The sequence below is a fragment of the Thermobia domestica genome, chromosome 7 (genome assembly GCF_964235325.1).
Source record: "Thermobia domestica chromosome 7, izTheDome1.hap1.1, whole genome shotgun sequence".
NCBI classification, from domain to species: domain Eukaryota; kingdom Metazoa; phylum Arthropoda; class Insecta; order Zygentoma; family Lepismatidae; genus Thermobia; species Thermobia domestica.
In genome coordinates, this window is record NC_137460.1 from 283,864,833 (window position 1) to 283,936,921 (window position 72,089).

General features: G+C 34.9%; 1 long non-coding RNA gene across 3 annotated transcripts; it reads right to left on the bottom strand.

Annotated features, from left to right (window-relative positions):
- Positions 1-6,119: 6,119 nt before the first annotated feature.
- LOC145690982 (uncharacterized) lies at positions 6,120-23,057 on the bottom strand. 3 transcript variants are annotated; one of them, XR_014132314.1, is made up of 4 exons: positions 23,037-23,057; positions 16,771-16,943; positions 8,998-9,137; positions 6,120-6,363 (listed from the first exon to the last, which is right to left on the bottom strand). It is a non-coding gene; the product is annotated as an uncharacterized LOC145690982 (long non-coding RNA). The 3 variants fall into 3 exon arrangements; XR_014132313.1 differs by lacking the exon at positions 23,037-23,057 and adding an exon at positions 22,447-22,981; XR_014132312.1 differs by lacking the exon at positions 23,037-23,057 and adding an exon at positions 22,480-22,972.
- Positions 23,058-72,089: the final 49,032 nt, after the last annotated feature.

A 72,089-nucleotide genomic window follows, 5' to 3' on the forward strand; every position in this document is an offset into this window, starting at 1 on the left:
TACCACTAAGAAAAGGTATGCAATAAAATTATACACATTCATCTAATAACCCATTGAGACTGATTACCTGTTACTATGAGATTTAAATTTATAGGCATTCTGTGCCCTTTTCTTGATTGAACTGGCAATATTATGCTCCACCCCGGTGAGAGTGAAGCTGCCGTGAACACATATAGCGTTAAGCTTGTTTATTCAGCATTGTGATTCTTACCTGAGGATATGCACAAAGCATACTCACTAATGAATGATGCATGTATTCAGGATTGATGCTCAATAAGATAAGATAAGATAAAGACACTTTTGTGTAAACAACACAACCGCACTAAAATGCGAGTGGCCAACATTATATGGAGATAATAAGGGACACCTAGCACCAGTGAGAACACAAAACAGCTATTCGTGAAGTAGCACTGACAAAAAGTAGAGGATACAGCTTACTGCAGCTACGAAGCAACATAGAAAAAGGATAATTAAGTAGTGCACCACACTGGTAAACACAGTTCTTCAAAGAACACCATTGAAATGAGCTTGGAGAGATAGCTGGGGGATTCACTATTATTATGAGAAAGCACTGGCTAATATGCCACTTTCACTCAACTCAGAGAGCACTGAACATTATAAACACTAAAGAGGGCTTAGAAAAAGTAAGCTTTCGAAGAGCTTAACTGGGCCTGATAAATTAACAGGCTATATCAAAGATGAGCTTTAATACGCACAAACATGCTCAAACATAATTGAACATAACTAAAAATAACATACTCATCAAAAATGACGAATGTGGTTGCTACGAAGGCAACCTTTATCAGGAAAACACCTTTAAACTGCCCATCTTCATATACGAAACACTAACACAACAGCATCTCATCTCACCACCAGTTGATCCTGAGCCAAGGCTGGGCGGAGCTAAACCAAAGGGGGCTCCAAGGTAACTCCTTAATAATGGAAAAAAGTATGAAAAACTCCAGAGAACTGTATTGTGGTGTAAGATAACATGTCCCAGAACTGCATTGTCGCTCGACTAAACACTGAGCGAGCGGCGGCGAAAATAGCGGGTGGATTCTTCATGCTGCTCATTCACCTGGGCTATGGGCCACTAAAATGCCTCTAAATTATTCCAACTGAATATGCGTTTGGCATAAATTCTGCACCACTCTACAAGCTGCTTGTTAATACACTAACACTGCTCACTTAAGAGACTGCACTGGTTCACAACAACACATATGAAAGGATATTGGTTTGAAATAAACATGCTACTTGCTACTAAAATGCCATAAGTAGCTATAGAATCCAATACTTGGTACAGTAACAAGCACACTAGAATGTAAAGAAGCCATATTTTGTTGCAGTACATGTTTAAGTTCAATGAAGTAGTGTTGTAGCAAATATATGAATGGGAATCAGCATTTAAGTCGTTTGCACGTGAAAACCAAGTTACTTCCTGGGAAGGTACATTGCTGATTCGTTACAATCCTTGTAAAGATCTGGACTCTTGATGATTCTGTGCTAGAGGTTGAATACATTGCTTCCTTCACTGATATACCGGACAGAGCGTGCATGGGGCGGGTTCCCACAGAAGTTTTTAGTGCTTCATTATGATTTCATACATTATCACAACTAAGAAAAACTTCACGAAAATTGCTATTATAGTATTAAATGGAGAATGTCACTAGGACGATCACAGAAACTTAAAATATAATTAATGGAGAGGCACACACTGACAGACAAAACTTGTAGCTGTAACAGAACACGTGGGAGACCACTTGCTCTTCTTTATAAATTCCTCTTGGAAATTGCACACCAAAATTATGATGAAAAAGCAACCGTAAAGCTTCCCTTACAATCAATATTGCTCTGTCAAATCTGTTGATTACTAATGAAAGGAGGATGGCTACGAGAGGCCTAAATTAACTATAATTTTAGGCTTTATTTTTACAAATATCGAGAAGCCATGCGGTACACAATCTCTTTCTTCATAGTACTGCGGAAGTCACCCGCTCGTCTTCCCTCCACAGAAGCGGAAGTATCAATGTTGCCACATCTTACAAAAGAGAGTTAACAATACTATTTAAAATTATTACCATTATAAAATAACACAATTACTAAGGGCACTACATCTTCATTCCACCATTTCATTCATTTCTCATGGTCACCATATCCCTTAGCCTCGGTGCAGAATCGAGGTACCTTAAACTGAATATTTCATTTTATTTCACCAAACCCAAGGACACCGATACAAGAACAAGATAAAGATTGGATATTCAAGACGAAGTGCATAGTAATCTTGCTCTTGGCCTTGTTTTGGCAATCACCAAGTAGCAATGATCGTATTTTCTTGCTTTCCGTATAATATGAAAGACCATAATCAAAATCACACTTGGTCTTCATTTGTACCGATGAGGCGAGCATTCTTGGCTCTTGTATAGCATGAAAGATAACCAAGACTACGAAAATGCAGGACCAAGACTTGACTGCAAGACAAAGGATAAGACGCAGTATTGATGACCAAGTCCCAGGGAGCGAATTGTTTGAATTTCATTGGGTCAGTTCGGGTCGGGTTACGGGTCGGGTCTTGTCGGGTCGGATCAGTCCGGGTCGGGTTGTCGGGTCAGGCCACTCGGGTCGGGTTGGTTCAGTCGGGTCAGCTCGGGTCGGGTTGTCGGGTCAGGTCAATCGGGTCGGGTTGTCGGGTCGGGTCGAGTCATCGGATCGGGTCAGTCAATTTGGGTCACGGATCGGGTCAGGTCGGTCCTCAACCCGATTCGACCCGTTGAGAGCACTAATTTTAAATGTATTAAAATTTATGTAAACATTTAACCAAAGTAGTTGTAAATACCGAAATTATGTTATTTTTATATTCATTTAACCTAATGTGGTAAGTTTGGATATAGAGTCAATCCCCACACAGCAATGAAATATTTTCAAAACGTTTCTAAAACGTACCATCATTTTCCTTCAGAAAATGTATCCTACTTCCCTTAAGGAAATATATTCCATATGTTGTTGAAAACATTTTCCAAATAATACTGAAAATATTTTCGCAATATACTCAAAAACATTGTAGAAATATTTTATACGCCGTTAGAAAAGTTTTCCAAAAAATGTTTTCTGTACCATTTCCACACATTACTGAAAATGTATTTGAAACGTTTTATACAATGTTAACGGAATGGTTTTTAAAATGTTTCGCATGGAATATTTTAAAATCATTTGCCAATAACACTGAAAATCATTTGTCTAAAATAAAGAAATTTTTTCTAAATATTTTTACAATGTATTGGGTACTTAGTTGAAATGTTTTCTGAAGATTTCTAATCCATTTTTAACAAAAATTAATGTTCTGTAAAATAATAATTTTAAAATATTTTCCACTCATACCAAAAAATATTTTCTATACATGACAAAAAATATTTAGTGAATATTTTCCGTACATCACAGAAAGTATTTACTGAACATTTTCTGTGCATCACAGAAAATATTTAGAGAATATTTTCTGTACATGACAAAATATTTAGAGAACATTTTCTGTACATGACAAAATATTTAGAGAATATTTTCTGTACAAGACAGAAAATATTCAGAGAATATAAGGTAGACATATCAAAAACATTTTCAAATTATTTTCCTTGGTGTTTTGTAACAGTAGAAAATGTTTAGAAAATATTAAACTAGTTTCAGATATGAATTTGTGCTAAGAAAGAAAATATTTACGATTCATTTTTCAAATAGCAATTGATATGTTTTTGATTTGTTATTGTATTTAGTTTCAGAACGTACTTAAAATACTTTCTAACGAATTCTGGTTTTCACATAGAATATTTTAAATTCTTTCTGAATATTTTTTCGTCATTACCACGATAACACCTACAGTTTGCAATACATTTCTTTCTTCAATACTGAACAGTTTTCCAACTCTTGTAAGTTAAAATATCTGGATTTCATTTGTACAAATTGATGGAGTGGTAAAAGTCTGTGTATGTTGGAACCGGTTTAGAACATACGGAAACTTCTATCATCACGTAAATTTGTTGAAATAAATTCTCGTATTCTAACTTATAGGTTGAAGAAAGAAATGTATTTCGAACTGTCGGTGTTATGGTAGTAATGACGGAAAAATATTCAGAAAGAATTTAAAATATTTCTCTGCGAAAACCAGAAAATGTTAGAAAATACTTTAAGTACGTTCTGAAACTACATACAATAACAAATCAAAAACATATCAATTGCTATTTGAAAAATAAATCGTAAATATTTTCTTTGTTAGCACAAATTCGTCTGAAACTAGTTTAATATTTTCTTAACATTTGCTACTGCTACAAAACACCAAGAAAAGTAATTTGAAAATGTTTTTGATTTGTCTACCTTATATTCTCTGAATATTTTCTATCATGTACAGAAAATATTTTCTAAATATTTTGTCATGTACCCGGGATCCCTTAATATTACAAGGCGACACCGCAGGGGGCACTGTGCAATACAAGTGAAGAAAACTAAATTATCTCGGACACACATTCTATATCTATGCCAATATTCATTGAAAAATGATATGGAGGAACAATAACAATCGGAACAAATCACATGCATTTTGTGAAAAGTATTCTTAATGGAACTAAAAAAAATGCTATAGTACAGTTTCTTACAGAAGTATTAAAAATATACGAAACTTACAAACACGTGTATATAATGAGTTTTTCTTATAAAGAATCACTATAAAACGTGATTATATCACCATGAAACCATTTTATTGCACCATGACTCTTTAACACAAGGACGACGTGGACCACTCAGATGTCCACAGTCGAGGTGTCTTAATTGTGCTCTTCGTTGTATGTTTTACACAACACTAAAACAGCTATTGTCGTGCGTAGAATAAATGACAGGGCACAAGGAAGACATCCCAGTTATCAACATGTGAGTGGTTCATGTCGTCCTTGTGTTGAAAGTCATGATGAAATAACTCGAGTATAAAGAAATCAGGTCTACTAAGCTAAAGTACATAATTACAAAAGGAAAGAAAATGCAAGACTGGACTAAGATTTGAACCTGTAACTTCAACTTACCGTGTCGATGCATTAACCACTAGGCTACTCACTGTTTCCGAATAGTCATTCATTCTACCACTCCTGAAGTCAGTGCTCAAGCAACCAGACCGCATTGACTATACCGCAACTTGTGAAGTACTTGGGCAACCAGTGTCTATACTACAGAACCCCACTGGTGGTAAGATTTATACATGATAAATGGGGAAAATAACTTATTTTATATCATGTAAATATTTAATGCGATATACAATCGATTATTTCTTTGAGCTATCGTATATAATAAAGAAATTATCCTTAAAATGATCAAAATTCCACCATCCTACATTACTTATAATTACATAAACCGAAAGCCAAATAAAGGAATGAACCTTTAAAAGACAATACATAAAATAAAATCCTGTAGATTTATTGAGAATAATTACAGTAATAATTTATTAAATTTTACATAAAGTATACATTTGTAGTACACAATATATTCAATGTAAATACATAAACAAAAAGTCTATATTAATTTAAGTCTACTAATTGCATACCGTACATTAAAATAGTTTGAAATGTATATACACCTCATCAGTGTATCAATTTTAACAAGTTTTATTTAACATAAAAAAAAGCACACTTACTTTGTAAGAAAAGTTCGAACAGAGTTGCACCTTACAAACTCTTCCCCACACCCTAGTATTGTAGTTCAGAAGATGACTGTACCAATCACCGAAAACCAAGCAGCAGAATCATGCGTTTACTTACGTCCCCCCCTTCTCAACACAAAATAAGTTAAACTATTTCTTGAAAAGTTCTCTGTCACCTTCATCTAAGAATATATTTAGCGATACGAAATAGGTATATTATACATTACTTTAGGATCTGAAGTGTGATTTAACTGCCATAAATTAAAACTAAGCATAATATACCCGCAAATTAGCTTAAATGAGTACCATACACATCACACGAAGCGAGCTACGCCAATAAAAAAATCACAGTCAATAAGAATTAATTAGATCTTCAGTCTATATTTTTAAATTGGTGTTACGTTGACGCTATGAACTTTGGGCTTCCTATACTAAATGTATCTATGCCAAACACTCTATATATAAAACGTTTTTCGTCGAATCTGCAAATTGAGCAAGCCGCGCGCTAATGATGGGAGGCTGATGATAGTTTATCACATAGGAAGACACTGAAATGCTAGGTGAGTCACAACACTTTCTTCCTTTTTCTGGGATTCATCCTTACTTACGGTCAAATTTGGTACCGTCTATGTAGTACCTGTGTGCGGCGTACCTTGAAATCATCTCGGTTGATAGCCTCCAAACACAGTGGACTCCTAAAATAAACCAATTGTTGTAAAATTACTACTTGTAGCATGTGTGACAAAATTTAAAAACGAAAGATATCTCAGAATCAAGGTTAAGTCAAACGAAGCGTTTTATGCGGGTTTTTTATCTTACCTCAGGCTATCCAAAATACTAAAACATTGTTTCCTATACTTTTGGAAGTTATATAGTAAATATCTTAATAACTATCACTCAAATTTGGTACGCTGAATAAAGTTATAGTGTAAATATAGAATTGAAACTATGATCCAAACTTAAAATAATGATATTACAGAACACAATAAACTTAACTTAGGATGAAAATGGAAACTGTAGATGCATGTGTATTACTGAGCGAAGGAAGGAAAGTAACTCAGCTGGGTTACGAGTTTGACAGAGTTCATACACAGAAATCGTTCGGTGGTTTATATTTCCTGCTTCGACTTAAAAGATAAAGAAGATAAGCTCGCTTTAAAAAGAGTTAAAAAGAAAAAAAAGAACTTTTAAAAGATTTAATTTATTCTGAATTTTTGTTCAGTATTTGTAAATAAATAATGTAGAAAACCGACACAGAGCTTGCCCGCTGGACTCTGGTGCCCAAATCCCAACTCCGCTATATGCATGCCTGCCATAAAGTAATAGAGATATAAACTTTTTTTAAAAAGTGCAGATTAAGCCTAGCTTAATATTTAAATTTTTTTTAACGATACCTACAGTATGGCGCTAAATTCGTCATACAAAAGCAGAGGAGTGTTTCCTGAGAGTAAAACAAACAAAAAAGTTCCAATAAACTTAGGGCGAGAAGCCCATCGTTCACGTGTTATAGTCTGCCGAAAACATGAAAAAATCAATTCTAAAGGTCCATAGCTCTAAAACTATGGGACCTACCAAAGTCGGGTCAAGACTTCACTTAGGAACTAATATGTGCTCTATCCAAAAATACATATTTTAGAATCCTAAGGTACTCACGCAACAATTTTTATGGAGGTAGTTGGAGAGTACTTTATATCATAGGCCCATAGTCAAACTCCCTCTATAAACATTGTTGTGGAAGCACCTTAGGATTCTGAAACACGCATTTTTGGATAGGGAAGTCTTGACCGGACCAAGGTAGGTCCCATAGTTTTGGAGCTATGAAACTTTAAAGTTCATTTTTTCATGATTTCATCAGCAGCCTATAACACATAAACGATGGATTTTCCGCCCTATGTTTATTGGATTTTTTTTTTTTTTTTTTTTTTAACTCTCAGGAATCACCCCTCTGCTTTTGTACACCGAATTTAGCGCCATACTGTATAAATTAATAAGGTAGAAGTATATGTGATCCTTCTCACTATGCTCACTTATAGATATATCTTAAAGGCTAATGATAAATAACACCAGCCCTCTGCTCCTATACCATCCTGTGATACCGGAGCAGGACGTTTGGGCGCGAGACGTTTGGACGCAAAGCCGTATATCTAAATAGGTTAATCTACTTAAATGGGTTATAATGTACTTCAAAAATAGAAACCGGATGATTACGTACTAAAAGCCTTAAAAATAGGCATTAATATCACTAAAACTCAAAAAATAACTGCACAACCTAAAATTAAGAAGTTCGGAAAGGTTAAATTTGATCCACATTTTCTTTAAAATGTCATGGCAAACAGTCACTGAAAGTCTCAGTTGCAACAAATGCTTAATTTAGTTCTTTTTTTTTTTTTGTGTGTGTGTGTGTGTGTGTGTATAGTGCAGAAAAAAATGGGTCTAATTATTTTGTTTTTAGAATGATATATCCTAATTTCAGGAAAATCGGAGACAATGACCTGCAGAAATATTTTTCAGCATGAATCTATATTGGGCTAAAATAAAATTTGCTGTAGGCATCCTACAACACCCCAAAGTAAACTTCTGTGAAGTTATCTTTACAATATCTCTAACGTAAAGGATATTCATAACTTCATAGCAATTCATTACACTGCATTACTGCTTATTACTACGTATTTGCAACACAGATAATTGGAAAGGAAACAACAGTGAAATCTAATATACCTATTGAATAATTTGCTTTGTCTTATGTTACAATTACCATGACATTAACATTCCATGACGGAATTATGGGCCAAATCCAGCATTATTCTGCAATGTCAACAGTTTCAAAATTCTGTACGGCGAATTCTTTTATCAGCTTGAATATATTTTCTTCTTTCAGTTCAGTTGATTTTGAGTTTAACGTCCCGTGAACAGCGAGGCTATACACAACGTGAACCTACTGATTAACGTGGAATCCGAACCACGACGTGAGCTCTCGTCGGGAATTTTCTTCTTTTCTTGGGCGGATCGTCTTCTTGAAGCATTGTCTCGTGTCCTGCTTCTCTTTTTCCTTCGAAATGCATCAATAAAGCGCCAAATCAACCAATGTCGTTCCTTTACGTTCGATATATTATAAAGAACAGAAGTTTGTTTATTTTGGGGTGTCATTGGCTGCCTACAGTAAATTCTATTTGACCCATTCTTCCTATTTAAATGTATAGTTAGTGCCTATTTCTATGAAAATTTATTAATATTATAGTGTCTCAACTTTCTATCAATACAATAGTCTCAACTATATGGTTTAATGGGTATATCGAATAATAATAATAAAACATTCAATAAATACTCACTTCCTGAACTACCCAATACATAGCATAAAGAACAGCTATGTTCATTCCAAAACCAGCTCGTAATCATTTTTTCTGATCTCTCGGAACAGGTCAGTGCTTAATAAACATTTCTTACGTTTTGTACCATGTGTTTTAATAATCTATAATAGAAAAAGAAAATGCAAAAAATTAAAATATGTACAGTATTTTACAAATTCTAAGTCACATCTTTATAGTAACTAAAAATTAATGAGAAATGTACATTGTTTTTAACTTAAATTAGATATCTGAGTTCCAATTGAGGCAAAAATAAATAATAAAATTGTACCATCGCCATCTCAGATATGGTTCAAACTTTTTTTTTTAATAGGAACTAGACATGTTTTTAAGGGGCTTTTTTTTTTTTTGGTCGAAAAAAAAATTCCCAACAAGTAATGGGCCATCGAGGACGGGGAGTACAATTCATGAATTGTAGAAAACGTGGAAAATGGTCAAATTCGGAGCCTCACAATTCAGCAATGGAGACATATAGAGTTACAATTCTTGTTGTGGTATGCACATAGGGATATGAATAAACTATATTTTATTATAGTTTGGTTTGCGCATGCGTATCTTTAAGTACATAAATTAACAAATGAACGTAAGTTTATGTGAAAAGTCGAAGTTTATGCTTTTTTTCGAGCACTTCCGGTTCGAATTTTAAATTCTGTTTTCACGGTTGGTAAAACCTAGTTACCCGCTCCCCCCCCCCAAAAAAAAAGTATCGCTTCTGTGTGCAACCGTTTTATCGCAAAAAATTCGAGAAATCGTCAAATTTTCAAAATCGTCATTTTCTCGAAAACATCATAATTTCAAATTCTTAAATTTTGTCAGATGGTTCAACTGTACACGAATAATAAACACACCAAATAGCATTCTCGACCAATGCTTCATGAATGAACTACAGCCTTTTTAAGTTAGCGAACTTTCGTTAACTTTGAAGTCACAGCTTGCAACAATGAAAGTGGAAAAAAATGCTACCGCAAAGCACCGTGTAAAATTTCAAGATAAAAATTCCATTTTACTGCATGTGGACTTCGCTTAAATTGGACTGTTATTCTGCAAAGGGAAGTTCAGAGTGATCACTGGAGAAACGAGCAAATCTCCTTTACGGGAGTGATATATTATTATGAAACAACTGACAGTTTTGCCATAATAAGCGATGACAAAACACACGATTCGGCTCGTACTCATAGCCATGAATAAGATTCTAAAAATACTCGAAGAAAAGCGAAAATATGCGTTATAGAAAAAGGTTCGAGTACGTGAAAATAAGTGTCTACAATTTAATAAACCGTTTCAGTGATTTCTGATGGTGCTGCATTCCACTTTAAAAATTGCTTTCAGATGTCCAAGATGCAGACAGGTCCGATAAAGGAGTGGCTTTTCAGTGAAACCGGCCGTGGTAAGGGTCTCTGCGACGTATTGGGGAGAGGGGGGATAAGAATGTGGCAACACGGGAAAACGAAAAACAGATTCACAGTATTAAACCAGCAGAAAAATTCGTGTGTATAGTGCAAGTACCAACTCCGGGTATTACTCTCGTCTTGTTGCCAAAAACCGAATTCGACAATTAAAAAAAAAAAAGTGGGAAAGTGTGCGACCGGTAACTGGTATTTACCGAAGTCATCTTTGGCTTTTATGACAGTAACGGGTCACTATGGACTAACTTCATGCTTTCCCCAAAATCGAGCTTCTGCAATTCAAAGTGTAGATTTAAGAAATTTGCAAAAATTAACTTTTGTTACATACATATATAATAACCAGTGATGGATAGCAGAAATATTATCAATAAATCAAATATTACATGAAATTGCAGTGTTCTTTGTGTTTCCAGGAGGCGCGGTGGCTCACTGGTAGAGCGTTCACCTCCGGTGCTTGGGGTCCTTGGTTCGATCCCAGCTCGCGCCGTGTGGACTTTGTGGTGGACAAACACCGTGCTGGTGGGTTTTTCGGGGTTCTCCCGTTTCCTCCCACTTTCTTCATTCCGCCATTTCACTCATTTCTCATAATCACTGTCTCCTTTAGCCTAACCGGCATAAACGTGGGACGTAAAACTCCCAAGTTTTCATTTCATTATTTTTTCTTTGTTTCCACATGCACCTTCAACAGGGTACAGGTTTCCAGAAGAGAATAAGAGAAGAGAATATAAGTGTTTTGTGACTATCGACAACGTGCTACGAGTTGTGAGTGCACCTACACCTATTGGAGCATCTGCCATGGTTACATGCCATTAGCGAAGAAGACACCAAGTAAGCAAATAATTACTTCAGAGTGGAAAAAAATCAGTGAAACTTTGTTTTGTAATCGTAATTTACACCTCAGGTTACATCGGTTTAAGAAAACGGAGAAGGGGAGGCTCATCTTATTATTTGAGAGAGCCTTTTTGATCAAAATAATAAAAAGGAGCCAGGAAAAACTTTTATTCTTTATTTAATGAATGTGAACCACAAACATAATCAAATTTTGCACTTTCATTGTTTTCAGTGTTACCAACGGTGATATTGAAGTTAATGAAACTTCGCTAACTTCAAGAGGCTGTAGTTCATTCATGAAGCATTGGTCGACAATGCTATTTGGGGTGTTTATTATTCATGTAAAGTTGAACAATTTGACAACATTTCAGGATTTTAAATTATGGTGATTTCGAGAAAGGTGATTTTTGAAAATTTGACGGTTTCTCGAATTTTTTTGCGACAAGACGGTTGCACACACAAGCAATACAATTTTTTTTTTTTTTTACCAACCGTACCAACCAGGTCTTACCAACCGTAAAATAGAATTTTAAAATTCGAACCGGAAATGCTCGACGCAAACTTCGACTTTCGAGATAAACTTACGTTCATTTGTTAATTTATGTACCAAAAGATACGCATGCGCAAACCAAACTATAATAAAATATATTTTATTTATATCCCTATGTACACTCATGTCCAAAATGATTGTCGCATATCTATAACTGTCTTGTAAGAATATAATTTGATAATGATTTTGCAGGGTACTACTAATACTGATACTACATGTATAATCGGGAAATGTATATTCGTAGTAAATTTCAGAAGAAAAGAATTACAAACCCGAAAATTAGAATGAGTAAAACAAAATGTTGCTAAATGGACAAGAAAGTTTTATTTTCGTTTTATTGTTCTTATTTACTGCTCTTTTGACATGAAATTTGCCACATACATCGTCTTTCCCGATTATACACATACTAACATTATAAGAAATACCGGACGAATTCGTTATCAAATTATATTCCCACAACAACATATTTATAGACATGCGACAATAATTTTTGTCATGAGTGTACATACCACAACAAGAATTATAACTATCTGTCTCCATAGCTGAATGATGAGGCTACGAAGTTTACCATTTTCCACGTTCTCTAAAATTCGTAAATTGTACTTCCCGTTTTGATGGCCCATTACTTGGCGGGAAAATCTTTTCCGACAACAAAAAATACGGGTCATTTAAAAAACATGTCTAGTTGCTATAAAAAAAAGTTTCAACAATATCTGAGATGGTGATGGAATTTTTTTTGGCTGACTTGAAATGGAAGGCGCAAACCATTATTTATGTTATTTATACGTTGATTCATTTTGCAATAGCAATCTACATGTAACTGTATATCGGAACCTTATATATATTATAATATTTATCATAGGTAGAAGTACGTAATACGTAATGCATAGTACTCCGTAAGGAAGCTATTATGAACTCAAGGCATTATGTAAAGTGATGATGCAGAACCACAGGAGTGAAGTAAAGCTCTATTAGATGTAAGGCATAGTTGTATGGGATATAAAATTTTTACACTACCCTCGGTTACGTGCATATCCACCGTCGCTGACATGCCCGCTCCATACGGAAGCACACCAAGCTCATCCTGCTACGCCCTTGTGCTCACTCTGTTAATAATATTCGTGCTTTTCAGTGGCTATCTAGCACTGGTTGGTTCGTATTTGTCGCACTGTCGTTCTATCATTGTTTTTTTTTTTTTTTTTTTTTTCGTGGTAATCTTTACTTTCAATTTTCAATACATATATTTGCGCCTGATTTACATAAGAGTTGTACTTCTGCACTTCTGAAGCACGGAGTTAAGTTGTTCTAAAGGAGAATATATTTTCGGAAAGAACAGGTTACAAATACAAAACATACCTAAAATATAAAAACTTACTCTTTTCTTTATCATAGCACTATTGTATTCTAGATTCCTCGCCCAACTAAATGAGGATTTCACTTACGAAGTATCAATAACACTAAAACTGTATTCTGTAACCATAGCCGCCCGCTGCAGGGAGCACTTGCTTTAGCAATGGATTTTCCTAATTAGTATTAAAATATGCTAAATTTTTTTATTCACACACAACAGTTAGTGAAGTTAGCAGTGAGTTGTAATAATTGTTATTTTACATTAAATATTATGTGGTTCTAGGTATTTGTATCCGCGTCTTTGCTTGTATGTCGGTAATTTTCCCCACTTCCCCCTGTAAAAAAATCCTGTGGGAGTTACTATGTCTACATTTCCCTTTAAAATTCGCTTATATACTACATATACATCTATATAGCAACTAATTTTTAATAAAGATGAATATATTTATGATTACGCCAACCACACGATTAAATTAATCGAGAGCCGTAATTAGTATACACTACTTTAATTGGTTAGTGCATCGCATACACGACAACGACAACTAGCATATCTGAGGATGTTTCATACTGTGACCAGAAAAATTTACTTCGAAATATCCCATACTGCAGCTAATTTAATATTATATAAGCATTTCGATACTCGAAAAGAAAGATCAATTGAGACGTGTTAATTTATCCTGAATAACTGAGTCCTGCAACCAAGGAAGAGGGGTTAAAATAACTAATTGTCTATAACAGCCCAAGTACCGGCAATAATTAAGTGCAATGAGCAATTACAAAGACGAGACGGCTATTTTTACCGCAAAACTGTACAGCTGTTATTCCTTTTGCTTAATGTAACCAAGTAAGTTGGTTAACACCTTTTGACAATTTTCTTGGTAACTAAAGGTCAGAAGGTATAGCGTCATTAGCTTCCCGCACTTGGACCTGCTCGTCACTGGGGGTGTGGTAAGAGGATAGCAAATCACCAGCCACCATTCACTGCGCTCAGCGAGCCACGAGTAACCAAGCTGGCAACTCCCCATAAACGTCACTACAACTTTTCACGGGAAAGCAACGACGTTATACCTTCCGTACTATAGTAATCCAGGAAAAGCCAAAGTGTAGTATCACTGAGTACTACTCGGTTACTATTCGGCTACACGACTTCTAGCGTAGTTTTAACCGAAATTCGACTATCAGCAGCTAAGTTATCATTTAATTCTTACTCTGCACACGAAAAAAAAAAAAAAAAGTTCATATGAACCCGTGGTCAAACGTCTATAGTTACAGGCTGCCGAAAACGTGCGAAAAGGAAATTTAGAGGTCCAGAGTTCCACTACTGTGAGACCGATCCCAGTCGAGTCAACACATTACTTAAGAGCTAGTACGTGCCCTATCCAAATATCCATATGTCAGAATCTTGCGGCACTTACACATTAACTTTTATAGAGCCAGTTGAGGAATACTCAGAAAAGTTGAAGTGCTCATAAACTGTCCATTGATACGCAAGCACCGCAGAATTTTGAAACATGGGTATCTGAATAGGGCACATACTAGTTCTTAAGTGATGTCTTCCTTGACTGCGCTCGGTCCCACACTGAAGCTATAGATTTTTAAAGTTTATTTTCTTATGTCTTCGACAGTCTATAGCTTCGAAAGTATGGACTTTTTACCACAGGCCCATATGAACTATTCCTTTGCTCTGATGTGACAAATCACCTCTGTAGGTTTGATGCTTTAAATTTTTTTACACCCTATATATATACCAGGGTTGGCTGGTTTAAACCAAGGTGGTTTAAACCAGCTGTTTTTTTTTTAAAAAAAAAAAAAAACAACTGGTTTAAACCAAAAAACGAAAAATGTTCGTAAAAATGTAAGTGTTTGTAAAATCTTGATGAACACACATTTGTGGGTTATCACGTTTCACTCCCATATATTATTCGTGTTATATTCAGACCTGAATTCCCCATTCATTACTCAAAAAGATTATACTACAAAAGCATTTTTTTTTTTTTTTAAGTTTATAAATGTTTGTGATTTTTTTGTAGTTGTTATTATTGTTATGTAATTGCAAAGAAAAATTCTAAATATTGTTTCGTTTCAATGTTTACTATTGATAAAATACTTCGAAATGCCGTACTTTGTGTGTGTGTGTGGGGGGGGTCATACAGACCCCACGAGAGGCATTTAGTGAAATGAGAACTATTTTTGGTATCTATTTATGTATAAATGAGTCTGAGCCAAAGTGGACTCAAATAATTCGTATCTTTATTCACTTTTCTTACTGATATGCAAATTAAGTCGTTGTATTTCTTTAATTTGGACCAATAAAAGTCATTGTTAACTAACTTGAACTAAGGTAGTTCTGTACTCCGTAGTACTTAGAAATTGTCCATATGTAATTCTCTATAATAGTTTTACTTGTGCAACTGTTTATCTTTTTGCTCTTCCGAAATTACTCTTGACAATTATATCAAGAAGCATGTAAAGATCAGTTCAACGTATTTTTATCAGGATTCCTTCGTGAGTGAGTCGGCAGACGTATCGCATTTGTGGCCAATTAGTCCTGGTTCCGAGTTCAAATGGAGGACAATTTCTCTCGGATGTAACTCGAGAAGCGGTTTTTATTCCGCTTTAAGCTTATGTGACTCCTTCCAGCATAACCCGGTTGTTGCATAATAACATCAGGATGAAAAAAAACTTATTTCTGTCCATATATGATATGAATATATAGAGCAAATTATTTAAACCAAACAAACCTGGTTTAAACCAAAAAACCGTTTTTTTTCTTTCCAATAAAAACCATGGTTTTTGCCAACCCTGATATATACTAATATAAAGAAACGTGGAGAAAGTTATATTGTTTACTGACATAACCAAGACATACGGTTAGTGACATAACCAAGAAGGCAGCAATCTTCTAGAACACAGGAACGTCTTCCCATTTAGCTGTAATAAAAACAGAAAACAACGTGCCCTGCGGGGCATTAACCCGTCTCCACTCGCTAACGTTCACTCGGCATCATTATGTGAATTAAATGTAGAACTTTGGTAAAGAAAGAAACCAATTATTACACTTTTAGCCAAAGCTCACGCTCACGCCTCAAGCTGCGGCTCACGCTCATCACGTTGTTCATCATAAACTCGCACAGCCTAGGATCGAACTAGGGATGCTGATGAAAGAATTGGTGAAAAGAAAATGTGGAGGGAAAAGAAAACTCACGCTCATTACCTTGTCCATCATAAACTCAAATGCTCTAGGATCGAACTAGGTGCATTGAGAGATCTACTATTTAATACCGTGCCTACAGTCCCTCCACCCCCCAATTTCACACTCAGTTGAATAAACTGTGTCTGTGTAACGTAATTAACTGACAAATTACACTTGTTCTAATACAAAAAGAAGAAATGAATATCGTAATCTGAAAATACATAGTACTGCCCGCTGATCTAGTTACTAGTGTGTGTGCATTTCGGGCACGTAGTCTCACGTTCGATTCCCTGCGGGAGAGTACAAAAATGTAATTTCTTAATTATTTACGTTCATTCTTCATCCATCTCGTTTAGCATAAAGAGTATAACTATGGAACGTTATCTGAACATACATAGTTCACTAACCTTTTCTTTATCATGATCCCTTTCTATTTTTAGAGCTTGTCTTTCTTGCTTCAGCTTACATTCCAATTCTTCTTTCGACGTCTTAAGATCCCTCATGTTGCATTCCAGCACTTTGTTCCTTGCATGACAACTAGCTAGTTCCATTTCCGCTGTTTCTAACCTTTCAGCTAAAACTGAAAATATAATAATAAAAATAAATATTATCATTTCCCTAAATTTGCTTTCTATATAAATATGTAAGAATTCTCAAAAAAGTATTGTGACCTGCTTACCCAACGCACCAGAAGTAAGCATTCTACAAATGAACCACCGTGATCCCCACGTCTTCTTTAGACTACATGGCATAAGCGTTAAGATATAAAACAAACGTTTCATTTGAAGTTTCACAACCCCAAGCAATAAAATTATTTCCGCCAGTTGAAGAAAGACACACGCAGCGTTTTCATTTTAACTTTTACGATAATTAACATAGAACAAACGAAAAACAAATAAACAAATGCCGTCGAATTGTAGAAGATTCGCTACGCTCGTTTCTATAATTAACAACTAAAACCACGATGCGTAACTAGATCAAACACAACAATAACTTGTCATCACTTATGGAAATTCCCTTTCTTGTATATATATATATATATAAATAAAAAGAACAGCCCGTTCTGCATTGTTACTACGCCTATATCTGTATTTTGACTTGTTAATTTTATTCAGCATAGTAACAGAACTCAAAGTGAAAGACAATATACGCCAGATAACAAGTAAAAGTATAAAGTACTGTCCTAGCTCCACATACTCAAATTCATTACATTTCAAATCTTTGATCAGTAAATTCAGTCTCAGCAACTAAAGTATTTCTTACGGGAAGAGTTATATTACTGAGCGAAAGACACTTTAGGAAGGCTTACTTGTTACGGGTGTAAATATGCGTTCAAAGGAATGCCATTGAAACGGTTGTGATATAAACACCAACCAACATGGGTATGTGGTTGCCACTAAAAACTACAAATGCTACATAACCGAGTCAGGACAGGAGCGCAACAAGGAATGGGGCAGCGTGAAGTTGCGTCCGTAAGGAATAAGTGCGTCAGCGAGGGTGCGTATGCGCGTAAGCTAATGATTACGTAAAGACTAAAATCATTATATATTGTTATTAATTACCAGCGTTGGCCAAAACCATGGTTTTTATTGAAAAAAACTTTTTTTTGGGGGGGGGTAGGTTTAAACTTTTTTTTGTTTGTTTGTTTAAATCAGTTTTTTGGTTTAAATAATTTACTCTATGTATTCATATTAAATATGGACAGAAATTAGTTTTTTTCCCCTTGGTGTTATTATGCAACAACAAGGTTATGCTGGAAGGGGTCACAAGCTTAAAGCGGAATCCAAACCGCTTCTCGACTTACATCCAAGAGAAATTGTCTATTTGGACACGAAACCGGGACTAATTGGTCACAAATGCGATTGCCGACTCAGTCACGAAGGACTTCTGATAAAAATACGTGGTACTGATCTTTACATGGTCCTACTTGTTAATATAATTGTCAAGAGTAATTTCAGAAGGACAAAAAGACAAACAGTTACACAAGTAAAAACATTATACCTAGAATTATAAATATATAAATCGGGAAACTCCCGCCTTAGCCATTAGGAAAATCCTGTTATTACTTTACATGTATCTGTATGTAAAATTTTAAGGTCAACGGATCATAATCACTACGCTAAAATTGAGGTATTAAATTACAAATTTGGTATGTATGTATCACTCAATAAAATTAAAACCAAGTCAAATCCAAGCTGATGTTGGAAGCTACATAGGCACTTGATAAATTGGGCAATTTCTATCAATATATTTAAGCAACCTTGGCTTCTTTATAAAACAACAGGCATTCATTCAAGTAGAAATATATCATTTGGTTTCATTTCGTATGTTTAGGCTTAACATCCTTATGAAATACCAAGTTTATCACGGAGAAGACTCCTGCTTAGAGGGACACCTCGAATCGCTACTTGGTTTACACTTGAAAGATGGGTTGTGGTTCGACCGAGAATTAAACACGGGACCCCTTGATTAAAGGGTGGAAAGTAGATAAAAGTAATGCGGATGGTTTGATATGTGGAAACGTCACCATGAAGTTCACACGATTTAAAGCATTTTTCGTTTTTTTTCTTTTTTTTTTTTTGGTTTAAACCAGTTGGTTTTTTTAAAAAAAACAGCTGGTTTAAACCAGCCAACCCTGTTAATTACACACTGCTCTCCTGAAATAAAAGTAGTACTCCTTTTGTAAATTTTGCAAATCTATACGGACCTAAAATAGTACATTCCCACGTACATGTAAACTAAAACAAATACATTACAATACAAATTAAAATCAAGTTGTATAACCTCTACTGTTACAAAAAATACATCCGCTCGTTCTGCCATAAATTACTACAGCACTCATCCCGGAAAGTTAAAATTTGACTCTGTTCAAGAATGTATATAAGTAATCAAAATATAAGGAATGTGAATATGGATGAAATAATCACATGAAAATCGTAATCTGACGTGTAAGTTTTAAAACGTAATTCAAAGCGGGTGGAAAAAAATCATGATTTTTTAAAAAAAATCATTTTTGATGATTTTTTTTAAATCGATTTTTTTTATTTAAATCAAATCTTTCTCCTCGTATAATACAACTCGCGAACTGAAGAAAAAGCATTACAAATTAGTATTAAATGCCAATTATACCATTTAAGTGAAAGTATTGGGGTTGAATTTTGAATTAATCCCCAATCGTTAACCTATATCAATCCCAAACAATGTTTCTTAGCTTTAAATTATGGCTTTTTTTTTTTTTGGTAAATTATAGACTTTTAGTCAAGCATCATCCCTATTTATCCTAGGATGATGGTTCATACCTCATTCTCTTCAGAATAGAACAGCCTTTAAAACGGTAACACTCACATTTTCCCTATCATGTCCCTGAAGCGGAAAATTTTGAGAGATGTCGGGATTTTTTCTGATTTTTTTTTTTTTTTTCAAATTTTGATCCCCTCTGGACTCACTTGTGTTAACGCACAGATCTCAAAATCAACTGTTAAATACTAAGGGTGTACTAAATGTGTGTATAAAATTTCAAGCTTCTATCTTGAATAATAAGGGCGGGAAAAATATTTAACAATGAGCTAAGAACATCCTCACCATACCCCAGATGACACGGATGTGATATAAAAATTTCCTCAGACATCTTATTTATCCTAGAATAAAACAGTTTCAAACGGTACCATTCAAATGTGTCCATCGTGTAGGCTATCTGGGGCTGGAAAATCACGAAAAAACGGATTTTCTGTTAAGAAATATCCCCTTTTTTTTAACTTTTTACCCCTCTGTACCGCCTGTGTTTAAAGGCAACAATCTGAAACAAATCTGAAAAATACTAAGGGGTGAAGTGAATGAGTGTCCAAAATTTCAAACTTCTAGATACAAAAGTAAGCCCGCAAAAAATAATAAAAATAGACACAAAATTTTTTTTTTTTTTTTTTTTTTAATTTATGACATCCTCACATCCTATGTCTCGACGCAGAGAGAAGTGAAAGCATATGTAACGTGCTCTACAATTCCTTCAATCTTGAAAAAACAAAGTAAAAAGCTTTATTGGTACTTTTTTAATCGAATAATAAAGATTTTATCCTATCATCTAAAAATAGGTGATATAATTTAAAAGTTGAAGCGTTAAGGAAACAGTACAGCAACGCTTATTAAAGTGACACTTTTTTCCTCAAAAGTCACTGATATTTGGCAGGGGCATATTTTAAAGGAAATTGTAACTAGCTTGCGGCACGAAATACATAAATTTTGCCTAAAGTTATAAAGTCTAAACAAAACAACAACAACAACAACAAAAATCGGAGAGGGATAGGATACGCCGTATTATCTGGGAACAAATATATAGACGCACACACAAAAGAATCTTCGTCTTAAATGTCGATGGTGATTTCCCCGTTGGAATAGCTAACGATTTACAACATAAACCGTATGTTACGAAGAGAAGAAAACAGGATTGCCCTGTTACCCGTTCAAAACGGGATTTTCCCTAATCATCCTCTGCATGACACTTGTTTTCAAAGCTGTACATACTGTACATTTGAGTCTCATTGTATTATGATTATCATCTTCCATAAAATCGGAATAACAGAACAGAAACGGGACTTTACTTATTTTCACTTTAAATTATTTCGGAATTTGATTTAAATCAACGATTTTTATTTAAAAAATCAAGTGATTTAAATCAATCCACCCTGATTCAAAGTATACGCTTGTATTTACATACTGCACAAATAAGCCACCATGAACTCAAGTTATGAAGGCAATGTTCCAGTAAAAGACAACTTCTTAATTGCTTCTTATATGCGAGAATAAACCATTAAAATGTACAGGAGAAATATGTAAATTGTTCTATTTTTCAATATCACTCTTTACTCGCAGTCGCACCTACACTTTGCTGCCTCCTCTACCTTTACCGTTCTGATTCAGACAGCACTAGTGCTTGCTAGTTCCCACATAGCACGGGTCATTTTGAACTGTAGCATGGTGTATATCCGAACTCTACGACACTATATTTATTCGCACAAAGCTAAAGCCTTCCTAGACTGAATCTGCTTCGAGAAATGTAGCTCTTCACTTTGAAAATACTCTCTAAGCTAGTAAACAGTGAATTTTCCGATTAAAGAAGTTAACATAAATATTGGCCAGAATAAATCTGGGATATAGTATACAACAGGTCCTCATCATTTCCCGAGGACTCAGGAAGTTCAGTATTTTACGGATTATTCATTGAGGACCTAGCAACTTGAAAATGGGGTAACAAAGCGATTTTCATTTACTTATCGATTGAAACTTGTACATGACATACCACCATTTCTATACGTGGTGCAAGAGTTTGAACTATCCTCGAGTACGGTGCACTTTATGTGCGCCTCTGTAGTGCCCTTGTACTTTATATTTCACTATGTGTGTCGGGGGGGAGAAGGGACTTGAACGCATATTGCATGTCTTGTGCTCGTGGATAGTTCTTACTGTTGCATTACGTACAAACGTGATGGTATTTCATGTAGAAGTTGTAATAGCACACATAAGAAACGCAGATCACGGTGTTCTCATACTGCATATTCCAGTGTGAGTACAACATGATCTGGGTTTCTTATGTGTTCTATTACCACTTGTACATGACATACCACCATTTCTGTACGTGGTGCAAGAGTAAGAACTATCCTCGAGTACGGAGCACGATGAGGAGCTGTTGTATACTATTACCTTATTCTGTACATTACGATTAATTTTATTCTCGCCTTATGTAACTGACCCCACATTTTATTACCCAAGCCTGGCCCTTACAATCAGGAACCTTAAATTAGAACAGAAAAGACGGTGCAGTTTTACTATACGGATCCACACATTGTAAAATGTACAGAAAAATCTTGGAAAGTGTTTAATTTGCCCATTTTATGTTGAGAACAGAACCCAACGAATCCCTGGGGGGGGGGGAGCTTCTAACCTTTCTACTGCTACTCCTACTACTGCATACACTATGGATCCGGATAGTAAAACTGCACGGAATAGACTAATCTATAGTTTGCTTTCTCAGACTCATTGCACACTCATTTCAGTTTACATTAACTTTACACTTTATGCTCACAAGATACCTTATCGAAAATATCTCCAACGTTCATATCTACCTTCCTCTGCTGATGGTTCTTCCTTTTTCTTTTTCCGTAATTGTCTTTGGCCATCACTTCCCCTTTCCTTTTATTTAAGAGGTCGAATGTGTCGTCAAAATTTAGCTTTGTGGCTATAAGTCTATTCGGAAAAGTATTTTCAGTATCTACATAGCTTCTGAATCGATCCATTAACTTCCCTATAGATCTCGTATCAGAAGTCGGAGAATACATGATTCCTTCTTTTAGATAACTCTTCGCTTCACACAACTTAACGTGATAGTATTTAAGCTTCATACATTATTTTCCTGTACTTTACTTTGCCGGATAATAATTAGTGCAGTATAAATCCTGCATAAAACACAGAATAAAATTTTTAAAATTTGAAAAAATACACACGCACGAGAAACATACGAAAATTCCAATGATGCCAGGCCGGCAAGGAACATTCCTTGATATTGTATCTCAATCTCCACTAATAATTAAATTCGTATTTCAGGATCAGCCCATGTTTCAACTGAAAATATCACAGTATACATTAATAGCCCATTTTATGTCGTGAACAGAACTATACCAACCTCTGCGTGACTTCTAAGCCGGCCAAATGAAACACTACTTTTGCGTTGCATTAACGCAAATCGGTATGAAAAGTGGCTCCAAGACTAAACGTCCTATGGAGAGTCAATTTCGAACCTATTTTGTTTTCTATATCATGTATGTAAAAAATTTTTAGTATTGCTTCCAAAATATTTTCTCTCTCAACATTAAAAACATATTACATTACATTCAACACAATATTTCTAGTACAATTTGTGAAAATTTTCGCTACATTATTTTCCTGCTATCGTTCTAAAAATGTATTTCCTGTACTTCATAAAATGTTTTCCAAACATTTTTTGAAAATGTTTCTGGTAAATATTTGGAATACTTCTCAGGTATAACAAGGAATATATTTTCTCCAGTAACGAAAGAGTATATTCTGAAAACAATGTAAAAATGTTTCTATAATATATCAGAAAATGTGGTTCACTAAAAACACAATATATTTTCCAAAACATAACGGAAAACATTTTCTATTCATTTTTAATATATTTTCCTTTCCCTGTTTTAAAGTTTTATATTCAAAATTCGATAAAATATTCTGGAAATAATACTAAAATATTGGTCGGAAATGCTTCATTTAAGTTATATGAGAAGATTACCAAAATACTTTTGTAAAAAATTAAGTAAACCTTTTAAAAACATTTCTGAAAAATATTTCTTATATTACGAAAAAAAATATTTTTAAAATTATCTAAACGTTTTTAAAAATATATATTCAATATGTTTTCTCGTAAAAATAGAAAATATTGCTAATAACGTATTAGAAAATATTTTTTAAATATATGGAATATATTACATTTCATTGTTTTCCGTATCATATATGGAAAACATTTTTAGTATCATTTCGAAAATATTTCCCCTCTCAACAGTGAAAACATATTACATTACATCCAACACAATATTTCTAGTACAATTTGTGTATTTTTTCTTACATTATTTTCCTGCTAATGTTCTAAAAATATACTTTCTGTACTTCATAAAATGTTTTCCAAACATTTTTTAAAAAAATATTTCCGGTAAATATTTGGAATACTTCTCAGGTATAACAAGGAATATATTTTCTCCAGTAACGAAAGAGTATATTCTGAAAACAATGTAAAAATGTTTCTATAATATATAGGAAAATGTGGTTCACTAAAAACACAATATATTTTCCAAAACATAACGGAAAACATTTTCTATTCATTTTTAATATGTTTTCCTTTCCCTGTCTTAACGTTTTATATTCAAAATTCGATAAAATATTCTGGAAATAATACTAAAATATTGGTCGGAAATGCTTCATTTAAGTTATATGAGCAGATTACCAAAATACTTTTGTAAAAAATTAAGTAAACCTTTTTAAAATATTTCTAAAAAATATTTGTTATATTACGAAAGAATTTATTTTTAAAATATTCTAAACGTTTTTAAAAATATATATTCAATATGTTTTCTCGTAAAAATAGAAAATATTGTTAACAACGTATTAGAAAACATTTTTTAAATATATGGAATATATTTCATTTCATTGTTTTCCGTATCATATATGGAAAATATTTTTAGTATCATTTCGAAAATATTTCCCCTCTGAACAGTGAAAACATATTACAATACATCCAAAACAACATTTCTAATATATTTTGTGAATATTTTCCTGGATTTACTTTCTGGCAAGCATTCTCAAAATGTACTCTCGGTAATTTCTAAAATGTTTTACAAACATTTTTGAGAAAATATTTTCGGGAAATATTCGGAATACATTAGGGAAACCAGAATGGAAATCTCCAGAGAAGGAAAGCCTTTTGCAAATCAAGGAAAATATTTTCTTTTGGTTGAGGAAATATTCCTTGCTGTGTGGGTCCATTCTAAGTGATCAAGCATGTGCCGCTCGACCATCTCCAAAAAATCTATTTTTTTCATGAATGTTTATCCTATATCAGGGTACTTCAAAACCACAATTAATTTTTTTCAACATCCCATGGCGACACAGGGGCTGGCGCCATTTTGCGTTTTTTTCGATTTTAGCCGCTTACGTTGTTTTGAATATCTTAGCATGCATTTGTCATAACAAATCGAAATTTGCTGGACGTCTCCTACTCGTGCAGAGATAAAACTTTGATCTCTTAACATTTTTGCCTAAAACCACTTGAATCTGCAGTAGCAACATTTTGGACATTGAAAACATGTTTGGGAAGAGGAAACAACTGACGTAGAGGTCTGAATTTGTGTGTGCATGTAGTCCGGGGACATAATACACAAAAATTTACAGACCTGTAGCTGCTCCCAAAGGCCTAAAAAAAAACATTAAGTTGGGGAATTGTGCCAATTTAGCATACTTCACTGTCCAATATCTCCAATGGGCCTAAATAGAAAAATCTGAAATTTTGAGAATAGTTAGTCCTTTAGTATACGATAACACACAACAAAGCGCGTTTTGTGTTTTTGAGCAGAAGGAGTCAAAGTACTGTCACGGACGTTCATTGATATCATCGTTAAACTTTGTCCGTGATTGTACTTTTAGTTCAATGTTATTCAAAGGACATTCAGCGAACAGCAAAAGGAAATGATGGACATTTCAAAACTAAATTCTGATTAATTAACGAATTCTTTATCTGTAAAACTGCTATGTAATTCAGTCTTTAAAGTCGTTGTCAAGCACTGAAGTAATCTAGCTTTCACAATTCAACATGTAAGATCCATGCATGGACAAATATGATGACATAAGTGAATTTCAGAAGTTCACGTCTTTACGTATTTCACCACGAGTGCAGGAAGTTCCATAACTTCGTCTCGAGTCGAGTAACAAAACTACTGGGCTTTTCCAAAGTCAGTAGTAGTAGCTTCGAAGACCTATCAGGAGGAACACTTAGTTACTAGTGTGGATCATATTGCTTATCTAGACTACATTAATAAGAAAATGTATGCACCTGTTTCATATTTGTCAATGCCTAGTCATGAGTCAGTACTTGGGAAGTTTCAAATAGACGCTACTGATCAAAACTACACACATTAGAAACATTCCCCACAGATTCTTTTATTTCAACCGAAATGATTAATGACGAATACATTGGTGAACAACTTATCGATCTCTAGATTAATAAGAAAGTTTTGGTTACTGCTATGACACCTATTGCGTACGTCCCGTTCTATGTAGATCATAGATAACTCATAGCATAACTGCAGTACTAAGTAATGACGTCATACTATAGGAGGTGTTTTGCTCATAAAATCTACTGGAAATTTGTCAGTGTTTATAGCGAGTAAGTGTTCACTTATTGAGAATGTAGATCAAAAGAAAGCACAACAGTCTCCTGCATGAGTTGACAGTTAAAACAAGAATAAACATGATTGAGTATCATTGATATAGCAAGCAGCAAGAGCAAAGAATACTTACGGACTTTTTTTTTGTCAAGGGTGCATTTTGACTTTCCTCGCCTTCTGCTGATAGCGGCATTCTTCACCAGTGCTGCTGTGGGTCTGATAAGACAGTGAGTCACAACTAGAGGAAAGAAACGAGCTTAAGACCCTTTACTGGACTAACCATTCATCCTACTTTATTTTACTTCACAACAACAAATATCCAGTAGATTTTATGAACAAAACACCTCCTAGAGTATGACGTCATTACTTAATACTTTGACTCCCTTCTGCTCAAAAACACAAAACGCGCTTCGTTGTGTGTTATGGTATACTAAAGGACTAACTACTCCCAAAATATCATTTTTTATCCAGACCATTGCAAATATTGGATAGTGAAATATGCTAAATTGGCAATAATTCCCCAACTTTACAATTTTTTTTCCAGACCTTTGGAAGCAGCTACAGTTCTGTAAAATTTTATGACCCCGGACTACATGCACACACAAATTCAGACCTCTACATCAGTTCTTTTCTCTTCCCAAACGTTTTCAATATCCAAAAATGTTGCTACTGTAGGCCCTGATTTCACCCCCTTCAAATGGTTTTAGGCAAAAATGTTAAGAGATCAAAGTTTTAGCTCTGCACGAGTGGGAGACGTCCAGCAAGTTTCAATTTGTTAGGACAACTACATGCTGAGATATTCAAAACAACGTAAACACCTAAAAATCGAAAAAAAACGCAAAATGGTGGCAGTCGTTGCGTCGTCATGGCTAATAAATAGCGTGTCTAAAAATAATTAATTGTGGTTTTCAAGTACCGTGATACAGGATAAACATCCATGAAAAAATTAGATTTTTTTGAAAAGGTCGAGCGGAAATATTTCTTTTTCTCGATCATTTTGCATGGATTGGCCCTATAATTAAGACATACACTAGCCCATAACTTTTATAACATTTTACGTCCATACTTTAAAATGCGCAAATCAATGTTATATAACGAGCTTCAAATTGTGGTAGAACAAATTTGTACAAATATGTTTTGCTACATCAACTAAACTCCGCACGAAGTAGTCCTATTTTCTTTATAGTTGAATAAGAATTCACAATTAGTATAGACAAAATCTAACATTTCCAAAAGAAGCAAAGTAAAGTACAATGTAAATTTTCAAACCAACACCTATACCACAATATAGGGAAAAGTTTCGTGAGGTCCCTTGTACAAAATAAATTCCTGTCGAATTCATTTTGAGCGTCTTCGCTTGGTCTACCTTTTATACAGTACATCTAGAGCGTTCCTTGCAATAGACCAACAGTAGTTTACTAACATGTTAGAACTCCACTTGCCCTCATATCTCTTCTCCATGGTTGCAATATCTTGATAAAAACACTCACCATGTTCGTCCCTTACTGCTCCACAATCCTCAGGAAAAAGTCGAGATGGCAATGAAGAAAGTAGAGTTTCAGAGGCATATTGCAACCAAGTTTCTCGTAGCATAACAACAACGCAGTCATTATTTCTCTGAAATTTGTTGCTCGGTGTCTTCCCAAGAACTGTGAACAAACACTTTTCAAGCTTTCCACGCAGCTTTTTCCTTACCTTGTAAAATTTTAGCGAACTGATTATCTCTGAATAGCTGTCGAATCTGTGGTTCTGTAAATACGCCTTCTTTAACTTTGGCGTCACTTAAGCGAGAGAATTTTCCTCTTAAGTACTTATAGGCCTCACCCTCTTGGTTCATGCTTTTAACAAAACTTTTCATGAGATCTAATTTAATATGAAACGGGAGAAGCAAAATTCGCTTGCAATCTACAAGAGTTCATGTGGCACATTTTTCACCCCTGGCTGAAGAGTATCTCTTGTACTCCAGTCACTTTTGCCGTAGTGAGATGCACGATCCCTGCTGCCCCACTCACAAATAAAGGAACAATATTTTGTATACCCTAACTGCATACCTAACCACAGCGCTATCACTTTGAGGTTACCACAAATGAGCCACTGAAAATCACAATATTTAATGGCTTGAAGTGAACGTTTCAAATTTTCATAAGATTCTTTCAAATGAACTGCATAACCTACAAGAATTGAAGGAAGTTCATTTCCAATATGTAAAAGCACTGTCTTAAAACTCACCTTTGACGAATCTATGAAGAGCGTCCACTCCGTAGGATCGTGACTAATTTTGAGAGCCTTCATGAGACCACTTATATCTATGCATGCCACAAGTGTGTCTTGCATAGTAAAAAAATGAGGTGAACTTTCTTTCCCTATTTCTATACACTGAAACTTTTACTTTTTCCTTCAATAAATTCCATTGTTGTAACAATGACGTTAAAATTTCTGCTTTGCTTTTTGGTAGGTCTAAATCCCTGATTAGATCACTTAGCTCTTCTTGAGTGAGTCTATATGGTTCACTTGAGGAGTCGTTTACCACAAAGTCAGGGTCGTTCTAAGTACTTGGTTCAGGAGCTACAACTTGTTTATCATCATCGGAAGAAAAGTCGTATTCTTTGGGTAGGTCAGGAACAGGTAGTAATTCTCCATGTGGAACTGGGCGCATCGCAGAAGGAATATTAGGATATACCAAGGTCTGCTTCTTCTTCCTGAAAATTCAATTCTGGACAGAAGGAACAATATAAAAGTAACAATCTTTGATGTAGTCGCTTGGCTCCCTCCAAATCATAGGCACTGCAAAAGGCATTGAACGTCTCTTCCCATTAATATAGTTTCTCAGATTGCTTGCACAAATGTTACAAAGAGTGTGGGGTACCCAAGCCTTATCCTGGTCTCCAAGTTTACAATCATAATAAAGTTCATAAGCTTTTCTTATTAATGGTGTTATATGCTGCTTTTATGAAGAAATTGTTACTTTTCCACATACGTAGCAAAAATTGTCCGCTCTATTCACACAATGTCGTAGCATATTCATCTATTCAAACACTCAAAATGTCATTTCAAGCAACCCAGAGGAACTGTCCAAAAATATGCTTGTAAAACTATGTCATTTTATACAGTATGTAGCACATCAACAACTCTGATAACTGCAATAGCGTTGTTGTTTCGAACAATAGCAGAACACACAACTGTGATAAGGAACAGAAAGAAACAAAGCGTTTGTATAGTTCCTCCAGTTGCCAGATCAGGGACATTTTTACCCCAAATAAGGCGAATATATTAACTATTATAACGTTATTTTTAGACATGGATGTAAAACAAAACCAGAGCTAATATTCGATTTTCGCTTTCACATTCGTGATCAGCACCACAAAATCAATAAAAATTAGGTGATTTTGTTCAATTTACATTTTCATTGTTGAACAGTGTTACCGAGATTTGATTTAACAAATGATAGAGACATAGTGTCATTCTTTCAGGAATTTGACGATGATTGTGATATAGCAGGTTATAACGATAATAAACGTAAAGCGTTATTACCGTCAGTATACAAAGGAATCGGCCGTCAATGGGTCAAATTGTTTTTGAAAAGGAAGAATAATGATGCCACATCTTACGCGACACTGAGAAAACAGTTAATAGACGAATTTACAGGATCGGCATTTAATATAGACATTGAAGATCGGATTAGAGATAGACTTCAAAGAGAAGATGAACCAGTAATTAACTTTACATACGATATTTTAACCTTAGCCGAAATATTAGATGAGAAAATGTCGGATAAGAAAAAAATAGGCCCTATAGCATCAGGTTTGTTACCGTATTCCATCGATGAAGTCAGAACGACATCCTATGCTAACTTAGATGAATTTCTGAATGACTTAGAGAAATGAGAGAAAAATAAGATAAAAATAGTTAGAAGACAGATTCGTACAAATAGCGAACCAAAGAAAACTGTTAGGGAGATGTGAAGTAAATTAAGAAAGCACGACACTGAGGGCGAATAAGATTTAGAAGAATTAGTAGCAAAAATTGCAAAGAAAAGGAAAGAAAAGCAGATCAAACAAGAACCGGTGAGCTTATCTCAAATAGCTAATTTAGAAAAGAAATTGTAAGAATTGCAAGTAGCATTAGCTGATTCAAAGAACGATGGTAGTTATAGTCAGAAAAATAATCGAGGGAGTAATCAAAATCAATACAATAATAATAGAGGAAACAATAACAATAGGAGACAGTCTAGAAGTAGATAATTAAGAAATCAAAGGAATAGAAATTATAATCCAAAAACACCGGAAACAACTTTGGTAATAGAAATTCTAGGCAGAGAATATAACAGAAGTTTCCAAACAGGTAGATACTTTAAAGGCAATAGGCCGGCATACAACATCTACCAAAATCAGCAATGTAATAATCAGAATTTTCATACATCAAGTTGTAATCACCAACAATGTAGTGCATGTCAAGGAAGTTCAAACAGCCAATTAAATCTAAATGCAAATCCATTTGTTCCAAATAATACATATCAACAACATCAATGTTCTTGTAATATTTCTTTAAACTTAATTCTACAGTAAATGGCAGAGACACTTTTACTGAAAACAGAAATAGTAGGAGTAGAGAAATTTTAGCCTCTATTTGTTGTGAAATTAATTTGGTACTTTTACCTGTTAATATATATGGAACGTCAGTAAAATCTGTTATTGAGTCTGGGTCACAAATATGAATTGTTTCTAATGAACTTGTTCCACCAACGGCCAAAATAATTAATAAGGAAACGAGGATAAAAGAAATAACACAAAATTTACTTACAATAGTTAAAGTCACAATCATAAAATTCGGTATAGCTGGTAAAAACTTTCACAATTTATTTCTTATTATTAACGGGTTTCCCAACAGATTATTGATAGAAAACGATTTCCCAAGCACGCAGAAAGCTCAAATTGATTATGACAGAAAAATCATGACTATACGAAAGTTTGGTCGTCCACCATTAGCATTAGTTAAGACAAAAGGATCACTCAAGAATTTGGCACAAGTAGAAAATTACGACGAACCCACGAGCGTGTCAAATGAAACAGCAAACATTTTGAAAACGTGTTTAATTCCTTTTTTTATCACGCCGCGGAAATGTTTTATTTGGCCTAAATCAACTGTAACTATCCCAATAAAACTTAGAAATTCTTGTCCTGGAAGTGAGATGATGTTGGAACCTGATTTAGAACTTCAAGCGATGAAAGGAATTATTTTCCCTCGCATTTTATTTGAGGAGAAGGATGACGTCGTACAAGTGACAAATTTTACGTGCGAAAAAGTTGTATTAAAACAAGGCACCGTTCTAGGGAGAGCAGAAACCTGTATCCCAAGAAAAGATTTACAAGAACAGGGCTTGGCAGAAGAAGAAATTGAAGAAAAAGTAAAACGCAAGGAAAGAATTTGATAAATCTCGATTAGTAATAAGAGACAATGCCGAACCCGCAATTAAGAAACAGCTAGAAGATCTGTTTCGAATTCGAGGATGTGTTCGCTCGGAACAAGAACACAATTGGGAAAGTTAAAAATTATGAACATCACATTGAATTGAAAACGAGAGTACCATTTCACGGGCCACAATATCAAATTGCTGCTGCTCTTCGCCCTTTAGTACGGAAACAGATAAATATTTTACTGGACCAACATTATTGAGAGATCGAAGAGCCCTTTTAGCAATCCGATGCTCTTTATTCAAGAGCCTGATGGTTCTCTGAGATGTTGTTTGGTGTCGAGAGTTTCAAACAAGTTTGCTGAGTTCCATAAAATTTCATTACCACCAATACACCAAATATTAACAACAATGAGTGGACATAAATGGTTTTCAGTTCTCGATATAAAATCGGCATATTTTACCATTCCAATTACACCAGAATCAAGACCATGTACAGCTTTTAATATTCCGAATTTGGGAAGTTTCCAATTCCAGCAACTCCCACAGTGTTTTGTATCTGCAGGAACAATATATTCCAGAATTATGGCCATGACCTTAGCAAATGTGCACCCAGAAATTGTTAACTGTTACATGGATGATATTTTTTATGGTCAGACTCGCAACAGCATATAATAGACATATTAAAAGCAATTTTCGTTCGTTTGCGTACCGCCGGATTCAAACTTTCAGTAGAAAAGTGCACATTTATACAGGAAAAAGCTTTAGTATTAGGACTCATTGTTTCAAATAGTGGATACCAAATTAGTGATAAAAACATTAAATCAAAACATCATTCCAACCACCAAAATTCCAGAAAGAATTACGATCTTTTTTAGGTCTCACAAATTATGTGAGCCGATTTTGTAAAGACTATGCAGAATTAGTGGCTCCATTACAGCGCATGACAAGAAAAAACTAAATTTATTTGGGATGAAGGAAAACAAAAAGTATTTGAGAAATTAAAACAAGTACTTTTAGACGTCCCTCTTTTAGCGCCTGTGTTCCCGGAAAGCTTCTATGTTTATGCACAGATGCCTGTACCAAATCCATTGGAACGGTTCTCCTACAACACTCAGATGGTTCATGGTCTCCTCTGGGCTACTACAGGAGATTATTAAGACCGGAGGAGACGCGACGCCATATTGTGGAGATAGAACTTTTGACAATTTTGTCTGCTCTCATAGCATTTAATTTCTTTTTGGCATGTAATGAATTTGAACTTTTGGCGGACTGTAAGAGTTTAACATACTTGAAATCATCGCCAAAATTATAACCAAAATTACTTCGTTGGGCTCTTGAATTAGAAAATTACCGTTACATTCCTGTACACATAGCTGGGAAAAATAATCTTGCCGATATTTTGAGTAGAAACTCAGACATCGAGAAGACAAAAGAAGATTTTGATGCCAAACAACTAGACGTCTTTTCAACATTTCAACAGGGATTAGATGTCGCTAGATTACAAAAATAAGATAAATTTTTGGACCACTTTCAGAAACGATCCAAGACCCCGAAAAATGTTCCCCCGCTTTAGAAAGAGCGAAGAAATTGTACGATATTCAAAATGACCGTTTACATAGGATCCATAGTTTCGCAAATGGGAAGAAACTTCTTCTATGCATAACATTTAGTATGGGGGATGTAGTTTTTAATCAAGCTCATAATGACCCCATGGGCGGAGGTAACATTGGATATAGTAAAATGTACAATGCTTTATATTTACATCCCGAATTTCAAAGGTATCATACATGAGAAATGTGATACATGCATAACATGCCAGATAAATAAACGGAAACAGGGAAAAATAACGTTACACCCTCAAACATATCCTCAATATATACCAATGGAATCGGTCGTTCTCAACGATATTTGCCCTCTCCCATTGTCTGGAACCCATAGACATAAGTACATATTAGTAATGACTAACATGGCTACCCGCTATATTATTGCCAAGTCAATTTCTAACGCTTGTGCAGAACAAATCATACACGAATTATTAATCTTAAAGTTTGGGATTCCAAAGCAATTAGTTAGACCGTTTGTCTGCCCATAAGAGTAAAATAATGGAAGAAATGAGAGAAAGATTCGGAATAACGTTAAACTTCGCCGATACTGGAGCTCATTTTTCAATAGGACAGGTGGAAAGATTAAACGCAATATTGCAGGATACACCCAAACACTATGTAGGTAAAAAGATAAATTCATGGGTCATTTTTCTTCCGAGCATAGTATTTACGTTAAATACTCATGTACACGAAGCGACAAAATTCTCTCCATATCTCCTTCTCCATGGTTATGACGCGAGAATTAAAATAGATCACATGTTTGATTTACCTTGCAATCATCAAGAAAACAAGGAACGGTTTACAGCAATAAGGGAAGCTCGTGATATTGCATACAAATACTTCCAAAAAAATTCAAGCAACATAGACGACACATAGAAAACAAATATAAACAAGAAAATTACGTTCCAGGTCAAAGAGTACTAATTAGGGAATTAGGACAGAAGCCCGGAACGCCAGCTTGTTTTTCGAACAATTATAAACTAACAGGTGAAATATTAGAAAAAGTAAATGATAATTTACAGAAAATAAGATATATGAACGAGAAAAAAACAAACTAAAATAGATATCTTTGACATCCGAAGATTAAAATTATATAATGAAGCATGTGAAAACTAAGTTTTAAAAATATAGATTATCATATGGTGTTATTATTGTTTTCTTTTCCCGAGCGAGTCGGTGCGCAGGGCTAAGATATCTTCTCAAAAATATAACACCTTTTAAGACATTCAGGAAATGGGATGTCTTTCGAAGAAAATATATCTAATATTAAAACCTAATATTAAAAAAATCTAATCTAATATTAAAAAATGGCTTAAAAATATTAACATAAAAATTAATTAACAAAACAATTAAATCTAGGTATCGGAAAACCGAAGCTGTGCACATAAGAATGATAAAACATAAGTACCGTAAAATAGAAATATGTGTAAATGATTAACTTTAACACAAATATTAACGAATAAAGAAAAGAAATCACTCTTCGATACAAATCAAGAAAACCTACTTAAACTTTTCAAAATATATGTTGCTGAATAACAATTACACACATTGAAAGAACATTAAAAGATTACAAGCGGTCAAGTAACTTTTGTTCGATATTCTTTGATTGTTCCATCCTTCCATTTCATTTCTATTTGCTTTTTTTCAATAAAAAAGTGGCTAGGTGGCTCGAATAACCAATGTTTCACTTACGATAAATCTTCCACCGGTCACTTGTTCCACTGCTGATATAACTCGGGTCCTGGCGTCGAATCCGCTGGATGTAAACAAGATCCATAAAAGTTCCTGTACTAGAGCCGTAATAAGCTCGGCGTTGGGTCAACTAGTCTTGAAGGTTCAATATAATTCCCTACTGGCAGGAATAAAACGACAATCCGAGCTGAGGCCACAATCGAATGTTAAAGTGTTAACACGTATTACAAGTCACTTTACATCAGATTTCTACACACTGTTAGAATTACCTTTTTTGCACAGATGCGTCACATATCACTGTTGATAAACTCTGAAAATTAACTCTCACATATGCCAACGGCGATTGAATGTGCGAAGCTCAACCCATACAATAGGAGCGCGTATTATCTTTACAATACGGCACCCCACTCACATTGGTGGGTGCTCTTCGAAGTAACAAACAAGCAAGCGTACTAAACACACAGTGACAGTTCTATTTAGCATACTAAATCTTGTATATAGTCAACGGGAAAATGCAGATTTTCGCTGCTAGCGTCGGGATCAGAATTATTGTCCAATGATATTTTGGCTATAAAAATGCGTAGGTGGAAAGTGGTTGTCCCGAAAATCAACCCAAAGGGACTTTTGCCAAGCATCTAGCTATCACGTGAACAGTCCTTGTTCCTCGGCCATATATGGCCATAAGAATCAAAGTGAGACCTACTAACACATATGGAAGAAATACCAAAATGATGAAGAACGCTTCGTGATTGTTCCTTTTATATACTAGGGTTGGTTAATGAAGTTTGAAAGTATGTCTGTTTCTTCCAAATGTCTTTTTTAAATTTGAAAAAAAATGAGCTTCGGGTTGGTGATATCCTATTGGCATCCCAACAGCGAGTGAACAAATTGATCCAATTTGTAAAGAGGACTACGGCCCTCAAAGGGTTATGCTCTGTATTGAGGTGCCACTGCTAAAATCACTATATTGTGGAACATCCTCTATATAAATCGAATGTCACTGGGGACTCACTATGGAAATCGGGATATTGGGACTTCACTGTACATATCACTTCATTTGTTAACTATAAGTTTGTTCAACCTGTATGACAATAAGCCACCTTTGGTTAAAGCCACCTGTTATATCTACAATGCCATCTTTGATTTCTGAGTAAGCCATCTTTTGTTAAAGCCACCTGTTATATCTATAGAGCCACCTTTGAGTTCTGAGTAAGCCATTTTTTGTTAAAGCCAGCTGTAAATAAAACGTTTATTATTATTTCATTCATTTGTATATGCAATTCATAGTTCCTTTTCTTTCTTTTATTTCATTATTTTTTTACAATTATCGGTTTCCCACCGTAATTATGTGTGTTTCAATTTACTTTTCAACCTTTTTCACTAAACATATAACATATTTAAATATATTAGACCAAATGAATATGCAAATAAACATTAACATAAAATTAATTAACTAATAAAATAATTGCAAAAAACGTGTACCGATTTCGGAAGGGTGTCCTGACGACGGCCCAAACGACAAAGTTGAAATTCCTAATATGTGTATCTGATGTAGTGTAATGTGTGTATATGCACCTTTTTACAACAAACTTAATCAATACTTAAAGTTTCTATTCAACATATTTTGTAAAATTCGATTAACAAATATAAACATCAGTAGATAGCGGACACTTGGCGCAGTATATTTTCCTACTGCGCATGCGCAAACCCTTGATGCTGATTGGATGGTGCAGGCCACGTGACCCCGCCCCTTTGGCCACGCCCCTTGACGCTGATTGGCTCTCCCTTCCCCCTGCAACGCCCCTTCACGCTGTTTGGCTGGCCTCGCACCGTCACGCTGATTGGCTGGAGCCGGAACCCTCCCCCTGGTCTCTGATTGGTTGGCGCCGGACCCATGACTCCGCCCACCTTGAACCGTCCAACCACGCTCTTTTACGACCTCTATTTTAGGGGTATCTACTGCGCTGACTGGCTGGCGCCGGACCCGTCCCCTTCACGCTGATTGTCTGGCGTAGGACCCCGCTAATTGGCCGGCCATGCCCCCGGCCCCGCCCACCGTCCAACCAAGGTTTTTAGGAGTGCCGCGCTGCCTAACTCGAAAACGGAGCCACACATTGAGATGGTGTTTCAACACTTAATAAAAGTTCATAAACTACTACAAGTTCCAAAATAATGACCATCGAGGTCAAAGGTCAAAATACTTAAAACCTAATAACTCGAAAAGGAAGCCACATATCGAGATGGTGTTTCCACATTTAGTAATTGGTTATCAACCACTGCAAGTTCCAAAATAATGATCATCGAGATCAAAGGTCAATATACTTAAAACCTAATAACTCGAAAAGGAAGCCACATATTGAGATGGTGTTTCCACATTTAGTAATACTTCAACAACTGCTACAAGTTGCAAAATAATGACTCTCGAGGTCAAAGGTGAAAATACTTAAAACCTAATAACTCGGAAACGGAGCCAAATATTGAAATGCTGTTTCCACATTTAGTAATTCGTCATCAACAACTGCAAGTTCCAAAATAATGACCATCGAGGTCAAAAGTTAATATATTTAAAACCTAGTAACTCGAAAACGGAGCCACATATTGAGATGGTGTTTCAATACTTAGTAATAGTTCATAAACTACTACAAGTTCCAAAATAATGACCATCGAGGTGAAAGGTCAAAATATTTAAAACCTAATAACTCAAAAACGAAGCCAAATATTGAGATGGTGTTTGCACATTTAGTAATTGGTCATAAACCACTGCAAGTTCCCAAATAATGACCATCGAGGTCAAAGGCCAAAATACTTAAAACCTAATAACTCGGAAACGGAGCCAAATATTGAGCTGCTGTTTCCACTTTTAGTAATTCATCAACCAGTGCAAGTTGCAAAGTAATGACCATCGAGGTCAAAGGTTAAAATACTTAAAAGCTAATAACTCAAAAACGAAGCCAAATATTGAGATGGTGTTTGCACTTTTGGTAATTGGTCATCAACCACTGCAAGTTCCAAAAATAATAACCATCGACGTCAAAAATTTAAAACGCGAATAAATCTTAAACAGAGCAACGTATTTAGGAGCTGTTTCCAAATCTAGTAAAACTTCATCAACTATTACATGTTTCAAAAGTACTGACTATCGAGGTCAAAGGTCAAATATTTAAGCTTTAATAACTTTAAACAAAGCCTGTGTGACCTATTCAGTTTTGTACCAAGCAGAGAGAAGTGAAGAATGAATAAATATGACCCACTTACTTCGAGAAAGAAAGTAAATATATACCGTTTTAACTAACTGAGAATTTTAAATCATCTTTTACTATTTAAACAAACAAAAGAATAAATTTGAATGACCTATTCAATTTTGTACCAACGAGAAATGCCATTTTATCTAGCTCAGGATTTTATATCATTTTGTACTACTCCAATAAACGAAGGAATAGAGTATTTAGTTTTGTACCAACCAGAAAAAAGAAGTGAAGAATGAATAAAATTTAGGTGGATTGTTTTCTTCTGTACCAACTGGAAAAGAGAAGAAGAGCTACTTTAACCAACTTAGAATTTTATATCATTATGTATTGTTTAAACAAACGAAAATTGACCATTTTAACTACCTCAGACTTTATGTAACTTTTGAACTACTGAAATGTTCTATTTTTGTATCAATCAGAAAAGCCGAAGAAGGATCATTTTAACAAGTTCATAATTTCTGTAACGGAAAAAACGAACTAGCTGAATATTTTATATCATCTTGTACTAGCTAAATATACAAACAATACATTTAAGTGACCTATTGATTTTTGTACCAATGAGAAATGCCATTTTAACTGGCTCAGAATGTGAGTGGTCTATTTAGTTTAGTACTAACTTTAAGAAAGGCGAAAAAGGGTTATTTTATGTAATCTTACTACTCAAATAAGCAACGGCGTATATAGTTTTGTATCACCGAGAAAAACAAAGAGATTGCATCATTTTGGAGTATTTAAATAAACAAATTAATAAATTAGAGTGACTTATAATTTCTGTCAACTCAAAATCAATTAAACGAAGTAGTGCATTTGAGTGAGCTATTTAATTTGAAACACCGAAGCAGGATCATCTTAACTAGCTGAGTATTTTATACCGTTTTATATTAACCAGAAATAGGACCATTTTAACTAGCTGTGAATTTTATATCATTTTAAACTAGACTAATAAACGAAGGCGAAATATGAGTGAGCTATTTAATTTTCTAGTAACAAGAGAAATACCGAAGAAGGCCCATTTTAACTAGTTCAATATTTCTGTACGATTTTGTACTACCCAAATAATACATTTGGATAATCAATATTATTTTTGCACCAATCAGAAGAAAATCAGAGAATGGCAATTTTATACCTTTGTACCATTAAAAAACTGAGGATAACTTGAGTAGTCTAAGTTTTTGTACTGATTCGAAGAACCATTTTATGTAGCTCAGCTTTTTCATACCTAATGTTGCCATGCCTATAAGGAAAGGAATAAATAAATAATGGTGTCCTAACCATTTATAACAGGCTTAGATTTTTGTGCCTTTTTTGTAATATTTGTACCAAGCAGAAAAAGCTACACAAATAAACAAATTAATAAATTTGTAATAACCGCAAAAAGCGAAGCTAAGCTTAATATACCATTTGAGTGCCCTATTGAATTTTGTACCAACGAGAAATCTCATTTCCAGGCCATGTTTTCCTATTTAAACAAACCAAGGGCTAAATTTGAGAAAGCGAACATGGACTCAGAATTTTATTTCAGTTTGTAATACTCAAATTTCGGTGGATTATTTAGTTTGTATCAAGCAGAAAAAAGGAATAAATTAGTACTGATCAGAAAAGCGAAGAAGGATCAGCATTCTATACTTTTTGTGCTATTCAAAAAGATAAATAAATTTATTTGGTGTCCTATTTCCTTTTAAAGCAACGAGACCATTTTTAACTGCCTTAGAATTTTATACCTTTTTGTAAAATTTGTATCAAACCGAAAAAAGCAAGGAAATACCATTTAACTAACTAATAATTTTTGTGCTAACGAAAAAGCAAAGAAAGACCATTTAACTAGCTCAGCATGTTATAACTTTTTGTGCTACACATTTGAGTGGTCTACCCAATTTCTTGACCATGTTTACTATTTAAACAAACAAAGGAATAAATTTGTACTAACCAGATTCAAAATTTTATATCAGTTCGTAATACTCAAACGGAAGAAGGAATAAATTTGTGTGGCCTATTTTGTTCTGTAGCAAGCAGAAAAGGAAAGAACTAACATTTTGTACTAATCAAATAACCGAAGGAATACATTTGAGTGACTTAAGCAACGGTCAATTTGTACAGTTTCGTGCTATTAAAATATACGAAGTGTTAAATTTCAGTGACCTATTCAATTTTTTACCAAGTAGAAAAAATTGAAGAATGAATAAATTTGGTATCCGTTTAAAAAAGCGGAGAAGATCTATTTTAAATAGTTCAGTATTAATGTACAGTTTCTACTACTCAAATTCTTCTTTCTGTACCAACCAGAGAAAAACAAAGAAAGACAATATTCTGCTACTCAAACAAACGAAGGAATAAGCGCAGAATTTCTATACCTTTTGGTGCTGTTCAAACAAACGAAGGAATAAATTTGTTGGGTTTATTCACTTTTATAGCAAGCAGAAAAAGCCCGAAAAAAGGGAAGAAGGCCCATTATAACAAGTTCGGTATTTTTATACTATTTTGTATTACCCTAATAAATTTGCATGGTCTATTTCATTTTTGTAACAATCAGAAGAAAAGTAAACATGATAATTTTATACCTTTGTGAGGGATTAAAATAAACGAGTGGTTCATTTAGTTGTGGTGCTACATTTTGTATATTTTTGTGTCATCCAGATCAGTTTATTTATTTCTTTTAAAGAAACCAATACATTACTCTCACTGACAAATCAGTTGCCAGTAATTCAGTAATTTAGCTCTAACTATTATTTACAAGTGTTAGTCCAATGTTTGTAATCTATTAAATTCTTAATATTACAATACTACAAATTATTCCATTTATAAAATAATATAGTTAACAGTTCAATCCTCTGTAACCTTTTGTAATTTCTCAACTAACATCAAATTATTTAGCCCTAATATGTTTTTCTACTCATACACAATCAAACGCATATGCTACAATGTCTCAGTGTTCATTTTCATAATTAAATAAATGTTTATCTTTCTCTAAAAACATTTCTACTATTTGTTTGATATAATAATCACACTCTGTAATGTATTCACATACCAGATTAAATTTTTTCTCCAAAGTATAAGTGTTCTTAATATTACAACCTTTAAAATGCTTCTTGAAATAAAGTTTATAGATTTTCTCTCTCATTTCACTTTTAATTAAGGTCGTCCACACCTTTTGTAATAATTCCTAATCATACTGCAGCAAACAGCTGTGATCTTTTTCATTTTCATTATGTTCAGAACATGCTTCACATAATAATACTGAATTTGGTGTGTACTCATTAAATAACTGTATAACACATTTATCACTAATACTTTCACTAGTACACTCGCACTCACTTGCTTCCACTTCAAAACAGTTAATATTTGAAACACTATCATCATCACATTCCGGGGTATTTCATCATTATATCTATTAGAGCGTCTAAAATAATACACTTCTTCTATTTCTTGTGATGGATATATGATTCTCTCTTTATCACGTAATTGATCTGGCAAATCGGGGTCAGACGGGTGAATTAACAATATAGGTTTTTCGTTTTCACGCTTAATTTCTTTTTCTCTAGGTGAAACATAAACGTTAACCATGCTAGTTATTTTTTCTGCTCTTCAGCAAAAACAAATCAAATAAATATTTTTTTCAAGTGTGATACATCTATTTATATACCTACAATAAAAGCATTCTATGCATTCTCCGTCTTATATTACAATCAAATAATATTTTATTCGAATTCTCTGTTTAATAATATGTTTCAAGGCAATACAAAATAAATCTTTTCCAAGAAACAATTCGTTAATATAACATCATGATGTATGTTCTATTATTTCCAAATATATTCCATAATCTTATATTCCATTATAATAAAATACATAAATGCAAAAATATATATTTGTCTTTTTGGACTTAATAACTTTCATAGAATTTACCTTATACAAGGAAAGAAAGTTAAAAAAAATAATTCCAGTAAGCAAATATAATTGAATCGTTGAGCAATAGGCAATACACCTGTAGGTAAGGTTGCTTAAAATATCTGCAGTAACAGAATGAGTAATTTAGCACTCTTTATAGATGGTGTGCAACATGGAACTTTCAAAAGTTTCCTTTTCCTTGGTGAGCTGATTCCTACTTTGATATGATCTTTTCTTTGTCTAGTTTTTCTTCTGCTGTGATCCAAAATTACCGAGTATGCTGTTTCTTCTTTATTAATTGCCATGATTCGTCGTCATTCATCAGTTTTCTTTAGAACGCTAATTGCTATGGAGTCTGTTCTACACAATTAAGTTAACATTGAATTATGGCGCAACTCTGGTTTGTTAAATCTCACGTTAAAATATTTAACACACGCCAATAACCATATAACTATGAGCCTTACTTAATGACGGGAGAGGCGATTTAAATTGTTCTCTGGATGACACAAAAAATACAAAATGTAGCACCACAACTAAATGAACCAATCGTTTATTTTGATCCCTCACAAAGGTATAAAACGTATCATCTTTACTTTTCTTCTGATTGTTACAAAAATGAAATAGACCATGCAAATTTCCTAGGGTAACACAAAATGGTATAAAAATACCGAGCTTGTAATAATGGGCCTTCTTCCGTTTTTCGTTTTTTTCCTGCTTGCTATAAATGTGAATAGGCCCAAAAAAATTTATTCCTTCGTTTATTTGAATAGCACCAAAAGGTATAGAAATTCTGAGCTTATTCCTTCGTTTGTTTGAGTAGCAGAATATGGTCTTTCTTTGTTTTTCTCTGGTTGGTACAGAAAGAAGAATTTGAGTAGCACAAAATGTACATAAATACTGAACTATTTAATAATAGACCTTCTCCGCTTTTTTAAACGGATACCAAATTTATTCATTCTTCAATTTATTCTACTTGGTACAAAATAGATAGGTCATGCAAATTTAACCTTTCGATTATTTTAATAGCACAAAAAGGTACAAATTGACCTTTGCTTAAGTCACTCAAATTTATTCCTTCGCTTATTTGATTAGTACAAAATGTTAGTTCTTTCCTTTTTCTGCTTGCTACAAAACAAAATAGGCCACACAAATTTATTCCTTCGTCCGTTTGAGCATTAGAAGATGATATAAAATTTTGAATCTGGTTAGTACAAATTTATTCCTTTGTTTGTTTAAATAGTACAACATGGACAAGAAATTGGGTAGACCACTCAAATGTGTAGCACAAAAGTTATAACGTGCTGAGCTAGTTAAAATTGTCTTTCTTCGCTTTTTGTTTAGCACAAAAGTTATTAGTTAGTTAAATGGTATTCCCTTGCGTTTTTCGGATTGGTACAAATTTTACAAAAAGGTATAAAATTCTAAGGCAGTTAAAAATGGTCTCGTTGCTACAAAAGGAAATAGGACACCAAATAAATTTATTTATCTTTTTAAATGGCACAAAATATAGAATGCTGATCCTTCTTCGCTTTTCTGATCAGTACTAATTTATTCCTTTTTTCTGCTTGATACAAACTAAATAATCCACCGAAATTTGAGTATTACAAACTGAAATAAAATTCTGAGTCGATGTTCGCTTTCTCAAATTTAGCCCTTGGTTTGTTTAAATAGGAAAACATGGCCTGGAAATGAGATTTCTCGTTGGTACAAAATTCAATAGGGCACTCAAATGGTATATTAAGCTTAGCTTCGCTTTTTGCGGTTATTACAAATTTATTCCTTTGTTTATTTGTGTAGCTTTTTCTGCTTGGTACAAATATTACAAAAAAGGCATAAAAATCTAAGCCTGTTATAAATGGTTAGGACACCATTATTTATTTATTCCTTTCCTTATAGGCATGGCAACATTAGGTATGAAAAAGCTGAGCTACTTAAAATGGTTCTTCGAATGAGTACAAAACTTAGACTACTCAAGTTATCGTCAGTTTTTTTAATGGTACAAAAAGTATAAAATTGCCATTTGATTTTCTTCTCATTGGTACAAAAACAAAATAGATTATCCATATTTATTCTTTCGTTTATTTGGGTAGCACAAAATCGTCCAGAAATATTGAACTAGTTAAAATGGGCCTTCTTCGGTTTTTCTCTGGTTACTACAAAATTAAATAGCTCACTCATATTTATGCCTTCGTTTATTAGTCTAGTTTAAAATGATAAAAAATTCGCAGCTAGTTAAAATGATCCTTTTTCTGATTAATATAAAATGGTATAAAATACTCAGCTAGTTAAGATGATCCTGCTTCGGTGTTTCAAATTAAATAGCTCACTCAAATGGATTACTTCGTTTAATTGTTTTTAAGTTGACACAAATTATAAGTCACTCTAATTTATTAATTTGTTTATTTGAATACTCCAAAATGATGCAATTTCTTTGTTTTTCTCGGTTGTACAAAACTATATACTCCATTGCTTATTTGAGTAGTAAAATTATAAAAAATAACCATTCTTCGCCTTTTTTAAGGTTGGTAGAAAACTAAATAGACCATTCAAATTCTGAGCCAGTTAAAATGGCATTTCTCATTGGTACAAAATTCAAAAAGTCACTTAAATTTATTGTTTCGTATATTTAGCTAGTACAAGATAATATAAATTATTCAGCTAATTTCTCGTTGGTATAAAAAGTGGAACATCGAAATTATTCTTCCGTTACAGAAATTATAAACTTGTTAAAATGATCCGTCTTCGGCTTTTCTGATTGATACAAAAATAGAACATTTCAGTATTTCAAAAGTTACATAAAGTCTGAGGTACTTAAAATGGTCAATTTTTGTTTGTTTAAACAGTACATAATGATATAAAATTCTAAGTTGGTTAAAGTAGCTCTTCTTCTCTTTTCCAGTTGGTACAGAAGAAAATAATCCACCTAAATTTTATTCATTCTTCACTTCTGTTTTTCTGGTTGGTACAAAACTAAATACTCTATTCTTTCGTTTATTGGAGTAGTACAAAATGATATAAAATTCTGAGCTACATAAAATGGCATTTCTCGTTGGTACAAGATTGAATAGGTCATTCAAATTTATCCTTTCGTTTGTTTAAATAGTAAAAGATGATTTAAAATTCTCAGCTAGTTAAAATGGTACATATTTGCTTCCTTTCTCGAAGTAAGCCGGTCATATTTATTCATTCTTCATTTCCCTCTGCTTGGTACAAAACTGAATAGGTCACACAGGCTTTGTTTAAAGTTATTAAAGTTTAAATATTTGACCTTTGACCTCGATAGTCTGTACTTTTGGAACATGTAGTAGTTGATGACGTATTACTAGATTTGGAAACAGCTCCTCAATACGTTGTTCTGTTTAAGATTTATTCGCGTTTTAAATTTTTGACGTCAATGGTTATTACTTTTGGAACCCACAGTGGTTGATGACCAATTACTAAATGTTCAAACACCATCACAATATTTGGCACCGTTTTTGAGTTATTAGGTTTTAAGTATTTTGACCTTTGACCTCGATGGGCATTATTTTTGAACTTGTAGTGGTTGATGATTAATTACTAAATTTGGAAATACTATCTCAATATTTGGCTCCGTTTTGAGTTATTAGGTTTTAGGTATTTTGGCCTTTGACCTCGATGGTCATTATTTGGGAACTTGCAGTGGTTGATGACCAATTACAAAATGTGGAAAAACCACCTCGATATGTGGCTCCGTTTTCGAGTTGTCAGGTTTTAAGTATTTTAATCTTTGACATCGATGGTCATTATTTTGGAACTTGTAGTAGTTGATGACCAATTATTAAATGTGGAAACACCATCTCAATATGTTGCTTCGTTTTCGAGTTGTTAGGTTTTAAGTATATTGACCTTTGACCTCGATGGTCATTATTTTGTTCTTAGTCTCAGTGTAATTTCTGCTATGTTAAAAGTGCTCATAAAAGGGAACGAGTACACCCCCTTAAAAATTATATGCTCTACTATGTGTTCGTAGTCTCCATGCTCTTTTATTAACTCTGCTATGTTATATGTGCTCTGTTAAATAGGTGGATGAAAAATGTATTATCGTTCTGCTATGTTAAAAGTGCTAATAAAAGGGAACGAATACATTCCTTAAAGATTATCTGCTCTACTATGTGTTCGTAGTCTCCACTTGATAATAAGCCATGTGTTATCGATCTGGTATGTTATATGTTAAAATATGGGTTGAGAAAAGTGCTCTTAAAACAACGGAATAGTACATCCCCTGCTATGTTATAGTCTTATGTTATATGTGCTAAGTTAAATAGGCGGTTGGAGAATGTGTTATCTGCTCTTCTATGTGTTCGTAAAGTGCTCATAAAAGGGAACGAATCTTATGTATTATCTGCTATGGTATGTGTTCGTAGTCTCCAGTGCAATGTGGCATGTGCGCAGTACGTGAGTCCAGTGGGTGTGGTCCGGCGCCAGCCAATCAGCTCGGCACTCCTAAAAGACCGTGGTTGGACGGTGGGCGGGGCCGGGGGACATGGCCGGTCAATCAGCGGCTTCCTGCGCCAGCCAATCGTCCTGAAGTGGACGGGTCTGGCGCCAGCGAGCAGCGCAGTAGATACTCCTAAAATGGAGGACGTAAAAGAGCATGGTTGGACGGTTCAAGGTGGGCAGAGTCATGGATCCGGCGCCAACCAATCAGCGTCAAGGGGGCGGGGTCCTGCGCCAGCCAATCAGCGTGAAGGGGCGTGGCCAGCCAATCAGCGTCAAAGGGGCGGGGTCCGGCTCCAGCCAATCAGAGTGACGGGGCGTGGCCAGCCAATCAGCGTGAAGGGGCTCGGCAGGGGAGGGGCCAGCCAATCAGCGTCAAGGGGCGTGGCCAAGAGGGCGGGGTCACGTGACCTGCGCCTGCCAATCAGCATCAAGGATTTGCGCATGCGCGGTAGGAAAAACTGCGCCAAGTGTCCCCTATCTACTAACATCTAATATAGCATCAAAATTATTATATCAACTAATATATATATTCATGCTCATAAAAACATTAATAAAGCAAAGTAATTCTCAGCAAGCTATTAGTGAAGGAGGAGCAGATTTTTTTGGCAGTGATTCGCAAATTTTCTTTTAAAATGACTCTTTTTGTTGCCATATACTTTCGAAGCATCTTAACAAAACGACATAGTGCCATAGCATCTTCATCAATGTCTTTCTCCAGCTCACTCATTATGCCAGATACTTTTGAAAGTAAAACGTATTTTCTGCCCGACAGATAAATGTTAGCTCTGGCCTATAACGTAGAATCGTTTCAAAAATCTTGTACTATTTCTTCTGATTCAGGTTTCTTCATAATCGCCATTAACCGTGTTTTGTACAGTTTATAAAGATCGCTCATTTTGAAAACAGGCATCCTTTGCAATTGCTTGGATTTTCGATCCTTTGGAATCGCTTTCTCGAATAGATTCAGTAATATATGTAAGTACATCGGCAAAAGCAAAACTTTCACACAATGTCCGATCGTTCTCTAGTTCATGTTCTGTGTGTTTTCTTTCTGCGTAATTATAAATCTAGACAAACAGTTTGCGTGTATCTTGCCTCTTGAACAATCAAATGCCCGGCACTACAAATTCCTATAATTCTTTCATCTTCTACCTTTTCAGCACACTCTGCTACACGAATAGAAATTTGAGAAGGTCAGTTGACTCAACGTGAATTTTTAAATTGTCATAACTTCCTTGTTTATTAACCAATCTGAATAAACTATACAACAAAACGAAACTAATTTAACACTCTTTAAACAGTTATATACCTTTTTTCGATAATTCTAGTCCCTTACTTGTTATTTTTAAAAATATGAGTAAATTCCATCAAAAGAAATGCGAACTTCCAAATTAAATAGTTTAAAACCTTTTGCTAATTTATTAGACATTGGTATTTTCTACGTCGTTTAGTTTTTAAATCGTGAAGATTTGACTATTAGTGAAGGCGATATAGGGCCCTGAAGCGAACACTATGATTTCACAGATGTGGCCATCTTTGATAGCAGCGACATTGGATTCTGTTCACCTCTAGGCAACGTGGCACTTCAATTCCTGCTTAGTTGGAACAGAGGAGCAACATTTCCGAGTGTCACTTTTTTAACACAAAGTGCAGGGTTTGACCGTTCTTCTTGCCTTATGCTCCCCTACTAGTAAATGAACGAACACTTTTAAAATTTCGAGATTGGTGGATTAATTTGGCAGAACAAAAGTCAAGGTCTCCAGAACTAACTTTAGTATTTGATCACCTAAAATTGCTAAACATTTAATTCGGGAAGGATCCTTACCTCTTGTATTTTCTTTATTACGTTATAGGCATGCACTGTCTACATTTAGTCTCGGAAGGTCAAGACTAATTCTCGATGAGAGCTTATATAACTTTGATATTAACTTAAATTCTTGTGCTGTTTAGGATTTATGCTCTGCATAGATGTTGTGTGAGCTCTTCAAATTAGAGTTTGCAGTTACTTTATTTACACATAATGAGGATATGCGTACCTTAATGCACACCTCTTAAGCTTTTAGATAAGAGAGAACCACCGAAGCAATATGTCACTTATTGGTCCTGCTGTTAGCTTGTGTGATTTATGTCTTAAATAACCTTGACGGTTTAGTTTAAATCATCATCTAAAAATATTTTAGCACATCTCAAAAATTTACAGAGAGTGCAAAAAGAGAATTGTTTCACGTTTAGCCGTCAAATCATATCAGGTTTTTAACCATTCGATTAACACTTTAACGGGTTTTAGCTACTCGATTAACCAATAAACGGTTTTTAACTATTCGATAAAAAATTTTGAGTCTTAACTAATTTCGAGTTATTACAAAAGTCCAAGTAAAAATTTGAAATTAAAATTATCTCGAACTCAAACGTTTCAAGCGAAAAAATATTCAAACTGAAATTTTCAAATTAAAATATCAAACTTAAATTTTGTTATTCAAACTTAACAAAAAAATGAAATCAAATTTATCGAAATCAATTTTTCAAACCAAAAAGTAATTTAAACTGAAATTTTTGATATAAAAATTTACGGAACAAATTTTTATAAACTAAGTTTTCGAACAAGAAATTTGAATAAATAATTTCGAGTTCAATTTTTTTAAAAACAAAACAATTTCTTACTAAAATTCCCGAACTAAAAATTTTAAACTAAAATTCGAAAAATGAAATCAACATTTTCGGATAAAACTCACACCAAACGAAGATCAAACAAAATTTTAGAACGAGAAAGTTGAAACTAAATTTCAAACTGAAATTTCAAACGAAAAATTTCAATGTTCTCGGGAAAAAATGCTATAAAGTTAAATTTTCAAATGAGATTTTTGAACCCAAAATTTCAAATAAAAAAATTGGAAATGAAAGTTTGAAGTTTCGACGAAAATAATTTGAAATTTTCTAAGAAACTTTTTGGAAAAATTAAACAGAAGATTCAGAGTAATCATTTAATCAAATTACATCTTAGAATTAAACGGTTTTCAGCAAATGAGCATTATCGACTACATTTATAATTTTGAAATTCAAATGTAAAATGAATTAATGGATTTCAAGCTCGAACTAGAAGTTAGAGGTAGGGATTAACAAATTTTGGGCAAATGTAACTTTTCATAAATAACTACCCTATATTCAAGTATTATGATCAAAAATGTTCACCATTCCAGATGCGAAGAAACCCCCATAAAATTTAAAAAAAAATGGCAATGATCTATTTGGTCATAACTCGGTCATAGTTCGTTTCATAAGACAAAACCATAGCCGTTTACTGATTTTAAAATTTAAATTGTCTTGAAGAAGTATTCGGGACTAAGTTTTTGAAACGATGTAACGTTTGGCAGGTCTTAGCAAGAACGAGACGTTGATATTGCTTTAAAATCAAGATTTATCTCATCAGACAGTCCTAACTTACAATCTGTTTTAGGGAACCACTTTGTTCAAGATCAACGTCTACGTTATGAGCTACTTGACCATCGATAATCGGATATTTTTGTTTTCGTATCATCATGAAAGCACGCAAAGCTTCTTAGAACGGTCATAAACTCTACGTTACGTGAAACTCGAATCACTACCACAGAACAAATATAAACGCGTTTTTAAGATTTTGAATTGAACACTGGACCATTTTAAAAGAAGGTTACCTACCACAGTGATTCCTACAAGATGAGTTCAAGAAACCTTACAATCGACCCAACCAATCTCTTGAAACGACATTGTACTGCAAACTGAACGATTTTCAATTCAAAGAAACCTTGATTCTTCACAAAGTCAGGGGTAAGTTACGTAATGAATTTCGTCATAACTAAAGAATTCCGCATTTGGATTTTTGTTTGTGACATCATTTAAAGCTCAATCATCTTAAAGTGCAATATTGATTCCTTGAAATCGTGTTTTTTAGAGTGTGTGATGAAGCTTGTAGAGAGCAGAAGTTCTCAGTTGGATTTCTTCCCCCATATACGATACTATGGTTCTAAATTAGTGTGCGCGATAAGTACCAGCTTGAAAAATACTTTTAGGGTCACTGTTTCATAACAGTGCGTAAACTTTTATTATACGCTTTACGAAATCCAAACGTGGACCTGTACATTGCGTTTCACAGGTGAGGGACTCAAATCGATGAGGTAACATACATTTTAACGCCGTAACTTATTAACTGGAATTTTTCACCAGGTTAAGGAATCGTAACGCATTGAGCCTATCTTAAACTGTACTTTGTCTTTATGAGAGGAGAGAGAGATAAAGCAGTAGATGTTTAATGTCACCTGGAGAAATATTTGCATCTTAGCATTTTGTTTAGTTCTGTTAACAATAGATGATGACATTGGATCAAGTGGGATTGATTTTAAGATTTATTGAAATCATCAGACGGGAATCGTTGTGGTAAGTACTGATCCCTTAAAATGGCCTAGGGTTTCATTCCAGGTTTTGAAAACATGCATTTATGTTTGTTCTGTGGTAGGGATACGAGATTCTCGTTGCGTAGAGTATAACCGCCACCATGTTATAGGAGTATTTTTCGTGGACGCTCTGTACATTCCGTAAAGACAGTGATTATTTTTCGATTTATACTTTGTTCTGCGACGCAAATAAGTTCTTTCTTCAGTGGAAATTGTTTCCTTCCCACGCAACTGGACAAAGATGTCTCTCATTGTTTTCTCATATATATATATATATTTAATCATTGCTTTTTGGTGAGAACATTTCAGTAAGCTACGAACCTTTTCAGTGTCTCTCCCTGACTTATTATTATGCACAGTATATATTCTGCGGTTATTTGGAACTGAATTAAGTGCTTTCTTTAATCATATATGAAATATTAACTGACCAAGTGTTCAAGTGACCAAAGTGATGCCAGTCACATTGCTTTTGCAGTTTCTTATCTGCACTTTCCCATGCCCGAGTTATCACAATGTGTCATACATCGTGGCCAGTGGACTAAACTTAACATAAATTGTTTTCCGTATTCTGTTTGTATGTGCATACAGGTGAGTTAACTGAGTGGTTTTTAGAATGAACTGACAAAACTCTTCAGTCGACCATTGCAGCTCGTATCTTAAACTTTTGAGCTCGGGAGTTTCACTCCGGAATTGTGTGCAGCCACCACGCAGGTTGCGTTGGGAATTAAATATGACTTTGTGTTAAGAGGCACAAGCTATTAGCCGGCGAAGGACGTTTTCTCACGGCTAGCCCCAACTAGTGAAGTCCCAGGTTCACACAAGTTGTGCGTACCTGTCAGTTATAAACGCGCCCTGCAACGTTAGCATTCTACTTATTTGCTGAAGACTCATCTTAACGCTTTAGGATTGTTTGGCGCAGCAAGTGGATTTCTACGTGGAGTTATCCCGGCAACTTCTCCCCCAGTGCAAATCCCCAAAAGTGCGTCAATGGTGTGAGAAAATATTTAAAATGTAATCTCAGTCATTATTTCCTATGTATATATATCAATCGAAGTGATAAAAAGGGCTATAGTGCAATAAAAAGGCAAAGTGTGATTTTAGTAATGAAGATTATTATACTTATTCTGTGTTAAGTGTGTTGTTCATTTCTCTTTGTTATTTTTTATATTAGTATCCTAATAATTAAGTATAGTGATATATAATCCACTGTGTTTTCGTTGTTTGTGTGAATGATGTTTGTGTGCGTTATGGTCTGGATGACCGTCTGATCGTCCACGAGGTTTTCGGGACGAGACATCCGAATATTTCGGCGCCTAATGCTCATTTCATCATTGAGACCGACGAGCGATTTGGAAACAATTTGTAACCCCTTCTTGCAGAGGTCCTTCATGGACCTATCCAGGTAAGTTCAGGTCCTAGGAGAATACTTATAGGCAAGAACACGGAGAGCAGAACCACGAACACTGAACTCAAGTTGATTACAAATAAGTGACAAACTAATTTCCCGAATCGAGATCTTTGGTGCTCGAATACTTATAAGATCATCATTTTAAAATTTCATTTCTCTTTCAGCTCAGTACAAGAAATTTTAAAAACTTCTCTTAGAGGTGATTTTAATCATATCGTTTTGTCATAGTATATTTTATTCTAATTATATGTTTTAAGTTTTATCTTGTTCAAGATGACACACCAGGTAGTAGACTTGGCTACTAAGCTAGATTTACTTTTACAAACAGCAGATAGAAACGGAGAGAATTTTGCTATTTTGGAACAGGGAAATATACGGTCAGAAGTTAGACGCTGTACGCAAGGAATGTCGCGAAAATAACCAAACATTAGAACAAAGTATTAGGATTGTATAGGCTAAAAGTAAACGTAGGAATCAAATCCCCGAACAAAAATACGATGGCATAACAGTTAAGATTCATGACCAGCTTCATGAAGTCAGTGATAATACTAAACAGGCAATCGAACTCGCCACACAGACCAGCGTCGAAGTTAGGCAACAAGCTGAAGAAAAATGTCATCTTGTAGAACAAATAGAAACAAAAGTCTCTAAAATTAAGAACCACTTAGGAAGTTTGCATGAATACACACAATTCCTCCAAGGCCAGTTGGGATCAGCCCTAGATGTGTGCCAGGCTAATAAGGAACGCTGCGTAAGTTTACATATACATACAGACGATAAATTAGATTAGATGCATGACCGCAGTGAGGAAATATCTGAAAGCGTAGAAAAGCAAGGAAAAAACATTAAGATGGTGTAGGAAGAAGCGAAACTCATAGATTATAATTTGCAAGTAAAAACTGAATCTAACGCAGAATGTCGCGCCGAAATACGGGCAATAGATAAGAATATAAAAGAAATTAGGCGTGATATCGTAGAGTTCGCTCAGAGAATAGAAAGTACTGAAAATAGAGCGCCAGAATTCGAACCCCGAGTAGAAACATACATTCCTAGACAAGTTAGAAATAGGCACTATAGTGATTCGGCTTATTCGGAATGTAAGGACAATAGTAGTAATGATAGTACAAGTGATGATTCAAAAATCAAGGTTGTATACGACCGAAGGCGCAAGCGCGACAAAAATGTTACTTTCAAAAATTGCCAGAGAAAAAATACGAAATTAAAAGACGAAGTCATGCTTAAGGAAATTCATTGTTTTCCTGAATTTTAGGGGGATCCTTCCAGTGAGTAAATTCCCAATTATTTGCAAAAGCTACAGCTTTCAGCTCAATTAGCTAACCTTTCTGATAAAGCTCTGTTTAAGCTAATTCCACATTTATTGCAAGGAGTTTCATTAAGTTGGTATAATATCAGGACAGACGACTTTACCAACATTGATCAAATCAAACAAGCACTTATTGAAGCTTCCACTGGAAAACCTACAATACAACACAGGTTATCAACCTCTAATAGTACCAGGTTCGATCCCAAGGTACATAGTTCCGTACATGATTTCGCGCTAGATCAATTTAATAAACTTCGTGAATTGACACCGCAGTTGCCTGAATTTCTCATAAGGGCCGCGGTGGCTCAGTGGTAGAGCGTTCACCTCTGGTGCTTGGGGTCCCGGGTTCCATCCCAGCCCCCCCAAGTGAATTTTGTGGTGGACAAACACCGTGTGCGTGGGTTTTCTCGGGGTTATCCCGTTTCCTCCCACTTTCTTCGTGCTATGGCTATTTTATCCGCTTCGGATGAACTCATATTATGAAATAGAAAAACAATAATATTTACGATTACGGCAGTTGATTGTCCTGTGCGTAACACGTTTTTCGTCTATTTAATACAGCGACCACGAGAGGCTCTGCTGGTAAAACCTACCTAATTTTAAGGATCGTGTGAGACCCCTGCATCTACTAAGGATAAAAGAAATTGCATGGAAGGTCCACGAATTGCATCCCTCGATGTCTCAGTTAGTACATACGATCGAAATAAGTGATATGAATATTGTACGTTTTCATGAGTTTCAGAAACCGGGGGGGGGGAGGTTGAAAAATTTGAAAAAAAAAATCTCGAAGTAATGAAGACAGAGAGAGAGATAGAGAAGAAGGAAGACGAAGAATAGGGGCGCCAAAGACTTAAGTGAGAAATAACTAACGCTACAAAGATAGAAGTCGAATTTCGCTCTCAACAACATCCATAGCCAAAATATTCTTAACATGCCAAAAAGGGTGGTCTACTCAAATACGTAGACTCAAGGGGCGCCCTGCTGCCAAGGATGCAAGTTCTGTGTCCACCAGATCCCAATCCCACAAGAGTTTGCTTGTAAGATTGAAATCCGATCCCCGTATCCGGCCCAGACCAGCAGGATAAAAGGAGAGGGGGAAAGGGACCAGGTAACTGCGTCCCCAATTTTGAAATCTCTAAGTAAAAAAAAATATTCGACCCCTTAGAAAAAACTAAGAAGGTTCGAGGACAGTAATGAAACTAGAATAGAAGTATTATCTAAGATATCCCTAACTAATGATTTGCCGAAATAAAAAAAAAATTAAATAAACTGAATTTTGGATCGGTGATTTCTATGCCAAACCTCACCGATAGCTACCCTGCGCAGACATGCCACAGTCTGGGACGTCGTTAATTTCCCTCATCTAATTAAACTAAGAAAAGACATGAAAATACTTAAGGGGACTAGGGGTCGACGTCCGGGTACGCTAATGACATAAATATTAATTTAGTAGCAGTTGATTTAATCGGATAGTCCGAACTGAGTTATATGAACACTGCACAATAAATAAATAAGGTAAGCAACGGAAAAAAATCTCGGAGAGGCAATGAATGTTAAAGGTACAAATGACCTGTACTTTTCGATGATCACAGGAAATAGCAGTTGGTTTTCTTAATTATCATTTTTGTCAGCCTTTAGAAGTAATTCCCACATGATGCTACCCTATCTATTGAAAGGCTTAAGATCCGGGGCTGTTATTATGAGGTACTTTAATGCGAAGTAACACACAATTCCCAACTACAATTTACTATTCAAGTAGCAAACTCGGTTGGATGAATGTACTGGTGTAGAAGTCAAAACGCGAGAGATTTTTTTTTCGTAAACGTATTCATATTTTCACTATATAACATACACTAGGCCTATCCATTTAAATGTAGGTGTCATATCATCTCATTCATATTATTTTATATCATATTATTAATATATCATTACATTCATTCATTATCTACTAATTTTTGCGCGAAGTAATATTTTATAGACACCCTATTTCATACATTTTACACGCAGGCCATACACATATTTATATTACACACTAATAAATATATAATTATCACAATCTATCACGCTCAAACTACCACAGATAACATTCATCGAACCACGTACTCTTTGTTTCGAAACACCCAAATTGTATTTACTTCGCAGGTTTAAAAAAAATCATACGTGTATTCACTGAAAGTTAAATTGTCAACGATTAATCTATTTCTGATTTGCTGATAAAACTAAAGCAACAATGGAATTTTTCTACAGCCACGGGAAAAGAGAATTTAATACTACATTTTGAAACAAACAGTAACAGCATATGGGCTTTACTTCTATTAAGAAAATAGGTATTCTTTATTTCAGCAGATATTTCAATTACTACTGGACCTAGCAAGCTGAAATTTTCAGTACAGGAAGATCTCATGCTATCTTATATGAAGGTATACTCATCTGAACCGAAAACCATGTCCACGGGATGTAATTTAGAAATAAATGGCCAAAATCAAACAATCTAGATCACTAAGTCATGCGATGTCGTAATGTCAACAAACAATTGATTAGCGAAACCGGACGCAATGGCGCTGTAGTGGAGGCATAATTTACCGTGTACTGAAATATATACTTGTACTCATTAATCAGAAATTTAATATTTACTCTGGTTTAGTATACTTCGAGTTAGACAAATGGTACTAAATTAACGCATATTTATACACTGTCCTAACCGAAAATTCACACACTCACACAAAACTACTAACTACATACACCACTGTTAGTACTATACATAAAGACAACTAACTAAACCAAACATGCACCATTTAATTACATGCATGTTGACGAAAAATACTCCCTTGTTGGTATATACAGTCGGCTCTATTAAACTTAAAGGGGGGCAAAATGAGAAAAGGTAACCCTAGGTCCAATTGACCTGACCAATTGTTTACATAATGATTGCCAAAGATTGATGCCCTGGGGGCACCTTAACGAGATTTATTAAGGGACCCTTCCCCTGAGAGGGGAAAAGGCCCTAAAACAAACAATAACTAACCCATTCCCCCGCTAGAACTGGTTCAATTTGGAAAAGGGGATAGGAGCCCTTTTACGTTAGCTTAAGCTGCCATTATGATTATTTACATTACAACTATCAAACCTACTACGTACATGCAATTACTAAATAAATAATAAAAAATCACATTTACTGTATACACGAACAACATGCACTAAACAGGTCGTAATTTCCCTAATCCCTAACTGAATCTATGGTTTGAAAGAAAAAGAAAGTAAAGTCACTATTTCACTTTGTCTATTCTAGCTGGGCAGCAAACATGGCTTCCTAGAAAACAGAAATCCGGAAATCAGATATTTTCCCCTGGTTTTACAGTTCTTTGAACAAAAATATGTGTTTCTGGCTCCTAAATGATCACACGACGTTTATCAATGAAATTAACTGGATATTACCTTAAGTTCGTTTGAATTTCAGTCCTAATGAAATCAAAATATGGTGATCACTTCCACAGATAGTGCTTCGTGACGTGTCTTCGATTATTCTGATAACATTGCGCCGAAAACGCCAGAGGTAGGAGAATTCCTCCAATCAGAACGAAAACTTTAGCCGCGGAAATTACAAAGCAAATAGAAATTTGGCAAATCCAGATATAACCGGATCTGAAAGTGACTATGGACTAATGAGAGGGGGTGAGGGAAAGATTAGGTACCTGACTAAATTCTACATTGGTCTGAAATTAAGAAAATTTATATCCAATGACAGAACTATGTTTCGGTATGACGTCAGAATGGTAAACCTTGTAACTATTCGACTTATATATCCGAAAATGGGATTTACACTTAATCAAAATATAAATAAATATATTATACAGTGGGAATATGGTTACTAATGAAACCTTTCGATTCATTATATTTAATTCGAAGTAAAGAGAGTAAATAAATTGTGTAACTAAACCGAGATTGGAAAAAAATTTACTAGGTACAGGGTGCGTAAAAAAAATTGCCATTACTTTCAACTGTAATGGTACATTACAATTTTCCCCGGCCCATTAACAAAATTTTGTTAGAATAACAAAATTTTGCTAATTGTGAATACTAACTAATGATGCTTGTTAAGTTAACACACTCATTCATCCCATTCAAACTTTACCAGTCACTCTAGGACAGTATATTATATCTACTTGGGGTATTGCGCGAGTAATTCACTACGTTTATCTTCTGTACAATTGAAAATCTTTAAATTTCGAAAATTGTAAGTTCCGATACTTCTTTTTTTTTCAGTAGTGTTCATATAGCAATAGAACGGACAGAAGTATAACTGAGAAATCGACAGAGACAATTCGTAAGGCTTCAGCCGTCGACTAGCATATCAGATGACATTAGGCCGCAGTTTCCCGTCTATCACTGCCATTTAATATTGTTCTAGGCTTACCGTTACCACGCACTTGCGAAGGGACTGAATTCTGGGGTCGATTTACATTATTGTTACTATTATTGTTATTATTATTGCCCTGACTATTACCGTTCTCCCTTCTTCCGTACGTCCTGTTAAAATTCCTCCTGGTGTTATCGCCCCTATCCGGGTTCGATTCCATGTTGGTACGGTCATAGGGACGATAACTCCGGCGATTGTTGAACATGGGCCGATTCCTGAATAGTCGCCGGCCATTAGTGTTGTTTTCTGAGCCATACCCACTAGGATAACGAGATCCAGCTTGGGTATAACTCAGGAAATCTGTCTGGCAACTTGCCGTTACCTTCGTCTTCGTCGGTTTTAGAATCTTTGCCTGTCGGGCGAAGTATCGTTTTGGTGGACCACCAACTTCCTTGCCGCACAAGGCAGCTAAACGTGAGGTGACTTCTCGCACCGTTTGGCACAAGTGGGACGCTATGGCCCGGGACTCATCGGGTGGAAGAGCGTTAACTATAATATCTACCAGTTCGACCTGAGAGGGATGTTCAGCTATCTGATAATATAGTTCAATGATTTTCCAAGCATAGTCCAAGAGGGACCCATACTTGGAGCGATCATACCGGAGTGATTGTAAGTTTCTCTTTTGGAGCCGCTCGATGTGCTTATTACAATACTCTTCTTTGAAAAGAGTCAAAAAATCACTGAACGTCCGGATTTGGTATTTAACCGAGGCAAACCATGCGCCCGAAGCGGCGATCAAACATTTTTCGACTATTTGTAGGCGTTCCCCATCAGTAAGTTTGTACATATCTAGATATTGCTGCAATCTTCGCAGGAAAACTCGAGGTAACCCGTTAGCAATGTTCCCATCGAAAGTGGGAAAACGTTCAATATCCCGGAGGGAAACTTTAGAGCTCATACTATACGGGGCAGGAAAAGAATCTATTGGAATCAACGCGTTATCCTGAGCGGTTGGGGTTGTCACCGGATTTGCCACCGACGGAGTGGTCACCGAACTGAACGCTCCCATATGACCAAGAGAGGTTTTATAATTAGTGTTGACCATGTGAGGTTCGAACTTAGGACCCACCACGGCAGTAACCGACGGTCCGGCACATCTCCTTTCCCCTCCTGGCAGCACGCTGTAAGATTGTACCATTCCAAAGGTAGAGTGAGCATTTACGCTAGTGACTGTTGTAGTCACAACACTCGACTGCATCGGTACATCGAAATTACTGAACCATGATTTCGAGGTTGGCTGATGCGGGGGACAATACATTGTTGTGTCCCGTGCATCAGGCAACACTTGACATTTTCCCGGGGGGACGTTACTTGTTTCTGGGAAAATTTTCCCTGGAGAATCGCCATCAGGAAAAGGATAGGAGATATCAGACTTGACGAATTCCAATTTAGTAATATTCCCCTTAAGACTGTCTACTTCGGTTTGAATTTGACCAATCCTTTGATCAACCGACTCTAGTTTGGTTTCTATTGATAGGTTAGATATTACAACATTTAATTTACTTATTTCAGCCTCCTGCTGTTCAACCTTTTGTTCGATGTCACAAAATCTTTTGTTTGTGCTCTCAAACCTTACATCTATTTCGTTTAATTTTTCATTTGTTTCGTCTCTGAGCTGCTCGGTAGAATGTTGGGCCTGGTATCTAACCTGCTCTAGTTCAGTAGACGTTTGCTCTTTCAATTTGCTAATCGAAGAAGCAAAGTCTAAACAGATCTGGTCAAATTTATTGTTTAGTACCTCGAATCGAGCGTCGGCCTCTCGTTTCGAGGTATCAAACTTTTCATTTATTTCACGTCTCATTTCTGCATTCTCACGCCTCATTTCTGCATTCTCACGTCTCAGATCTGCACCGTTCTGTTTCAATTCATCAAATTTGTTGTTCATCATTTGCATCATTTGGCGAATTAATGCAGACGTGTCAGACCCTCCAGATGACATTCCTTCCTTCGGGTTTGCCGTCTGATCCCGAGAATCACTGTGATTTCCATTCTTTTCCTCATCATCGAGGTCAGATATCTCCGTTGGAGATATTTGGCCTCGGTCCTTTTCACAATCCTCACAGTATTTTATTATTTCGCCGGTTTGAACTTTTTCTGCATTTTCAGCAGTATCATCCAAATTGGTGCAAGCAAAGTGGATCCATTTTAGTCCACAACCGGTGCATCTTATTAATCTCCGCGGGGCGCGAGATCTTTTCTCTTTTTCATCTAACGTGCATTGAGTGCACGTGACTTCACATTCGTCCTGTGACAAAACAACTTTTTTATTTGTTGCCATAGCTTTGACACACTATACACTTTACAAAAGACAAGATATATATCAAAAATACACATATATTATAAAATACTTATTCGCTATCAAGACAAGTATTATTCATGAATTAAAGGACTCCCATTCTCTTTCCTTCCTTGAAACCCTTCTAGCGTTTAGTTCTAATTTAGAAAAAATTTTGACACTCCTTCTCTTTTTCCCCCTTAGAAAAGGAAACAAAAATGACAAAGTAGCCAACGACTCTACTTGTTTCATTTGACTATAAAATTTCTCTTATTAATTTCAATGTTGTAATCAATTCAACATGCCTTCAACCTCACTCTTTGACATTCTTAAAAAAATTCAGATCTATCGGTCGCCATTTAAACTGAGATCCGTTGCCATGGGAACAAACGTTGCCATGACAAACCATTCTTGTCGCGGTTCACCAATTCAAACTGATTGGCATGATAACTGGTATTATTCAATAAGCATTTTCAGATCCGTTACCACAGCAAACATGCGTTACCATGGCAACAGTCTTGTCACGTGTCGCCACTCTAAAACTGAAAAAGGGGGCCGTTGCCATAGAAACCACCGTTTCCATAACAACGAATCCCGTCACGGCTCGTCAATCTAAAACTGATTGAGGGAAAAAGAATCTGCAACAAATGTGATGCACGGAATAAGTCTTGAGGGGGAACCCTTCACCCCTGGTGGGGATATTCATGAAGCTATCAGCTTATGTCTAATTATATTGGACTATAATATCCATTTCTTAATTTCGAACATACTAGGTTCGATCGAAACGAGAAAACTTTTTATCGGACTTCTAAAGAAAATAAAATGAAATAAATAAATACATGACCGTGTTTATTACATTTAGAATTCCCAGTCACGACCCCCCTTTTCAGTTTTATTTAAAAAATAGAAGAAGAAGATGAAGAAAGGAAAAGGAAGATAGAAGAGGAAAGAGGTAAAGTAAGAAGGTGATAAAGAGGAAACTGTTACTGGATATTTTGAGAAATATGGTAAAGGGAAAGTGAATAATTATCGAATTGAGATCATTTCCAATAGCTATTGGGTGAATATTTGGTATTAAGGTGATCAAAGGTAGACACATGTTAACCCATACATCCCCGACCTAGATCCATTTGACCCCAACTACCGAATTATCCCAATCTAGCTCTGAAATAGATGAGAAAGTTTAATTTTACCGTTTATTCAATATTTCCAGAAGTTCTAGACTAATATCCAATATTTGAAAAATGAACGACGAAGTTGATGGCATGTTAGAATCGACCACAGAGGAAAAAAAAATCAGAGTATCACATATTTGTCGAAGATTTTGACATTCACAGTTCTCCCATGATGATCATTCGTTCAGGCTACTTCGGTCCTTTTTACTTCCTTCATAGAGCCAACTTAAATTAAGTTAGTATTAACATTCAATGACTTTAATTGCTAGCTACCATTAATTATAATAAGTCACACATATATGTCAAAATAATTTGTGCACTTAATACTAAACCTACATTTCACTCACACACACATATATACAGGACAATGTATACTTCAGGTTGTATTTAGTTGAATTAAACTAACCTAACTACATTTCTATAGACATTTATTACATTTCAATAAAAGAAAGCTTAGTTTGACATAACAGGAAAAATTTAATACATGAAAAGAATGTTTCATAAGCATGCACAGAAATCCGCTACTTTCAACAACATCAAATAACACATTTCTCTTTCTAGATATATTAAAAGTTGGATTACATAAAAAAAATTCGACAAAAGACGAAAGACAAAAATAAAGAAAAAAAATTCAAAGGTCAATATATTTAAGATTCAGTGCAATGAATACGTATCATTGCGGGCAAAAGAAAAAAAATATAATTGGTTAATCATCCTTTTTTTTAAAAAAAAGCACTTTAGTAACATTTTACTGAGTCTCTGTCCCAAGAGGAGACATTTCGACAATTTTATGAGTCTTTGTTCTCACGTCGATAATAACTCCTTTTTCAACTCTCTTTACGCACTGTGATTTGTGTCCATGAGAGTATTTAATCGTTTTTGTTTTAACTATAGACAAATAGTTGCTTCATATCACATATATATATATATTTCTCATTTCGTCACCTGACGCACTTGATATAAAATTTCAAAGTTTATCAAGATTTAAAATATCGAGTCTAGTCCCAAACATTGGGAACATATTTCCATATTCCTGTATTCACATTACTAAATTATTAACCTAATTTCAGTTCGTTGAATTTAAGATCACTATTTTTTTTGTATAGATCGTGTAGTCAAAAGATTCTAGTCACTGAATAGTTAGGTTTCCGATCGTAGGGGAAGGATTTGTTTCATAGTTTACTGATAGAAGGACTCGTTGGAGGGGCACACTGTTTCGTAGCTTACTGATTTCACTATGATCTCGCAAAGTAAATTTGGATAAGGATTAGGGTTATTTTTACTTTTCTTACGACCTGCTACTTGTTTTATTTACATGCAGTATTTAACATGATATTCAACTTTAATAGTCACAAACATCAATAACAACTCAACAAAATGTCATTTATTACAATTTACGCGGTAATGCTATATATCACAAATAGTTGGTTAATATCGGGTGTCAAAAATCTATGGCAACCTAAAACAACCAGGGTAAATACCGAGCCCTTCACATACATACTCGCATATATATATATATATTCATATTACTCAATATAATAAATTTCACTTTAATATCCATCGTAGTATTTCGTCGACATTTAATATCTACATAACCTTTTTATATTCGATAAGTATTCATATTTTATTGGCTCAAAAACAAAACAAAAACCCTGACTATCAAAATTCACTTTTTTTCTCATAAGGTTGCAACATTGTACTTTATATGTAAACCCGATAATCAATAATCATTCTCAATTTACTAAAGATCCGCGTATATAAAAAAAATAGTTGGTATTATTTAATAAGTTGACATAAGAGGTGGAAATACAACAAATAGAGCAGGCACGTAACTTTTCAAACTATGTAAGTACATATATATAGATGTATATACAGAAAAAAAATCAATGTTATTCGAAACTAGTGGGCCCAAACTATTAATACATACACACTATATGACCAATCAATAGAAAGAAAAACCAGAAATCAGTAATCAATGGATATAATTTGTACGATCAATGAATAACAAATGTTTTCAGGAATCTGAAAGCATAGTGTACCTTCTCGTCAGTTTCTCCCGTGGTGGATTAAATATCGCGAAAATGGTCCTGAGTTGTGCTGCAATACCTCCACGAATTGCATCCCTCGATGTCTCAGTTAGTACATACGATCGAAATAAGTGATATGAATATTGTACGTTTTCATGAGTTTCAGAAACCGGGGGGGGGGGAGGTTGAAAAATTTGAAAAAAAAATCTCGAAGTAATGAAGACAGAGAGAGAGATAGAGAAGAAGGAAGACGAAGAATAGGGGCGCCAAAGACTTAAGTGAGAAATAACTAACGCTACAAAGATAGAAGTCGAATTTCGCTCTCAACAACATCCATAGCCAAAATATTCTTAACATGCCAAAAAGGGTGGTCTACTCAAATACGTAGACTCAAGGGGCGCCCTGCTGCCAAGGATGCAAGTTCTGTGTCCATCAGATCCCAATCCCACAAGAGTTTGCTTGTAAGATTGAAATCCGATCCCCGTATCCGGCCCAGACCAGCAGGATAAAAGGAGAGGGGGAAAGGGACCAGGTAACTGCGTCCCCAATTTTGAAATCTCTAAGTAAAAAAAAATATTCGACCCCTTAGAAAAAACTAAGAAGGTTCGAGGACAGTAATGAAACTAGAATAGAAGTATTATCTAAGATATCCCTAACTAATGATTTGCCGAAATAAAAAAAAAATTAAATAAACTGAATTTTGGATCGGTGATTTCTATGCCAAACCTCACCGATAGCTACCCTGCGCAGACATGCCACAGTCTGGGACGTCGTTAATTTCCCTCATCTAATTAAACTAAGAAAAGACATGAAAATACTTAAGGGGACTAGGGGTCGACGTCCGGGTACGCTAATGACATAAATATTAATTTAGTAGCAGTTGATTTAATCGGATAGTCCGAACTGAGTTATATGAACACTGCACAATAAATAAATAAGGTAAGCAACGGAAAAAAAATCTCGGAGAGGCAATGAATGTTAAAGGTACAAATGACCTGTACTTTTCGATGATCACAGGAAATAGCAGTTGGTTTTCTTAATTATCATTTTTGTCAGCCTTTAGAAGTAATTCCCACATGATGCTACCCTATCTATTGAAAGGCTTAAGATCCGGGGCTGTTATTATGAGGTACTTTAATGCGAAGTAACACACAATTCCCAACTACAATTTACTATTCAAGTAGCAAACTCGGTTGGATGAATGTACTGGTGTAGAAGTCAAAACGCGAGAGATTTTTTTTTCGTAAACGTATTCATATTTTCACTATATAACATACACTAGGCCTATCCATTTAAATGTAGGTGTCATATCATCTCATTCATATTATTTTATATCATATTATTAATATATCATTACATTCATTCATTATCTACTAATTTTTGCGCGAAGTAATATTTTATAGACACCCTATTTCATACATTTTACACGCAGGCCATACACATATTTATATTACACACTAATAAATATATAATTATCACAATCTATCACGCTCAAACTACCACAGATAACATTCATCGAACCACGTACTCTTTGTTTCGAAACACCCAAATTGTATTTACTTCGCAGGTTTAAAAAAAATCATACGTGTATTCACTGAAAGTTAAATTGTCAACGATTAATCTATTTCTGATTTGCTGATAAAACTAAAGCAACAATGGAATTTTTCTACAGCCACGGGAAAAGAGAATTTAATACTACATTTTGAAACAAACAGTAACAGCATATGGGCTTTACTTCTATTAAGAAAATAGGTATTCTTTATTTCAGCAGATATTTCAATTACTACTGGACCTAGCAAGCTGAAATTTTCAGTACAGGAAGATCTCATGCTATCTTATATGAAGGTATACTCATCTGAACCGAAAACCATGTCCACGGGATGTAATTTAGAAATAAATGGCCAAAATCAAACAATCTAGATCACTAAGTCATGCGATGTCGTAATGTCAACAAACAATTGATTAGCGAAACCGGACGCAATGGCGCTGTAGTGGAGGCATAATTTACCGTGTACTGAAATATATACTTGTACTCATTAATCAGAAATTTAATATTTACTCTGGTTTAGTATACTTCGAGTTAGACAAATGGTACTAAATTAACGCATATTTATACACTGTCCTAACCGAAAATTCACACACTCACACAAAACTACTAACTACATACACCACTGTTAGTACTATACATAAAGACAACTAACTAAACCAAACATGCACCATTTAATTACATGCATGTTGACGAAAAATACTCCCTTGTTGGTATATACAGTCGGCTCTATTAAACTTAAAGGGGGGCAAAATGAGAAAAGGTAACCCTAGGTCCAATTGACCTGACCAATTGTTTACATAATGATTGCCAAAGATTGATGCCCTGGGGGCACCTTAACGAGATTTATTAAGGGACCCTTCCCCTGAGAGGGGAAAAGGCCCTAAAACAAACAATAACTAACCCATTCCCCCGCTAGAACTGGTTCAATTTGGAAAAGGGGATAGGAGCCCTTTTACGTTAGCTTAAGCTGCCATTATGATTATTTACATTACAACTATCAAACCTACTACGTACATGCAATTACTAAATAAATAATAAAAAATCACATTTACTGTATACACGAACAACATGCACTAAACAGGTCGTAATTTCCCTAATCCCTAACTGAATCTATGGTTTGAAAGAAAAAGAAAGTAAAGTCACTATTTCACTTTGTCTATTCTAGCTGGGCAGCAAACATGGCTTCCTAGAAAACAGAAATCCGGAAATCAGATATTTTCCCCTGGTTTTACAGTTCTTTGAACAAAAATATGTGTTTCTGGCTCCTAAATGATCACACGACGTTTATCAATGAAATTAACTGGATATTACCTTAAGTTCGTTTGAATTTCAGTCCTAATGAAATCAAAATATGGTGATCACTTCCACAGATAGTGCTTCGTGACGTGTCTTCGATTATTCTGATAACATTGCGCCGAAAACGCCAGAGGTAGGAGAATTCCTCCAATCAGAACGAAAACTTTAGCCGCGGAAATTACAAAGCAAATAGAAATTTGGCAAATCCAGATATAACCGGATCTGAAAGTGACTATGGACTAATGAGAGGGGGTGAGGGAAAGATTAGGTACCTGACTAAATTCTACATTGGTCTGAAATTAAGAAAATTTATATCCAATGACAGAACTATGTTTCGGTATGACGTCAGAATGGTAAACCTTGTAACTATTCGACTTATATATCCGAAAATGGGATTTACACTTAATCAAAATATAAATAAATATATTATACAGTGGGAATATGGTTACTAATGAAACCTTTCGATTCATTATATTTAATTCGAAGTAAAGAGAGTAAATAAATTGTGTAACTAAACCGAGATTGGAAAAAAATTTACTAGGTACAGGGTGCGTAAAAAAAATTGCCATTACTTTCAACTGTAATGGTACATTACAAAGCTTCCACTGGAAAACCTACAATACAACACAGGTTATCAACCTCTAATAGTACCAGGTTCGATCCCAAGGTACATAGTTCCGTACATGATTTCGCGCTAGATCAATTTAATAAACTTCGTGAATTGACACCGCAGTTGCCTGAATTTCTCATAAGGGCCGCGGTGGCTCAGTGGTAGAGCGTTCACCTCTGGTGCTTGGGGTCCCGGGTTCCATCCCAGCCCCCCCAAGTGAATTTTGTGGTGGACAAACACCGTGTGCGTGGGTTTTCTCGGGGTTATCCCGTTTCCTCCCACTTTCTTCGTGCTATGGCTATTTTATCCGCTTCGGATGAACTCATATTATGAAATAGAAAAACAATAATATTTACGATTACGGCAGTTGATTGTCCTGTGCGTAACACGTTTTTCGTCTATTTAATACAGCGACCACGAGAGGCTCTGCTGGTAAAACCTACCTAATTTTAAGGATCGTGTGAGACCCCTGCATCTACTAAGGTTAAAAGAAATTGCATGGAAGGTTGAGTTAAGCAACACGGTTAAGTTGTACCTGGGTTGAGGCCTTAGTTCAGATCCGTGTGAGACCGACCTAAAAGAATACCTTGCAAGCTTCTGGTATGTAAACAAAAAATGCAGCTGATTAAACGGAGGCAGTAGTTGCAATTATAAAAGAAACAGAATTTTCATTTAAAACCTGAAACTTATTGGATGGTGATATCTATAATGTCTTACAAATTTGAAAAATGGCCCTTTGCCTTAAAACAGGGTGCGAAATAAAAGGAGGGTTAGGGAAATGTCTCCCCCACCAAAGTCTCCGAAAGGGTGAAATTTTGCTTATTTGGTACTACCGGCAATTTAAAGTCAACTTCCCTCACTTCTCCTATCTAGGTTAAGATGATTTTGCACCCTGACTTACAAAGAAAGAAGTGCCAACTCTGGAATCTGGATTGTGATATACGCACTTCGTCATCACTAAGAGTGGTGGTGATAGTCGTTCTATTTTCTTTTGCTTCTTTGTGGACTTGGGGTGTCGGAAGTTAAATTTTTACAGGAATTAAACTTACAATATTTTACTATACAGTAAAACAAGCTAGATATGAAATTTAAAATCATTTTTTCCTATATAGTAAATTCCTGTGAAAAGTGGAATTCCGAGAACACTAAGTTCACAACAAAGGAAACGCAACTCGAAAGATCAACATCACAGTTCTCAGTGACGTCTAAATATCGGAAAGTTTGCTCTAAATCTAGTTCTCAGGGTTGGGATTCTTTCCTTGTTGTATAAGTGGAACTTGCCGAACAATGTCTCACAACTTACTCAAAATCACATTTATGTCCTGCTTTTTCTCTGCAAGAATGTATGGAACGGCGCATTTACGAACAATATACAGTTCTTTAAACCCTATAAGCGGATGGAACTAATAAACCATAGCTTAAAATATTTAAGCAAGTCAGCAGCGTCTAAACTTCACATTACAGTAATTCAAAAGTAACCATTGTTTGTTATGGGGTTTTGCGTCCCTCTTCAGGAGGAAGGGAAATGACCTATAGTATAAAGTAACATCCAAATCACTGTCGGTTTGAATCCGAGGCATTGGACTTCCAGCACGGTTTGAACCCGAAACTGGACACGCCAAAGGCGAGCGCTATGGCCATGAGGCTACGGGGTAGCCCACAAAAGTAATAATTTGTTGTTGTAGTTTCATTTTAAAGAAGAGAGATATTTAATAGAAATTAGTAAATAACTATTTAAATCATTAGTTCTTAACTTAGTCTTAGTACCTCAGAAAGGAAATTATCTCGAATGTCTTATTTGTACAGAGTAAAGAAGAGTTTCATGTATAATTTGATATGGATTGTAAGTTCAGGATTTTCTTAAGGGTGATCATAAAGTAATAGTTTAATATGGCAGCTGTTGCTACTCAAATACGAATCTTCCCAACACACTGACAGGAAACTCTGGTATATTCGGAAAATGTTTGTAAAGCTTTAATTTAGAAGCAGTTATGCAGTGGAATTTTGCGTAGCCCTAGTCTCGAATGAATTTCTTATGCTTTGATAGATATACTTTTGTTTCACATAAATACAACAAAAAATATTAAACAAATAAAGAGCCGTTTAAAAATAATATATAAGAAGGAAAGAAAATGGTGGGAAATTATATTCATAGAGATTCAAGAAAATTTTAATACAAAGAACAACAATATCAAATAAACTTCAAAATAAAGACGATTGTGAACCCTCATCTTGATGTTTTTTCATTAGCTTAGTAATGTTGAAATTAAGCAGAACTTTCAACGAGGGTTGGAAAGTAGGACTAGGTTTTAAAAATCTTCACGCCAGAACAGAAATTAAGAGTGTTGTGTTTTGTTTTGATCGCTTTGTCTCAAAGATATGGAAATTTTACTCAAATACTTCCCATGGACTCGTTTTGTATTGAAATGAATGGCAGCATCCAAAACAAGGAAACTTATACTGCGATTGTTTTGTTAGTGATTATTTAAGTTGTTTCTCTTAGTGTGACAACATGAGGAGTGTATATATGCTTATTTTGTTTGTGATTCTTTATCTTATAGAATTTATAAATTTGTAGAGGGCAAAAAACAACACACAATTACTTCTTTCCAATATCACCATGAAAAACTAATCAAAAATATTTAGAAGAAGAAGCGTAAAATAAAACGCGTGATATTTGAAGAAATACCCAGTTTAGCATCTATGGAGATTAAATAATAATACAGATAAGATGTTAATTTCTTTTTTCCAATATGCTTATATTTGTTTGGGTCACATGTATTTTAAAAAAAATATATTGATTTAAGATTTTCAGTCCCTTTTCTGTACAATCTTTTTGAAGTTAATGTTAAATATTATTACTCTCTAGGTGTTATTTCTTCAGAAACATTTTTTTTCAATCTATGAAAATTTGAAAAACGTATTTCATGTATTAATTCTTTGGAAATTTTAATGATTGGTTCGTTCTGCAAATCATTTTTTAAATGTTTTTATTGTTTACATTTCCTTCCTCAAAGATGAGAAAATGGAAGGAATATTTTGTTGCTGTAACAAATAAATAATAAGGAAACACATTGCATTTTAGCTTCCAAGCACAGTTGTACTAACGATATAGGCCTACCTCTGTCTGTCCTTCTCTAAATTACAGAGTAATGAGTTCAAATTTTAATGATAATTCATTCACACTAGTTTTAATTTTAAGAGTATAAAAAATTAGTCATCACACACAGAGACAGATATTATATATATATATATATATATATATATATATATATATATATATATATATATATATATATATATATATATATATATATATCGTCTGTGTGAGAGAGATAAATAAAATATTCTAAAATTTATTCACCATAATTTTCATTTAGCCCCTCCTAAATGTGGAGGGTTGCTACGGGCCTATGTAGAAGTATGGAAAACAGCCATTGTAAGGGGGGGGGCAAAATTTTAAAGATATCAGCTACAAGAATTTCCGTCAATGTTAAGTCAGTTTCATAGACTAGTAGTGTGTATAATGGAACTTTGAATCAATAGTTGAAATTGATGTGTGAAACGTTTTAGAGTCATAAAAATATTAGAACTAGCAGAAGGGGTTTCAAGCTGTAATCGGGGTTACTTTTTGCAGATACTAAGTAGCTCCTACCTTTTAATTTTAGGTAAATTTCCTGTTTAGGTAGATGCCGGAATGAATTTCTTATTGGAACATAAATTACTAGCAGTGGCGGATCCAGGGAACAGTTTAGAGGTGCTTCACTTAAAAATGCTTCGTTTCTTTAGAATTTTCGACTCTTGAAGAGCCTTGAATTTTATCCGCATACGCATGACTAACATTAATTTCTTTCATATTTCTTTGTCTCTCTTATTTTTGAAAGAAATTGGTTGGGCTTCAGCCTGAAGGCCCCAAACCCCTTAAATCTTCCAGTAATTACGATTAGGATGATATTCTAGGATATAAAGACTAACCAATGCAAATCAGTTCAGGGCGATTTCTTTTTTTTTTTTTTTTTTGTTCCTGAGTTGGCATTTTGTGGGACATACGTCAAACTAACAGAATTTGGTTCCTGTGCTGGTACCAGGAAATATGTAATTTTCTTTACAGATATCGATAATTCACACTAAGTACTGATACCGGTATCATCATTACGGTTTTAATATTAGTAGACAGCATGCAGTTTTGTGTAGGAAGTGATTTGTATAAATGCTGAAGGGAAAACATTGCACAGAAACTTTATGTCCGTATGTTGAACATACGTTTTAGTATCTTGTGCAAAGTATCCTCACCTATGGGGTTATTTTGTACCAAAGTTTTTATTTCAATACCGTAACTAAGTTCATATTCAATGTTTACTAATGCACTTACAGCTATTATCTGCACAGACGAGCAACTCCCTATAAGCGCTATTGAAATATAGTTTGTATCTTCTGCACGGCGAGAAAGTAATTCAACGTTTGGTGTGGAACGATGTTTCGTCGTAAGAGGATTGGCGCTGCTATCGGTTTTGAGCATGACGTCGTGGGTTATTTATCAACACATACGATTATTTTGTGCTCTGGTTAATAGAAAATAATAATTATAAAACATATGATAATTTGAAGATTGGATAGAATACAGGCCTACATTGTCCAGATATTTTCTTTGTACATAATAAAGAACAGCTGTTTCTAGAGAGTTAGGTATTAACTGTAAAACGAAAGAGGAAATAAACTGACACTTTTCTTTTCAGATCCGTAACTGCTTCAGCGGAGAATCTTAGATCAGGAAGATTACCATAACATTACAATGAAACACGGTTTTCCTTTTGGTGAGCGAGGGGAACAAGCGGAAGCATTGTTCTCTCCAGTCTGTACCTCTACAGAAGAAACAGAGAGTATGCTTTCTGGTGAATCCAATAGAATAGCGGTACATCGAATAATGCGAATTGACGATTCTAACAGCTTTTTCACTTTTCCCTAGCATTATACAGC